The sequence below is a fragment of the Mus caroli genome, unplaced genomic scaffold (assembly GCF_978045245.1).
Source record: "Mus caroli unplaced genomic scaffold, Mus_caroli_1 scaffold_5, whole genome shotgun sequence".
Classification (NCBI taxonomy): domain Eukaryota; kingdom Metazoa; phylum Chordata; class Mammalia; order Rodentia; family Muridae; genus Mus; species Mus caroli.
Window position 1 is genome coordinate 135085297 of NW_028227260.1, and position 72089 is coordinate 135157385.

Below are 72089 nucleotides of genomic sequence, written 5' to 3' on the forward strand. Positions count from 1 at the left end.
AAAAGAGGGAGATCTCAGGTCTCCTAGATGTGATATGATATGTCTAAATTTTCCTTAATTAACAGGGAAGAACTTGATACTCATTTTTGGAATTGGAACATATTTGATTTCCCATGTGATTGCAAAATCCTGGCCCCCTCTGGTACTAAAGGAAGTTTTTTCTTCCCCTTGGACAGAAAGAGCATGTTTTAAGTGCTCCTCAGTACAAACAGGGAAGCAGACATCCTCTTAGCCTGATGATGAAGACTTGACACTTCCATTGGAACTGTTTCCATCTGGAGATTTCTCAATGCTTTCTTGTTTGTAGGAGAAGTTTTGATGGATCCTTGGTTTCACTGCATTCCACTGTCTTCTCCTGATAGAGGTCATGTGCCTGGGCTTCCATGAGGAGAGGTAGAATGCCTGAGACTATTTTTGAGAGGAAGTCATTCCACTGCCCTGTTTTGCACATATGGAAGATGTTATGTGCTCCTGGGGAGTAGTTTTTGGTTTCTTATTTTTTGAAAAATTAAGAATTTCTCTGTCCTCTTTTTAGGAAAGAGCATCATTTGTTACTCCCATGTTCTGAATGGGAATCTTGAGTGTCAGCTTGGTCAGAAGTGGCATTTTTTTTTTTTTTTTTGGTTTTAGTAGATTTGGACCATCTATTGATGTCTTGGGGGCATGGGAGAAATCTGAGTCCATCCTTATGAGATCATGAGGATTGGTGGTCTCCTTTGGCAGAGGCAGAAGTAGAAAAGCTCTTTTTGGCCTCTGATTTAAGTCTTGATACCGGTTGTTAGATCTGAAAACTCCCCTGCACCTTTTGTAAGGATTGCATTGTTCTCAGAACTCATCTAATGGCTGAATATTGAAGCCTGCTTGGTCTGAAAAGGCATGTCTTGATATTGTTTTCTTTTGTTTAGAACTTCTGGTGACACATTGGGACATTGGGGATCCTGTGCTCAGTTCAATTGTAGGCTGTGAGCATCCTCCTCTGTATTTGTCAGGCACTGGTGGATCCTCTCAGGAGACAGATATAACAGTCTTCTGTCAGTAAGCAATTGTTGGCATCCACAAAATTGTCTAGAGTTTGGTGATTGTATAAGGGATGGGTCCCCAGATTGGGCAGTGTCTGTAAAGTCATTCCTTTAGCTTCTGCTCCACACTTTTTCTCTGTAACTCCTTCCAAGAGTATTTTGTTCCCCCTTCTAAGAAGGATAGAATTATCCACACTTTGGTCTTTGTTCTTCATGAGTCTCATGTGGTTTGTGAATTGTATCTTGGGTATTCCAAGCTTCTGGGCTAATATACACTTATCAGTTTTCCGAGGAACTGCCAAACTGATTTCCAGAATGGTTGTACTAGCTTGCAATCCCACCAGCAGTGGCAGAATGTTCCTCTTTCTCTACAACCTCGACAGCATCTGCTGTCACCTGAGTTTTGAATTTGGCCATTCTGAGGTGGAATCTCAGGATTGTTTTGATTTTCATTACCCTGATGACTAAGGATGATGAACATCACTTTAGGTGCTTCTCAGCCATTCAGTATTCCTCAGTTTAGAATTCTTTGTTTAGCTCTCTAACCCATTTTTAATAGTGTTATTTGGTTCTCTGGAGTCTAATTTCTTTTGTTCTTTACATATATTGGATTTTATCCCTCTATGTGATGTAAGTTTGGTAAAGATCTTTTCCCAATCTGTTGTGTGCCTTTTTGTTCTATTGATAGTGTCCTTTGCCTTGCAAAAATTTTTGCAATTTTATGAGGTCCCATCTGTCAATTCTTGATCTTAGAGCATAAGCTATTGGTGTTCTTTTCAGGAAATTTCTCCCTTTGCCCATGACTTTGAGGCTTTTTCCTCACTTTCAATTCTACTAGATTCAGTGTATCTGGTTTTATGTGGAGATCCATGACCAACTTGGACTTGAGCTTTGTACAAGAAGATAAAAATGAATCGATTTACATTCTTCTACATGCTAACTGCCAGTTGAGCCAGCATCATGTGTTGAAAATGCTGTCTTTTTTCCACTGGATGGTTTTAGCCCTGTTGTCAAAGATCAAGTGACCAAAGGTGTGTAGGTTCATGTCTGGGTCTTCAATTCTATTCCACTGATCTACCTGTTGTCACTGTACCAATACCATGAAGTTGGGTTTTTTGTTTGTTTGTTTGTTTTGTTTTGTTTTGTTTTTAAATCACAATTGCTCTGTAGTACAGCTTGAGTTCAGGGATGGTGTTTCCACCAAAAGTTCTTTTATTGTTGAGAACAGTTTTATGCTATCCTAGGTTTTTTGTTATTCCACATGAATTTGCAAATTGCTCTTTCAAACTCTGTGAAGAATTGAGTTGGAAATTTGTTAGGGATTGCATTGAATCTGTAGATTGCTTTCAGCAAGATCGCCATTTTTACTATATTAATTCTGTCAATCCATAAGCATTATAGTAGAATCTGATGTTCTTTTTTTTTTAATTCCTCAGCTTCTGTATTTGTTTCCCTTTTCATTTCTGATTTTGTTAGTTAGGATATTGTCTCTGTGCCCACTAGTTAGTTTGGCTTAGGTTTTATATCTTTTGTTGATTTTTCTCAAAGAACCAGCTCCTGGTTTGTTTAATTCTTTCTATAGATCTTTTTGTTTCTACTTAGTTGATTTCACCCTTGAGTTTGATTATTTCCTGCCATCTACTCCTCTTGGTAGAATTTGCTTCTTTTTATCCTAGAGCATTCAAATGTGCTGTCAAACTGTTAATATTTGTTCTCTTCAGTTTCTTTTTGGATGCATTCAGAACTATGACTTAAGGCTGCTTGCATTGTGTCCCATAAATTTGGGTATATTTTGGCTTCATTTTCATTAAACTCTAAAAAGGATTTAATTTCATTCTTTATTTCTTCCTTGACAAAGTTGTCATTGAGTATTGTTCAGCTTCCATGTATATGTGGGTTTTATATTGCTTATGTTGTTTTTGAAGACCAGTATTAGGCTGTGATGATCTGATAGGATGCATGGGATTATTTCAATCTTCTTGTATCTGTTGAGGCTGGTTTTATGACCAATTATATGGTCAATTCTGGAGAAGGTACCATGAGGTGCTTTGAAGAAGGTATATTCTTTTTGTTAGAATAAAATGTTCTATAGATATCTGTTAAATCCATTTGGCTCATAACTTCTGTTTGTTTCACTATATCTCTATTTACATTTTGTTTCCATGATCTGTCCATTGCTGAGAATAGGGTGTTGAAGTCTCCCACTATTATTTTGTGCAGTGCAATTTGTGCTTTGAGCTTTACTAAAGTTTCTTTTATGAATGTGGTTGTCCTTGCATTAAGAGCATAGATACTCAGAATAGAGAGTTCTTCCTGGTAAATTTTCAATTTGATGAGTTTGAAGCATCCTTCCTTATCTTTTTTGATAACTTTAAGTTGAAAGTCAATTTTCTTCTGTATTGGAATGGTTACTTCAGCCTGTTTCTTCGGACCATTTGATAAGAGAATTTTTTCCAGCCTTTTATTCTGAGATAGTGTCTGTCTTTGTCCCTGAGGTAGGTTTCCTGTATGCAGCAAAATGTTCAGTCCTATTTCTTTATCCAGTCTGTTAATCAATCATTTTATTGGGGAATTGAGTCCATTGATATTAAGAGATATTAAGGGAAAAAACGATTGTTGCTTCCTATTATTTATGTTGCTAGAGGCAGAATTATGGTTTTTGTGGTTATCTTTTTTTATATATTGTTAAAAGAAGAGAATTTCCTTGTTTTTCTAGGGTGTAGTTTCTCTCCTTGTGTTGGAGTTTTCCATTTAATGTCCCTGGAAGTCCTGGATTGGTGGAGCGATATTGTGTAAATTTGTTTTTATCATGGAATATCTTGGTTATTACATCTATGGTAATTGAGATTTTTGCTTGGTATAGTAGCCTGGGCTGGCATTTGTGTTCTCTTAGTGTCTGTATGATGTCAACCCAGGAGCTTCTGGCTTTAATAGTTTTTGTGAGAAGTCTGGTGTAATTCTAATAGGTCTGCCTTTATATGTGACTTGACCATTATCCCGTACTGCTTTAATATTGTTTCTTTGTTTTGTGCTTTTCCTGCTTTGATTATTATGTGACAGGAAGCATATATTTTCTGATTCAATCTATTTGGTGTTGTGTAAGCTCTTTCTTTAGGTTAGGGAAGTTTTCTTCTTTAATTTTGTTGAAGATATTTACTGGCCCTTTAATTTGGGAATCTTCACTCTCTTCTATACCAACTATTCTTAGGTTTGGTCTTTTCATTGCATCCTGGACTTCCTGGATGTTTTGAGATAGGATCTTCTTGTATTTTGCATTTTCTTTTTTGTTGTGTCAATGTTTTATATGGTATTTTCTGCACCTGAAGTTCTCTATTCTCTTTCTTATATTCTGTTGGTGATGCTTGCATCTATGATTCCTGATTCCTTTCTTAGGTTTTATATCTCCAGAGCTGTTGGAGTTTTCTACTTCTTTTGTTGTTTCCTCTTCCATTTTTAGATCCTGGATGGTTTTGTTCAATTCCTTCTCCTGTTTAGTGGTCTTTTCCTGTATTTCTTTAAGGGATTTTTGTTTTTCATCTTTAAGGGCCTCTACCTGTTTTCCTGTATTTCTTTAAGGGAGGTATTTATGTCCTTCTTAAAGTCCTCTAATAGCATCATGAGACTGCTTTTCCAGTGTGGTGGAGAATCCAGGACTTATGCTGGTGGGAGAACTAGGTTCTGATTATGCCTAGTAGTCGTGGTTTCTTTTAGTAAGACTCTTGCAATTGCCTTTCACCATATGGTTATCTCTGGTGTTTGAAGTTCTTGCTGTCTTTGGCTGGAGCTTGTTCCTCCTGTGGGACTGTCAGCCTGTGTCAGCACTTTTTGGAGACAAACTCTGGCCTAGCAGTACTTGTGTACAGAAGGCTCTTGAATAACCCAAGTTCTGGGTGCAGATGCTGACTGGAAGGATCCTGTCCCAGCTGCTCCACTGTTTTTGAACCCCATGTGCTCTTTACTCCCCAGCTTCCACTATCACACCTTTGAGCCTGGGAGTGAAAACACTCCTGGGAGAACAGGTCTCTCCTGGCAGGACCCATGCACAGCATGTGTGGGCAACCTCAGCTTGCAGCTGTAGATGGAAGATCAGAAGTCTATTAAAAGTTTTGTATCTTCTCAGTTTGTGGTCATTCTGGGAAAGATAAGGCAGCAACTTATTCCATCTTCCAAAGGCCTGGATAACTTTTGATAACTAGGTTAGTTCCCCTAGTTGTGTTTAGCTGTCTGAATCTGAGCAGACTTGTGGAAGTCATTCCATTTCTATTGACTTGCATGAAGGCTGATGGCACAGGTCCTATTCTCTGATTGATAAACTTGGACTAGTGTATCTCAATCCATAGAGTACTGTAGTCCTTTGTTTATAGAGGGAATTTATTGTGGATCTATTCTTGATCTGTTGGGTGTTAGAGTACTTTGACCATAAGTGGAAAGATGCTGAGCTCCATTTTGAGAAAGATAATATATTAGGTGCATATGGAAGAATAGGAATAAACCCTATGACAAAAATATTACCTTGGGAATTGGAAAATGGTGCAAAGAATATTGTATCCGGTACAAATGTCCTCACTGTCCAGAATACCCATGTATTCCAGGACTCTGAGGTGTGAATGCCAGGAATCAGAGTATTTTTTCTTACAGGTTGGTTGGTAATCCATGACTCTGTGTTTTCCATAAGAATTTCAGCAGAAGTAGATGTGTATGGGCAATAAAGATGAGAATTCTCCATTTCTGTTGAGAGTCCTAAATGTTGAAGGAATTAGATTATGGATCAGATATTTGTTGTCAGGTCCCAGGACATCAGAATAGAGTGGTCTGCAATCCTTTTGGTCGTTTGGGTATGCCTGGTCTGGTAGATCATAAGAGAAATATTAAAACATATTAGAGAGTTATAACTGAGGAGTTTATGAATATAAATGGAATCTCAGTGGAACTATTTTTAGGGTTTGTGGATTTAAAGTTTCCTTGAGAAAAATATTAAAATCTGAATGAGTTTTCATGGTAGTGGCTTAGTCTGCAGTGTTCTTTATCAGAAGAATTGGCATGAAGCCTCCTTCAAATGAAAGTATGTGTCTAAAGTTCCTTTGTTCAAAGAAAAAGGAATGCAGACATATTCATTTGCAGAGTATGTATGTAAAGGAGTTCTTCATTGCATTGCTTTTGAACATACACTTTACCTTAGAATACAAAAAAAAAAAAAACAAAAACAAAAACAAAAAACAATGACCATTTATTTAAAATAATTGCCTGAGGCTCACTCTAAAATATCAGAAAGTTTTGTATGCCATCTCACATTAAATGAATGTCGAAGCATCCTTTGTACAAACTGGAATAATCTGCATCTCACTGGGCTTCAGTGGGAAATTCTGATGCCTCCTTAATCAAACATGGAAAGAGTGAGTACTCTAGGAAAAGGAGGAGATTCTGATGTGTGAGGGTCAGGAGAGATAATCAGAGTGTGAAAAATCCCATAATATTTAGAGCAAAAATTATACTGACTACCATAGCTCACAAGATCCTAAAATTGCTTCATCTTCAAATTATTGTTCACTGTCTGGTGGACCCATATCTTTAGCTGAATCTGCAAGAGACCAGTTGTCAATTGCAGGATATGTGAACTGATAGAGTGGGTTTCTCCAGAGGATTTTCCTCCAAATAATCATCTTCAAACAACCAGAACTGGGATTAATGATATCACAATATGTCAGGGAACTTTACTCAAGAAAAGTGATCTTCCAGGATTTTTCTTGATCTTCTTGATTTCTGTGAACCATAACTAAAGGGAACAATACTCTTTGGTCAAAGGTGAAATATCCCATGGGTCCATGCCCAGAAAGGGTGTTGTGAGAGCCATTTGGATCAAATAGATAAGTCTTAAGGCCTCAGTAACAAGAGGAGCTAAACTACCAAAGTTTTGGAAAGGTGATAGATCCTAGACCTGGTTGGACAGGAGAGTATCTCTGTTTACTTTCTGTAGAGGAGTATGGTCCAGGCACTCCACACCTCTACTTCTTCATAGAACTCTATAAAATTTTTACTTTTGAGTATTCCACTGGGATTTAAAAGCAATCTGAAAATTTTTCTGACAGGTTGGTCAAAGTCCTTGGATCTGTCCCCTACTAAAATTTGTAGAGAACCACACAAATATGGTACTTGGGTGTTGTGTCTGGCCAGCAGATCACAGGTTTGGGTTCTAGCCTGGAAAGGCATTTTGGAAACCTGGAAGAGAAGAAGGGCTGGGCTGCGTGAGATAAGGAAGGAACCAAGACAAGCTTTCTGCTCAAGGTTCAATTTTAATGTCAGCAAACATGCTTTATAAAGAAAAGGGGAAGCCAAGCAAAGTTCCTGGCCAAGCAAAGTTCCTTTGAAGTAGATAGGTCAGCCTTTTAGTGGGAACTTGCAAAGATCGCAGTTTGGTGTTAACTCTGGAAGATTCTTGGAAGAGAACTGGTTAAGTCTCTGGCAGGTTGGGCCTCAGGCAGGTAGTGGCACTTCAAAAAGAGCAGCTCAGCAGGTGGCTCTGCTCAAGTGGCTGGTCACAGCCAGCCTTGCTAGGCTGGAAGGAGGTAACATTGGGGGACAAGTTGCTTTCCTGTGAGAATCATTAAGATACATGGCCTTGATCCAGGATGAAGGTTTTAACTGACCATGAATTTGAGTCAAAAATTCCCTGTTCTCCATTCCTCCCTTATATCCTTGCATTATTCATTCATTTCTTCCTTCTGTTCTACCTCATTCTCTCCCTTCCCCTCTCTCTCCCTCCCTCCCTTTCTTTCTCCCTTCCCCTCTCTCTCCCTCCTTCCCTTTCTTTCTCTCTTTCTTTCTTTCTTTCTTTCTTTCTTTCTTTCTTTCTTTCGTTCTTTCTTTCTTTCTCTCTTTTTTCTTTTTCTTTCTTTGTGTTCTTCTTTCTTTGTTGTTTCTTTGGTTCTTTGTTTCTTTCTTTGTTTCTTTTTTTGTTTATTTCTGGGAATGAATATTAAAGTATATTTCTAACTAATACAATCTCAGTAATAAGCTCTTGTGTTTCTTAGTTGGATGGTAGATCTTAGTCAGCCATGAATAGAAAGAGAATATCTAATGTGTTCTTGGTCACAGTGATTCATTCTCAAGCATGCTTCAGCAGAGCATGAGTTTTACAGGTACACTCAGAGGACACAGGGTCACTTCTACAGCTTGCTTCATCAGAAAGGCACATCTGATAGTCCTCTTGCAGATATAAGACTAAGGTATTTTTATTCAAAACCAGTATGTTAGAGAATCCCCATGCCTTTGGCTTTCCATTAAATCAGAGGCTACTATGGTTAGAGAAAATGTATCTAAGGATCTCTTCAGAGTGTATTCAATCAGGGTGTCATACCCCTTGCAATTGTGGGTTAATTTACTTCTAAGAGGGGAATATGAAAGACTTGATGGAGTTATTAGCTGGAGGCAGCAGCAATTACTCTGGTTCTAGAAGGATAGGTCTGTGTGCACATTGTGACTTCAGAAATTCTATTGCACATTGATTCTGAAAGTACTGTATTTGTGGCCTCCTGGCTCCTTCAGGAGGTCTTAATTCCTTTGCTTATCAATCATATATCTCAGGATCCTTTCAGTCATTGAGGGTGTGTGTGACACCCTTCTTCTGATGTGGTAAGTGTGAAGTCCATTTGGGCAATTTGTGAATATCTGAGGTTTCCTGTTTCTCAATGAAATGGTGTGCCTATGATTCATTGAACACTGGTGAGTATCTGACATCTTAGATGTTGAGCAGGTATATCTGAAATGAAAACCTCTTTAGTTCTTGGGGAAATTCATAAGGTACATTGTTTCTAGAAAGATAAGAGGGAGGCCAGTTAGGCCATTAAGAAAGGTCTGGATACTTAGGTCCTTCTCAGAAGGGGCATCATAATGCCCTAGGAAGGAGATAATGAGGCAAAATGTAGAGCAGAAACTGAAGGAAAGGCCATCCAGTGACTGTCCCACGTGAAGATCCATCCCATGTTTAGTTACCACACCCAGACTCTATTGTTGATGCCAACAAGTTTTTGCTAACAAGGGTCTGATATTGGTGTCTCCTGAGAAGCTCCTCCAATGCCTCACAGATAGATAAGTGGATATTCAGAGCCATCCATTGGACAGAGCACAGGGTCCCCAAAAGAGGAGCTAGAGAAAACACACAGGAAGATAAAGGGCTTTGCAGCCCCATAGAAGGAAAAACAATATACACCAACCAGTACCCCTAGATCTCTCAGGGACTAAGCTAACAACCACAGAGTACACATGGAGAGACTCATGGCTCCAACAGCATATGTAGAGGAGTATTGCTTTGTGGGACATCAATAAGAGGAGAGGCCATTGGTCCTGTGAAGGCTCGAGGCCCCAATGTAGGTGAATGCCTTGAGAGGGAAGCTACAGTGGGTGGGTTTGAGCAGGAGGATGGGGGATGGAATAGGGACGTTTTAAGAGGGGATATGAGGAAAGTAGCTAACAGTTGAAATGTAGCTAAAGAAAATATCTAATGAAAAAGGAAGATCTGAAGATTCCTAGTTCTGAATAGAAACCTCAGAAGGCCCTTGTTCCATTCAGTAGATTGGAAAATACATGGTTCTGAAGCAGTAGGACTGAACTTAATTCGATAATGACTAGAATGCATTTGGCTTCCTGCTTTTGACAAGGTATGCCTGAGGGAGGAAACCTTGGGCCCTTGAGAATGATTTGAACTCTACTTCAGGTATTGCTAAAGTAAGAATCTTCCCTGTCCTGAAGGAATAAATCTGAGAAAAGATTGTCATAGTTATAATATATATAATCATTAGATAAAATGATAATTTTTGAGGAATTAACAACCATAAAATTTTAATAACAATTCCTTATAGGCAGACAGTCCAATGTTATGTTGGAGGATGCAGAAATATCAAAGCATCTCAAACATAGTAGGGGAAGATCAAGAGTCAATAAGATGAATACAAAAGGTGTCAACATTTCCTTATCCCATCTTCCTCAGAACGTAGATGATCTATATCATGCAGGAGAACCAACAGAGTAATAAATCTCTAACATGGTAGGAGGAAGTTCATAGCTAGGTTACCTGATAAATCAGGTGCCTACTAAATATGAAGGACATGGTTTCTTTATTTCTGTTGACCAATTTAAGGCAGATTTCCTGGGTTTAGGGCTTTTCTGACTACTCTTAGGCTCTAGGAATTCAGGTGCCATGATCCTGTTTGTTGAAAAGGTTTTCTGAGTTTAGTGGATCAGAATAAGTAGAACTCAGTGCACCTTAAATAGAAGAAGATAATACACATTAGGTCAGAAGAAGTAGGTCTAGTTCCACACTAATCAGAGGAACATATATTCTCCTCCACGGGGAATATTGTATAGCATGTCCTCCTAGCAATAAATTGTGATATCTTCTTCATGAGGAAGGGAATACCTGCCATGCTTTAATTCAGAGGGGCCTATATGATACCTCAGATGTGCATTTGAAGCAACAAGGAATGCAAGTCATATCCTTGACAGAAGATTGATTAGAAGAAAAAAGTCTTGACTTCCTTTTTCGTATGGGCACAAGTTGGAAAATGTGAGGGTTTCTTGAAGATAAGAAGAACTGAAGATACCAAGGTAAGAGAGTTTATGGCCCAGGCTCCTCTACAGAAATAGCCTGCTTCATTGGTTCCATTTGGCAGGCTGTGAAGATCTTGCACCTCCATCGGAAGAAAGGGTAATTAAGAGCCTTGATTAGAGGAAAAATACCTGGACTCTCTTTTCTCAAAAGGAACATCTCTGAAGACCAGTTTGTTAGATGTGATATTTAAGACGACCTCTCTTTAAGCCTAACACATTCTGAGGTTGTGTGAAATGGGGGGGGGGGGGGCGGCAATTCTAATATCCTTATGGTGAGACTAGCAGAGCCTGAGGCCACTTTGTTCAGACTGGGAATGTCTGATATCTCCTTTAGGGAAGACAATAGATAGACAGACCGCTTTGGCAGTGGGGTCCTATGGATACTGCATGGGAATTATTGTGAATATTTGTGGCATCATATGACAGAAGAGATACAATGTGCTGTTTCTCTCCCTTTGGAAAAGAGGGAAGAACTCAGTTCTCCTATTTGGGATATGATATGTCTCAATTTTCCCTAGCTATCAGGGAAGGACTTAATACCCCCTATTGAAATTGGACACATTTGATTTCCCTGGTGTTCAGGAGCAGAGCCTTGGGCCCCTGTAGCACTAAAGGAAGGCTTTTCTTACTCCTGGATAGAAAGAACATGTTTTAAGTGCTCCTCACTACAAACAGGGAGGCAGACATACTTTTAACCTTGCTGATGAAAGTTTGATACTCCATTTGCTACTGATTCCATCTAAAGATGTCTCAATGCTGTCTCACTTGCAGAAAATGTTTGATGGCTCCTTGATTTCAGGGGCATTCCTCAGTCTCCCCCTGATACAAGTCGTGCCTCTGGGCTTCCCTTGAGGAAAGGTGGAATGCCTGAGCCTCTCTTCATGTGAGGAAATCATTCCACTGTCCTCTTTTGTAGAAATGGAAGATGCTTTTGATTTTTTTTTTGAAAGATGAAAATGTTCTCTGTTCTCTTTTTAAGAAAGAGGATCCTTTGTAACCCCCATGTTCTGAATGGAAACCTTGAGTGTCTGCTTGACTTGATTGTCATAGATTTGGACCATCTATTAATATCTTAGGGGTATGGGAGAAATCTGTGCTCCTCCTTATGAGATCCTAAGGATCAGTGGTCTCCATTGGCAGAAGAAGAAGTAATAAGGCGTCTCTTGTTCTCTTAATTAAGCCATGTACCACTTTTGTCAGATTTGTAAATTCTCCCCACCCCTCTTTTGTAAGAATGGCAATGTTTTGAGACTCATCTTTTTATGGCAGAATATTGGTGCCTGCTTCATCTGAAAAGGCACATCTTGACTTTGTTTTCTTTTATTTAGACCATCTGGTACCACATTGTGGAGATAAAGAACATCTGTGAACTTATTTAAAGGTCCTTGGTTTTTGGAGGGAATTGCCTGTGGATCAATATTTGATCAGTTAGGTGATAGACTTATTTGACAATACGTACATAAATAGTGGGATCGGCTTTGAGAGGCAGAATGTGTTGGCAGTGTAGGGAAGAGTAGAAATGATCCCTTTGACAAAAAGTTACATTGGTAATTGGAAGATGGTGCAGGAAATATCTTATCAGGTACAAATTTCCTCTAAGACCAGAACACACAGGTGTTTTGGGATGCTAAAATGTGCATTCCAATATTTAGAGTATTTTATTTTTCATATAGGTTATTTGGTAATCCATGGCCTTGTGATTTCCATAAGCATTTCAGCAGAAGCACATGGATATGGGCAATGAAGATGGGACTTCTCCATTTCTGGTGACAGTCCCAATGTTTGACATTGTTAGATCATCGCTCAGATTTCTACTGTCATGTCCCAGGACATCAGGCTAGAGTGGTCTGCAATCACTTTGGTCATCTGAGCATGCCTGGCCTCTCAGGACATAAGGGAACTATTAAAACATATTAGAGTAGTAGACCTGAGGACGATGTAGTTAGAAATTGATTCCTTGTGAAACTGTTTGCAGAGTACATGGATTTAAAATTCCCTTGAGAAAAATATTTTAAAGCTGAATGAGTTTTCATGTCAGTAGCTTGGTCTGCAGCCTCCTTAATCAGATTTTTTCTGAAACACCCTTGAAATGAAAGTGTATGTCTAAAGCTGCTTTGTTCAAAGAAATGAGAATTTATCCATCTTCCTTGTCAGAGTATTTATGTCAGGAGTTCTTCATTCTTTTGACCTACAGTTTACATTAGAATAAAAAATATCAGTGACTTTATTTACAATAATTGTTTGAGGTGCACTCTACAATAACAGGAAGTTTTGTGGGTCTCACCATATTAAATGAATGTCTAACCACCTTTGGACAAACTGGAATAATATGCATCTCCCTGGGCTTCAATGGGAAATTCTGATGCCTCCCTAATCAAACATGGAAAGAGTGAGTACTCTAGGAAAAGGAGGAGATTCTGATGTGTGAGGTACAGGAGAGATAATCAGAGTGTGAAAAATCCCATGATACTCAGAGCAAAAATTATACTGACTACCATAGCTCACAAGATCCTAAAATTGCTTCATCTTCAAATTATTGTTCACTGTCTGGTGGACCCATATCTTTAGCTGAATCTGCAAGAGACCAGTTGTCAATTGCAGGATATTTGAACTGATAGAGTGGGTTTCTCCAGAGTGATTTCCTCAAAATAATCATATGTTCAAACAACCACCAGAACTGGGATTGATGATATCACAGTATGTCCGGGGACTTTACTCAAGAAAAGTGATCTTCCAGGATTTTTCTTGATCTTCTTGATTTCTGTGAACCCTAAGCAAAGGGAGCAATACTCTTTGGTCAAAGGTGAAATATTCCATGGGTCCATACACAGAACAGGTTGTTCTGAGAGCCAATTGAATCAAATAGGTAACTCTTTAGGCCTCAGTAATAAGAGGAGGAAAACTACCAAAGTTTTGGAAAGGAGAAATATCCTAGACCCTGTTGGACTTAAGGAGAATATTTCTGTTTACTTTCTGTAAAGGAGGATGGTCCAGGCAATTCACACCTCTATTTCATCATAGAACTCTATACAAGTTTTAAGTTTGAATACTCCACTGGGACTTAACAGTAATCTGATTTCTTCTGAAAGGTTGGTCGAAGTCCTTGGATCTGTTCCCTACTAAAATGTATAGGTAGCCACATGGATATTCCTGTGAGAATCTTAAAGGTAGATGGCCTTGGATCTTGGGTCCAGGCTGAGGCATTTTAATTGACCATGAATTTGAATCCAGAGTTCTCTTCTCATTCTTACTCCATCCTTCCTTTGTTTCTTCATTCATTATTTTCTTTCTTTTTCTCACTCTCTCCCCTCTTCCTTCCTTCCTTCCTTCCTTCCTTCCTTCCTTCCTTCCTTCCTTCCTTCCTTCCTTCCTTCCTTTCTTTCTTTCTTTCTTTCTTTCTTTCTTTCTTTCTTTCTTTCTTTCTTTCTTTCTTTCTTCTGTCTTCCCTTTCCTATCTCCCTCCCTCTGTCCCTATTTCTCTCTCTCTCTTCCTTTCATTCTGAAGGGGTTATTAAAATGTATTTCTAATCAATACAGTCTGAGGGATAAGCTCTTGTGTTTCACAGTGGGGTGGAAGATCTGAGTCAGCCATGAAGAGATAGAGAATCCCCTATGTGTTCCAGGTCACAGGGTTTCAATCTTGAGTATGCATTAGCAGAGCATGAGTTTTAGAGATACAAACTTGGGACACAGGGTCACTTCTACATCTTGCTTCATCAGAAAGGCATGATTCTTACTTCTCCAGCAAACATAATAAACTAAATTATTTTTATTCAAAGTCATTACATTAGAGTAACACACTCTCTTTTGCATACCATTAAATAATAGGCTACTGTGGTTAGAAAAAACAATTCTATGGATCTCTTCAGAATATATTCAATCAGGTTGTCAGGCCCCTTGCAGTTGTGGGTTAGTTTATTTTTATGGAGACATAAGTAAGACTTGATGGAGGTATTAGCTGAAGGCAGCAACTGTTCTGGTTCTAGAAAGATATGTCTGCACCCCCACTGAGACTTCAGAAATTCTATTGCACATTGATTTTTAAAGGACTGAATTTGTGGCCTTCTTTGGATCCAGAGGAGGCCTGAATTACTTTGCTTATCAATCATATATCTCAGGATCTTTCAGACACTGAGGGTATGTGTGTTCTGAAGTGGTAAGTGTGAAGTCCATTTGGGCAATTAGTGAATGTCTGAGGTTTCCTGGTGCTCAAAGGAGTGGTGTGCCTATGCTTCATTGAAACCTAGGGAGTATATGATATATTTGATTTTGAGGGGGTACATCTGAAATGAAACCCTCTTCAGTTCTTGGAGAAATTTTTGAAGCACACTGCTTCTAGACAGATAATATTGCAGCCAGTTAGGCTACTAAAGGAGATCTGAGGATTCCTGTTTCTGAATAGACAGATCAGAAGCCCCCTTGTTCCATACAGTAGTTTTGAAAATTCATTGATCTGAAGCAGTAGGTCTGAAACCAAGTGGAGAATGACTAGAATGCATTTGGCTTCATACTTTAGACAGAGTATGCCTGGGGGAGGATCAGTTGAGCAGTTGAGAATGGTTTGAGCTCAATTTCAGGTATTGGGAAAGTAAGAGTCTTCCTGGTTCTGAAGGAATAAATATGAGGCCAGATTGTCAGAAACACAATTTAGAGAATCCTTTTATAAAGTTATCCACAAGCATAAATTAATAAGAACCCTTCCTTATAGTCATAAAGACTAATTAATATTATGTTGGAGAAAGCAGAAAGGTCAAAGCATCTCATGCATAACAGAGAAAGATCAAGAGTCAATATGAGGAACACACTAGGCCTGAGTCTTTCCTTATCTCTTCTTCATGGGAACCTAGAACATCTGTATCATGCCAGCCATCCAGCAGAGTAATCAAACTCCAATATGCCAGGAGGAGGTTCACAGCTAGGACTCCTGATAAATCAGCTGCCTCCTACTGAACATGAAGGACATGGCTTCTTAATTTCTACTGACCAATTTAAGGCATATTTCCTGGGTTTACAGATTTTATGGCTACTCTTACTCCATAGGGACTCAGGTGCTAGGTTCCTGTTCTTTGGACAGAGATTGTGAGATTAGTAGATAAGAATAATAAGAACTCTGTACACCTTAGATAGAAGAAGATGATTTGTTATCCATTAGGTCAGATGTAGTAGTTCTAGGTCCACACTAGTCAGAAGATGAACACATTCTCCTCCATGGAAGATATTGTACAGCATGTCCATCTAGCTATAAATTGTGAGCTCTTCTTAAAGAAAAAGGGAATACCAGCCATGCTTTTAGTCAGAAGGGCCTATCTGATGTCTCAGATGTGCATCTGAGGCAACTAGGAATGGAAGTCATATCATTGACAGATGATTGATGAAAAGAAAATGTTCTAAACTCCCATTGTTCATATGGGGCACTAGATGGGAGACATGTCATTGGCTTGCATATAAAGAAGAACTGAAGATACCATGGTAAGAAAATATATGACCCAGGGTCCTCTACTGAGATAGGCTGCTTTATCAGTTCCATTTGGCAGGCTGGGAAGCTCTTGTGCCTCACTGAGAAGAAATTTTAAGTAAGAGGCTTGATGAGGGAATTTTTCTGGACTATCCTTTTTCACAAGGAGCATCTCTGAAGCCAAGTTTGTAAGATAGATATTTAAGAGGACCTCTGTTTTATTTTCCTGAAATATTCTGAGGTAGTATGAAACAAGGGGGAAAAATCTCATGTCCTTATGGTGAGACTAGCATAGTATGAGGTCCATTGGTCAGACTGAGAATGTCTGATAACTCCTTTAGGGATGAGGGTAGAAGCAAACATCCCCTTTGGCGGTGGGGTCCTTTGGAGACTTTATGGGATTTAATTTGAATATTTGTGGCTTCCTATGACAGTAGGGTTACAATAGCTGACCTTTATTCCTATTGGAAGTCTGTGACTCTCCCTTGGTTAAAGAGGGAAGATCTCAGGTCTCCTAGGTGGTATATCATATTTCTTAATTTTCCTTAATCAACAGGGAAGGACTTGATACACTCTTTGTGAATTGGAACACATTAGACTTCACAGGTGATAGGAAGCAAAGCCCTGGCCCCCTGTAGCATTAAAGGAAGGGGTTTCTTCCTCTTGGACAGAAAGAGGGTATTTTAAGTGCTCCTCAGTACAAACATGGATGCAGACATCCTCTTAGCCTGATGATGAAGGTTTGATACTCCGATGGGTACTGTTTCCATCTGAGATGTCTCAATGCCTTCTTGTTAGCAGAAGTTTTGATGGCTTCTCGGTTTCAGTGCACTCCTCAGTTTCCTCCTGATAGACGTCTTTTATCTGGGCTTCCCATGAGAAGAGGTGGAATGCCTGAGTCTCACTTCATGAAAGGAAATACCTCCTCTGTTCTCTTTTACAGAGATGGAAGATGCTATGTCCTCTTGGGGAGTAGCATTGTGATCTTATTTTTGAAAGATGAAGAATTTCTCTGTTCTCTTTTTTAAAAAGAGGAGCCTTTGTAACCTCCATGTTCTGAATGGGAATCTTGAGTGTCTGATTGGTCAGAATAGTCTTTTCTTATTTGATTTTATTAGACTTGGACCATGTAGTGACATCTTGGGGCATGGGAGAAATATGTGCCCCTCCTTATGAGATCATGAGGATCGGTTGTCTCCTTTGGCAGATGGTGTTTTATGGCTTCTCTTGGTCTCTGATTTAAGCAATGTACTACTTTTGTCAGATTTGGAATCTCTCCCCACTACCTTTTGTAATAATGGCAAAGTTTTGTGAAATCATCTTCTTATGGCAGAGTATTGACACCTTCTTGGTCTGAAAAGGCATGTCTTGATTTTGTTTTCTTCAATTTAGAACATCTGGTGCCACATGGTGGAGATACGGAATTATCTGAGAACTTATTTACTAGACCAGAAGCCCAATTTTGATGATTTGGGGGTGAGATGCTCCTTGGAGCAAGAGAATAAGATTTGAGTTCTTTTTTTTTTTTTGCATACATGGAAGATATGAGCTTACTTTGGGCAGAAGGGACAACTTCTAAGCCAAGAAATTCTGAAAGAGAATATCTGATATCCCCTTCAGGAAATGGGACATGTCTCACTATCCTTTTGAAGAATTGAAAAGTCTAGGGCTCTTCTTGGGATAAGGGGGAATGTCTTGGACATTGTTCATGAGAATGGATAGGAATAAATTTGTCATGTGAACAAATGGAGATTCCCAGAAATTGGTGAAAAGGAAGCTCTCATAGTCTCTTAAGTAGATGGCATAGATTCTAGCAACGCTTGGGCTGGTTAAGAAAGTTCCAGTTTCCTGGAGAGATGGTGGTGTTCCCGAATCCCCATGTTTAGGTCCTGAAAGACCCAGAATACTTTCATTAGGGTTCAAAACTTGCAGAGACCCTGGCACAGGTATCAAAGATTCTAGAGTCCCTGAAACAGATTCTTAGCATGTGGTAGTTTCTCCTACCTCTAGACTAACTGGTGAAGGACATAGAAATCCAAGACATTCTTGTGCGGGTGATGAAAGTTCTGTAATTTCTTGAGAGACAGATGATAGTTCTAGATTGCTTTGGGTCCATAGCATTGTTCCTTGTGGCACCTGGGCAGATGCAGAAAGTCCTGGAAATTCTGAATCAGATGGTGAATACCCTAAAGCCTCCTTTTACAAACAAGATCTGGGGTCTCTTAGGATAAAAGGGGAGTGTCTTGAGACTTTGACCAAATAGAGAATGTCCAAGAGATTCTTCTGATTATATGGGCAGGTTCTTTTGGGGACAATAAAGAGATTCATATATATTTAAATCTATTTAAATTAATCTCTTATTTCTTAATGAATTTCCTGAATCTGTGAAAGTAGTCATCACCTTTTCATCTGAAGAAAATTCAGAAACACTTTATGTGTGAGGGATGATTTTAATGGACTTACTTTAGATGATGCAAATTTCACAGACTATTGGACAGATATAAAATATTTCAGAGTCTCCTGGAATAATGTTAGTTGTTCCAGTATCATTGTTCAGATGTGGAAGGGCCCACAGCAACTTGGTCAAATGTTAAAATCCTGAGTATCTCTGTGACACATGCCAAAATTTCTAGAGTACTTGCAACAGATTCAGAAGTTTTGTAAACACCTTGGACAATGTTTCTGATGTCTCTAGGGTAAATTGGTAAGGAATTATAGATCCCCCTTCATAAGAGCCTGAATTCGTAGAATATACACAGCACATGGTAAAGATTGTCAAGTCCCTTCTCAGATGACAGTGTTTCTAGAGCACCTTGGATAGTACCTCATGTTCCTATAATTACTTCTGAAAATAAAAAATTTTCAAGGTTTTCTGAAGCAGATGATGTCTATGGAAAAGCCTCTTAGGCTTCTACATACAATCAAGAAGATATGGATATTTCTGGATCATGTTTTGGATATCCTAGATATTCTTGTGTTGATATGGAAATTCCTATGATCCCTTGTGTAGATAATGAATTTCCTACATGTCCTCTCTGAGGTGGGGAAGATCGTAGAGACACTTGGTCAGATATAGACAATTTTGGAAACAACTGGCCTGATGATAATTAGTCCAAGACCCTAGAAAGTATTAAATGTGTCTCAATGAATTTGAAAAAAGAAGAAGATTGGAGAGCTATCTGGCAAGATGTTGATGATCCTGGAATCTTGGAGTCAGAATCACAAGGATGCACATCATTGGCAGATACTGAAATATCCAGAGTTCCTGAGAAAAATGGAAATGTTCCTAGAGTCCATGATGAATATTCTGAATATTTCTTGGGGAGAAAGCAAAATTTCTGAAGTCTCTGGGGTTCACTGGAAATGATCTCCCAGATACCCGGGAGAATGAGGCTGAAGTTGTAGACAACCTCACACACTGACAAATTTTCAAGAGTTCACTGGGCAGTTGATAATATTTGTAGAGTAACTTTTGAAGATGGCAAAATTTTAAGTATAGCTTGGATAGAGAGATGGGTGGCAACTTACAACTTTTGGGACAGATGGGAACTATATTATTGACCCAACTTGATTATAAGAAAGGCCTGGCTCTTCTTGGGAAGATGTGAAAAGTTTCTAGAGCCCCAAAAGTGAATGGAGAAAGTTCTAATTACACTTGTGTTGATGGTGACTGTCCCATGTGTCATTGCATAGAGGAATACCATAGAGGAAGATTTTCTTTGTACTTTTCCTGAGGTGGTGACTATTCTAGAGTCACTTCTTCATATCAAGTCATTTTTTTGTCCAATTTGGTGTTCTAGGGAATATTCCAGAGAACCTGATGCAGATAACATAGGCCCCAGAGAATAGTGGGATGTTGGAGACTATTTCTGGGAAATTTTCAGTGTGGGTGAAGATACTAGAAAATTTTGTGAATAGGTGGAGAGTCCCAAATTATTTTGGGGGTAGGGAAAGCTCTCCAGTGTCTTTGAGGGAAAAACTAAAAATATATGGAGTGCCTGAGGCAGATAGCAATTGTGCTACAGACACTGAGGTAGACAGAAAAGATTTGAAAATCCCCCTAGGCAGATAGTAATACTTTTAATTTTGGAAAATTGAGAAGGTTTCTGAGATCCCAGGCAATAAGTCCTGAGTCCTATATTATCCTGGGCATGTGGTTCTCTCTGGGCATATTCTCACATCTTGGGCAGATATAGATGTTCCTAGAACATTTTGGGCAGACAGAGCAGGTCTCAGAAGCAATGAGACAGGTTGAAACACTCCTAAATTAATTTAGACATATGGAGAAGATCTGAGCCTCACTGTTGTAGATGGTAAAGTATGTAAATCTGCAGTTGAAGCATTAGAATTCCCTATCTTGTCATGTGCATAGGTGAAGTCTTCCAGATTGTCGAGTAAAGGCAGGCAATATACTCCAGAGTCTTAGAAAGAAAACAAAGGGCCATCACTGGAAAGGGAGACCCATTGGTCATGCAAACTTTATATGCCCCAGTACAGGGGAATGCCAGGGCCAAAAAGTGGGAGTAGGTGGGTAGGGGAATGGGGGGGGGAGGGTATGGGGTACTTTTGGGATAGCATTGGAAATGTAAATGAGGAAAATACTGAATAAAAAATATTTTTAAAAGAAAAAAAAAAAAAAGAAAAGCAAACAAAGGCCCAGTCCTCACTTGATCAGACAATGGAATTGCAAATGGCCTCAGGTTATATCATACAGATCCTAGAGTCCATTGTCCAGATAAAGAAAATACCATGTGAATTTTGGAAGAAGGCATAGATGCTGAAAAGACTGAAGAGCATGGATCTTTTTGTTGGACCCTTTGGACAGACTTCAGAGTTTCAAGTGTTCCTTTGTAGGAAGCAGAAGGTCCTGATGTATCTTTTGTAATTGTAGGTAGATCAAAAATCCTTTCTATTGAAAGGGAGGAATAAAAAGGGTTTAGGAAGAAAGTAAGAGAGCAACTTGGCAAATACTGAAATTTCTAATATGGCATGAGTGGACACCACATATCCTGTTGAACCTGTTTATGTTTTTGGGGGCACCTGTTGCAGATGCTAAATATCCTGGAGCCCCATGAGGAGGTGGCAAGGGGTCTACCGAGCCTGATGCAGTTATTTAACTTCTCAGAGACCCATGGGCATATTTCAAATTTCCTGCCAGTTTTTGAGCAAGATATACATGTCCTTGAAACACTGGGGTAGATGGTGAATATGCTACTGTGCACTGTGTAGAAGTGGACTGTGTTCTTCTACCTTGTGCATGTAGTTAAGGAGTAGAAAACCCTTAGGGAGATGGAGAATCTCCTAGAGATCTTTGTATAGATGTGGGAAGACATATGTTCCCTTATGTAGGTAGGCAGGTACCCATATCTCCTTGAGCAGAATGAGGTGTTTGAATACTGTCTTAGTCGGGGTTTCTATTCCTGCACAAACATCATGCCCAAGAAACAAGTTAGGGAGGAAAGGGTTTATTCAGTTTACATTTCCAAATTGCTGTTCATCACTAAAGAAAGTCAGGACTGGAACTCAAGCAGGTCAAAAAGCAGGAGCTGATGCAGAGGCCATGGAAGTATGTTCTTTACTGGCTTGCTTCCCCTGGCTTGCTCAGCCTGCTCTCTTATAACACCAAGACTACCAGCCCAGAGATGTTCCCACCCCCAAGGGGCCTTTCCCCCTTGATCACTAATTGAGAAAATGCCTTAGAGTTGGATCTCATGGAGGTATTTCTTCAACTGAACCTCCTTTCTCTGTGATAAATCCAGCTGTGTCAAGTTGACACAAAACTAGCCAGTACAAATACCTTCTGAGGAGAACAGCCTCATAGGACCAGGAACACCTTCAGAAGTTTATGGTTAATACATCATCCAATGGGCTTTGATAGAAAATTTCAGAGACCCTTGTGCTGATGGCAAAGGTGCTAGATACCTTTGGCCAGATAGGAAAATTGCTTCACCTCCTTGGATTAAGGATGAGTTTCTTCCAGATTCAGAATGTGATATTGGTATAGCTTCCATTATGGATGAAGCATATTGAGAAGATTCCACATCATCCTTCACATATCCCAAATGCCCCATGATACTCTGGGAATTCTTGTGTTGCCCCAAATCCATATGGAATATGCTGAAAGCTGTTGAACTGTTTGGTTGGAGGATGAAGAAGTATGCACAGGCAAAGTTTTCTCTGCAACTCAGGAAAGTTCCTTGGGCTTTTTAGAGTATTATGAAGGTCCTAGAACCCTTAAATGGAGGCATGAGCATTAGTAGAGCATGCTACTGAGCACCTAGTGCAGATGTGTAATGTCCTCAATCTCCTGTTGAAGACTAAAAGGATTCTTGATATTTCTGACTAGGTAAGAAAGATCTAGTAGCTCTTTGGGAAGACTGAACATTGTACAGCATGTTGATCAAATGATAAACATCTCATAGCTGCCTGGGAATAAGTTTGATATTTTTAAGTCTGCTGACCAGATGATTCAGTTTCTCCAGTCTCTTGTTCAGAGCTGGGCAGTTTTAGAGACTCGTGGGCAGATTGAGAATGTCCCAAATCTCCTTGGGATTATGACCATGATCCTGGAGTGCCTGTGTTGATAAGGAAAATCCCAGAGGCTCCTGGTCATATGGGAAAATTGCTAAAAGTATTTGATTATTTGGGGAAGATCTTGATGTCCTGCATTGGAGGCAAACTTCCTACAGTTTGTTAATCAGACATAGTGTGTAACAACACGGCTTGTTTAGAAATGAAATGCAACCCTCCATGGCTCTGAGCATATAGGGAAGATCCTAGAGTCTCTTGTTCAGATATAGGCATTTTTATGGTTCCTTCTTCTGATAGGGAAGGTCCCAGAACTTATTGATCAGAGGGAGAAGATGATGGAGTCAACTGTTAAACAGAAATACCCAAATGCCCTGCAGGAAATTGAGAATGGCCTGAATTCCCTCAGGCAGATGGAGAATTTTCCTGATTCTGAAACTTCTGGGGAATGTGCTGTATGAAGCAGAGACCCCTCAGCAGATTCTGGTGTATGCATCACTGCCTGGGCTGAGATAGAATGTTTCAGAGGCCTCTTGGGAAGATTGCAAAGGTACTAGGTAAACTTGGACAGATGGGAAAGTTGCTGCACCACGTTGGGGAGAAGAAAAATGTCTCCCATATTCTGGAGATGTTGATGGCAGAACTTTTGTAGTCCCAGGATGAGATTGAGAACATTCCACAATATTCCTCAGAGATTGAAAATGCCTCAAGGTACTCTAGGTATATTTGTATTGTTCCTTAAATACAGTAGAATATGATGACGCTTCTAAAGTCCTTTGCTTAGATAAGAAAGAATTTTAAACAGACAGTGTTCAATATAAGATCTGGCAAGTTCTTTAGGCACTTGGAAGAATATCAGAAGTCATGGATCTCCTGAAGTATAAAAAGGATGTCATTGGGCACTTTCTGTAGCTGCAGCATATTCTGCATACCCTGCAATAAACCTCAATGACCCTTGAGTTTCCTGCATAGATAGGAATGGTCCATTATCTTTTGATAAAGGTAGTGAAGGTCATATAGTACATTGGGCAGATGGATAAAATCTCAGAGCTGCTTGGCAAAAAGCCAGATGTTTCAAAGTCATTTGATCAGATGAAACCATTTCTACAGTACATTGTTACAATACAGACAATTTTAGAGATCCTTGTGCAGGTTGTTAATATCCCAAAGCCCCTTCTGATGATTAAGATCCTCAAGTTCCTTGTAGGGAAGGAAATTCTGATAGACCTTTGGTCAGATGTCAAAATCATGGGAGAATCTGGGTATTTTTTGTGTTTATAGCAAATGTCTTACTGTCCATTTCGCATACATGGACACATGGACTGTCCAAGTATGACTTTTACTGATAAGAAAAGCTCGTCCCCCCAATGCCATGAGCATATGAGAAAGATCCTAAATTCCCTTGTATAGATTTTGACACTTTCAGAGTCCCTTTTTCTGATAGGCAATGTCCAACGGCCCTTTCATCAGAATGAGATGTTGAGATGCAGAAAGACCCAGATATTCACCTAGAGGTGTTAATATTAAAGATTCTTTAACTCCTGAAGGAATTTGAGAAGTTTTAACATCTCACCATTCACATGGAAAGTTCCCCAAGGCACTCTGGGTGGTTTTTTTCTTAACACCCCTGTGTTATATACTGAACGTTCTTGATAAAGTTGGGTGGTTGACAAAGACCTTTGCACAGACAATGTTCCCTTTGTAGATTTGGAAACATTTCTTGGGCCCTTGAGAAGGCAAGTGATAAAACTGCTGGAGTAGATAGAGGAAATACTTGAGCACCTAGTGCAGTTGGGTAATGTTTTGCACACCCTGGTGAAGACCAAAAAGATCCCTTAGTATCATGCCTAGATAAAAAATATCCAGTAGTCCTTGGGGAGGATGATTAATGTTATACAGTAAGTTGAACAGACTGAGAAAATTTCAGAGCTTACTGAGGAATTAGGTATTTCAAAGACTTGAGCAGATGGTGTAGTTCATACAGTTATTTGTTTGGATGTAGACAGTTTCAGAGAGCTTTTAGGAGATAGGAAAGTTACCAGAAGCCCTTGTTCAGTTGACAAAAATCCTAAAATTCCTTGTGCAACAAGGAAATTTCAAGAGGAACTTGGACAGATGGAAAAATTCCTAGATCCTACTGGTCATTTTCTTGTAATTTAGAGTCCCTGAGTTAGAAGTCAAATGTTCTTCAGTTTCCTGTGAAGTTATGGGCTGTACCAAAGTCTCTTCTGAATAAAGGTAACATTATCCAGACACCCTAGTAGATGTGAGTATAATAGAGGATCTTGTTCCTATGTGTTCATTTCCAGAAATGCTTATTAATACAGGCAAGTTTCCACAGATTTTCACAAAGATGTGAAAGGGACTGAATTTGCTGTGCTGGTAAGGAAAGTCCAAGATGCTTTGGGGCATGTGGCAGCATTCCTGTAGTCCTTGTCACACAGGAAGACATATCTAAATCTGAGACAGAAAACAAATAACAGTCTATGCCCTGGGCATACTTGGATGGACCTAGAATATTTTGGGAAGATGATGCATGTTGTATAGGTTGTTGAGAATATGCTGAAGGGCCCTGAGTTCCCTGAGCAGATATGCAAAGTTTTGTAGATTGCAAATACTCTAGAGGCTTGAGACTAACAATGAAGATTCCAGAGATCCTCTTTCATATAGTGAATATCTGTAGCCCCAAGGGAAATGGAAAAGGGCTGTACTTCCTTGGACAGATGGAGAAGTATCCTGAGATACTACAATTCATCCCAAGTGATAACAATGTTGTTGTTTTTTTTTTTAATCCCATGAGTAGATGAAGAAGATCTCATAGCCTCTTTAGGAGATGCTAAACGTTTCAGAGTATCTTGAATAGATAATGTCTAGAGGCCTTCTGAAAAGAACTGAAACATTTCATGGGTCCTTGTTCACTTGGTAAGATATCCAGAGTCCTAGTTTCATCAATGGGCAGTCTCCATACCCCCCCCCCCCAGAGACAGACAATATTTCTCAGCCCCTTTGTTAGATGGCAATATTCCTGAATTCCTTTGAGCATATGAAGATGGTCGTAGAGACTCTGTATGTCATGTTGATGGTACTACAATGCCCTGTTATGATGTAGACTATTCCAGACTGTCTTATTCTAATTGAGATTTTGTCCCTTTCCCTTGAGCTGATACTAAATGTTTTTTGGTCCCTTGTGCCAATGGTGACATTTCAAGAGTCCTTGCTAAAGGCAAATACAGATACTATTTAGAAGGCATGTAAAATTGCAAGTGCCCTAAGGCCTGTGAAGTAGATGGAGTACAGCTGGTGTGGAGGGTGAATATTTTCTCTGACACATTATGCATCCTGATCTTGCCCATCTAGGCAGTGTTGGACATGGGCTCACTCTTGTATCTTGGGCTTGAATTTAGACTAGTCATTGGGTGACCACTCCCACACTTTCTATGCTACCATTGTCCCCAAATAATTTGAAGGCAGCACACTATGTGAGTCATAGATTTTGTGGGTTGGTATACCAATCCCACCATTGGCAGCCTAGAGAAGATACCTGGTTCAGGATCCATATCCTCCATTATTTGGAGTCTAAGCTAGCATTACCATCATATGTTTCAGAAAGATTCCACTACTCTAGATGTTCAAACAGTTCCCTAAATACCCATTTATGCCACTGTCTCTCCCCAAATTCTTTCTCTCCCACATTCACTCCCCAACCTAATCCTTCCTGTTCCCATCTATGACTGGTTATAGTCCACCATAAAATGTATTCTATTTTCTCTTCTCAGAGAGGTACATGGGTCCACCATAGACCTCTCCTCTTCATTCAACTTCACTGGGATTTTGATTTGTAGTGTGATTATCCTTTACTTAACAACTAATATCCACTTATAAGTGAACATATATTATTTTTGGGTCTAGGTTGCCTCATTACCAATTATTTTCTTATAGTCCCATATATTTGTATGCAATTTTATGGTGTCAATTTTAATAAAAGCTGAGGAATACTCCATTGTGTAGATATACCATATTTTCTGTCTAGATTGATCCCAGTTATTACCCATGATTAGTAAAGCTGCTATGAACAAAACTGAGCAAGTGTCCTTGTGGTAGGATAGGGCTTCCTTTGGAAATATACGCAAGAGTTATATAGCTGGATTTTGATAGACAGAATTACAGAGTTATGAGGAGCCTCCATATGAATTTCCATAGAGGCTTTATGATTTTGCAATTCCATCAGCAATAGTGGAGTGTTCTCCTTGCTCTACATTCTTACCAGCATAAACTGTCATTTGTTTGATTGACCTTAGTCAGTATGACATATATAAGATGGAAACTTAAAGTAGTCTTGATTTGTGTTTACCTGATGACTAAGGATGTTGCACATTTCTTTGTTTCTCAGACATCTGAGATTGTTCTAATGAGAATTCTCTGTTTATGTCAATACCCCATTTTTAATTAGATTGTTTCTAATTTCTTGAGTTCTCATATCTTTGGAATATTAGCCCTCTATTGAATGTAGACTTGAAGAAAATCTTTTCCCATTCTGTAGGCTGCCATTTTTGTTCTATTGACAATGCCGTTTGCCTTACAGAAGCTTTTAAGCTTCGTGAGGTCCTATTTGTTAATCGTCAATCTTAGTGTCTGTGGCATAGGTATTCTGTTTACTGTGTCCCATGCCAATGCATTCAAGGCTATTTCCTACTAAAGTCATATTTTCATGAGCTTTGGGACTTTCAATATTTGTAGTCTTCTATAAAGTTGTATTTTGCTTCTTTTCCTTTCATGATAAAAGCAATGAGAATATAAAGTGTGCTATATACATACTTGCAGCTTCCATTTATATACTTGGTGTCATAATAGGCTAAACAATTAGAAACTAATAAGAGATTTATTTGAGAGTTACATCAACAAGAGCATTAAGTGGAATTAGAAGTGTGATCTATCGAAGTTTTAAACATGCTAGAAATTCATAACAGATTTCCTTTTGTTTCCTTCCCCTCTTAAGAGATGGATTTAGGTCACAAACAAGGACTTGGAGCCCCATGTCTAAAATGCAAAGAAAAATGTTCAGGGTTTGAACTACACTATTGGAAGAAAATATGTTGTAACTGCAAATGTGGGCAAGAAGAGCATGACATAATTCTAAGAAATGAGGAGGAACGGAAAGTGGGAAGACTACTTGAAGACACCAAGTACATCAACCTGATTGCCAAGCTGAAATTAGGTGCAGCTTTCTCAGACAAACACAATGTTATTATAATGAGCAATCCAACTGATGCCAAGAAGAACCCCTCTATCGATACTATTACCTTTGAGTGGGCTCCTCCTGTCCAGAGCCAGGAATTGATCAGGAAGTACATGGAGATGCTGCCTAAGGAAAAGCAGCCAGTGTCAGGTTCAGAGGGGGCAAAGTACCTGAAGAAGCAGCTGGTGAAGCAGCTCCCTGAACATGATCAGGATCCTTCTAAGTGCCATGCATTGTCTCCCAAAGAGGTGAAGGAGATGGAGAAGTTTGTGAAGAAATATAAGAGTGAGGCTCTGGGGGTGGGTGATGTGAAGCTTCTCTCTGAGATGAATGCTCAAGGTGACAAGGTGCAAAACACTGATGGAGACAGTAACACCCCAAAAGCAGTGTGTTCTAATGACAAGTCTATGGAGTTCAAGAAGACCCAATATTCCTGTTACTGCTGCAAACAATCCATGAAGGAAGGAGATGCAACCATCTTTGCTGAAAGGGCTGGCTATGATAAACTCTGGCACCCAGCTTGTTTTATCTGCAGCACCTGTGGTGAAATCCTGGTCCACATGATTTATTTCTGGAAGAATGAGAAGCTATACTGTGGCAGACATTACTGTGAAAGTGAGAAGCCCCGCTGTGCTGACTGTGATGAGCTGATATTCAGTGATGAATACACCCAAGCAGAAAACCAAAATTGGCATCTGAATCACTTCTGCTGCTTTGAGTGCAACAACATCTTAGCAGGAAAAATATATGTTATTGTCAGTGACAAGTCTGTGTGCAAGCCCTGCTACATGAAGAACCATGCTGTGGTGTGTCAAGGATGCCACAATGCCATCGACCCAGAAGAACAGAGAGTGATCTACAATAACTTCAGCTGGCATGAGTCTACAGAGTGCTTTTTATGCTCCTGCTGCAGCAAGTGTCTTATGAGGCAGAAGTTCATTCCTGTAGAAGGGATGGTTTTCTGTTCTGTGGAGTGTAAGAATATGATGTCCTAAGAGGAGTGTATCAAGCAGGATGGAGCCATAGCTCTCCACAGTGGCCTGCATTTCATGATAAAGTTCAATTTGAAATAAAAGAAAAAACAAACTACATTGCAAATCAGAAGATTGTGTCCAATATTTTTTCTTTTTTTTAACTTTAAGAATTTTGTGTGTCTTAAATTTAAATGAATGCTTTAATTGCATGATTTAAAGAAAATAATGTCAGCTCATATGGCAGATACCATTGCACCTAATAGGTATTCCAATGTTTAAGCCTTTGCATCCCCTGATTGAAGCAGATGTCACTTTCTCACTCCATCTCTCTCTATTTACTTTACCTCTGCTTTTTTCTTTTGTAGTCTAGTGACCTCCATCTGTTGCATTGGATATTTCATACCTATGTGGCTGAGACAACATGTGCACTTTGCTTAGATTTTCTTTTTGTTCAAAACATAAAAGAAACCAATTAATTTAGGTTTTTAAAATCCAAAGAATATGTATAGTTTTTGTACAAAGGGAATTATAACTTCTGCTAATGTTACCTGTCTTCCATGCTTTGACTCAATTCTGTTACATGATTTACAGTGTTACCTTATAGAGACGTTTGTTTGCTATCTCTGAGCTTGCTGTCTTCTTGGCTTGTGCACTCCCATATAAGCAAAACTCTATCCTAGGCAGTGATGGCTAACTGCCATTACAGGCACCTTATATCTGAGCCCTTTATCCAGGGTGCATCAGCATTTACTGCCTCTTTGACTATATTTAGAATATATTGGCCCTCCTATGAATTAGGGTATATAATTTTATATAAATTACTATATATTTTAGCATATATAATTCTATATGCTAAATATGGCTATGTCACCAAGGTCTTGAGTGCCCTGGAAGCACCAAAGTTTCTACCTTGCTGAGATACTTCCACCTGGGTTAACTCTTGGCCATACTGATGCTGCTTGTTGGTACCAATCCCCCCTTAACTTATTCAATGACAGTTACTATGCTGTTAACAATGTAAAGTCCTTCCTCTCTGCTGTAATTAAAAAATCAGGGGTCCCACTCCACCTTGTTACATCTCAGCTTCAGACCTTGCTTGAGGTAAGATAAGCCCCTTTATATGTTCAGCATAACCAGTCTATCTGAAGCCATCTAGGAAATTCAGATACTTTAACACTGAAGCCAGACAAGGCAACCATGTTGAGGACTTCATACAACAGTCAGGCTGTAGCTATAGGGAGATCCTCTGCTCCCTGAAATTTTTATTTGTTTCTCTCTCTCTCTCTCTCTCTCTCTCTCTCTCTCTCTCTCTCTCTCTCTCTCTCCCTCCCTCCCTCTCTTTCTTTCTTTCTTTCTTTCTTTCTTTCTTTTTTTCTTTCTTTCTTTCTTTCTTCCTTTCTTTTTGTTTTTGAGACAGCATTGGACTGTATAGCCTTGGCTGTCCTGGAATTTGCTCTGTATCCAAGGCTGGCCTACAACTCAGAGATCCTACTGTCTTGGCCACCTGGGTGTTGAGATTAAAGATGTATGCCACCACCACCCAATTCAAAGCTTACCTTTTCATTTATTCACTTTACATGCAAATTACAGGCCTCCTCCCTCCTCTCCTCTCCTCCCAGTCCCACCCTTACAACTTCTTCCCCCACTATCCTATCCCCTACTCTTCAGAGTAGGGCAGGCTACTTTGGGTCTCCCCCTGACCTGGAACAGCTAGTCCCAGCAAGACTAAGCACATCCTCTCCCATTGAGGCCCAACAAAGCAGTCAAACCAGAGGAAGGGGATTTCCTTCAATTTTTGAGATTATGATATAATTATATTGTTTCTCCCTTCTCTTTTCTCTCTTCAGGCCCATATATCCCTCCTTTCTCTTTCTACACTAATCAGTTCTCACCATTATAAATGTTTAAACTTGTGATGAACAAAGGCAGGATACACGGCAAAGCAGACAGAGACACTCCATGAGGCCTCAGCCATACACAAAAAAACTACAGGGAATTATGGAATGATGAGAGTAGAAGCAATATCTGCTGTAAGGAAGAGCACACAGATTGTTTAGCAAATACTATTATTCTTTCCTTTGTTGAGGTTGTAATGTAACCACACCATTTTTCCTTTCCCAGGAAATATGAAATAAGTCATCTCTTATCTAGGTTTGAATCTATTTGGGAGCTTAGTAACCAGTTGACATAGGTACTTGTGTCCCACATGGCAGCAGCCCACCTTTTTATGCTCTATCACCTCTAGCCATTAGGGTATGGTATGGATCCAGAGTGTTAGCGCATCCTGGAAAGGTCTGGCCACCTTGGGCATCACCCTGCATTTGAGGAATCAAGTTGACAGCTGAGAATACTGCACCAATGCCCAAGTGGTAGTATTTCCACTGCATAGTAAGAGGACCTGATTTACCACTTGGTACAGTGTTCATGTTTTTGAATCTGAGGGTTCTGATCTCTCTTCCAGAAAGGGATATGGTTCCATATGGGATTAAAGATGTATGGCAGCACCACCCAATTCAAAGCTTACTTTTTCATTTATTCACTTTACATGCAAATTACAGGCCTCCTCCCTCCTCTCCTCCCAGTCCCACCCTTACAACTTCTTCCCCCACTACCCTATCCCCCATTATATAATATGGTTTCTGTCCTCTGAGCAAAAATTATTTTCCACAAGTAAAAAGTACAGTGGAAATGGAGACCCAAAGGGATCTTTGTTTCCAAAACTGATTCATTCTCAGAGGCTCATATCTAGCCAGATGTGGTCAGGATACTGGAATAGCAAACATTGAGTCTGGAAGGTAAAATGTTTGGGTGTTTTGTTCAGTAGAAGAATCATGTAGTGTGTGGTAATACATTGTTACACCCACTCCAGTGAAGTCTGCTTGACAGGCCGAGAGCCCTGGAAGCACTCACGAGGCAAAGAGTTTCAAGGAAACTCAGCCTCCTGGAACCTTGGCATTCCCATAGCCCATATACTCAAACCCTATCCCTGTCTTAATATGGTATATGCTCTCTTTCAGTATTGTTTTATTATAAGTACCTTTAAAGACTGAATTTTAACATAGGTGAGCCTCCACCAGTGTTCCAACATCCGAGAAAATCATTGAAGCCAATGAGCTTGGAATTCAGTAGGAATTCAGTGAGAAGGTTACTTATTCAGTGACATTCAAATTTACTTCTAGCAGAGACAGAGAAACTAATTAGGCATTACAAAGAACAGAGATAGAATACCTTAGGGCTAGTCTGCAGAGTGATTACTTAGGACTTAGGACAGTAGCCAAGTCTCACCCAAGCAAGGGAATACACAATGGCCTATCAAATAGGTGGGTTTACCATGAAAGAGTTAAGGAATCCCCCTGAGACAGGTTTCTTCACTAGGCCCAAAGGAACAGCATAATCAGGCATTTACTAAGAACCCCTGGTGGTGGGCTTAACAATAGACTAGCATTACACCTGGCTCCCTTCTTAGTGGTAAACAGCAGCCTGGTCCCCACTATCTTTTGATGTATACATTCCTTTTGTTTTGTGTCACTGTAACTCGGTGGATGTGTCTCACCTGGTTTCTTGTTATTCTTCTGTATAAAAAGTTTGATGCTCAATTTGACAAACACACTCAGATTCAACATGCTCTCTTGTTTACTGTTTGTCATTCATTCACTGACTCCTTTGCCCACCTGCAACCAGACACCTGTTCCTCACAGATAGGAGACACAAAAAAGGGGTTAGTCTGCAACAATGCATTATTCTGAAAATGTCTCTTATTTCCCAGTTCTATGCCCCTAGGGTTGACTCAGCAGAAGGGCATGTTGCTAAAGGAACAGAATTTGCAACCTGTATAATAAGCGCAATGGAACCCAACTTCATCCCTTGCCCTAAAATTGTAAGAAATTTGATAACTACTACTAAACGAAGTTCATGATCTGTCTTATCTGTAACCCCAGTTATAAAACTACACATAATTGAAAGGATAGAGGCTCCCAACAAATATGGTGACTCCTTCACACATATCCTTGATTTAAGTGCCAAAATAAAAATCCTGATTCCACAGATAATGGGCTCAGTTGACTTTTCTTTATAAACCTTAAATTAGAGTTTCCATCAAACATATTCTCAAAAAAGGACATTATAGACATAGTAGATACTGTTTCTAATTTGCATACCATATCCAACTTTAGACAGTCAAGGGGTTCATGGCAAAGAACAGAAAATTTGTATCCAAGATTTGAAAGCACAGTTGCCATTTTCAACCCTATATTTCACCCTTACCTTTCGCTCTTTGGGGTAGAAATTCCTATCTCAATGGAGTTATGGAATCTCTGTCCTGGAATATTCCTTCTCAAGGAAAAAACACCTAGCCAATGCTCTTGAATAGAACACTAGCACATTAGTGACCAATTAAGGGGACAGACTTAAAGTTCCTCATCAGCTAAGCCAAGAACAACTTAAGAAAGATCATATAGAGCCACACATCGGCGTCTTGAATATTCCTATATGCTGTATTCCTGAGAGTCTGGTAAATAGTTTACATTTCCTCCCCTCTATCAATGTGCATCCCCATTACTTTGATACTCTTTTAGCCTGGAGGCATATCTCCTGCCACAGTCACTCAAAATTGCCATATTATCGTTATTGATTCACAGGATCACATTATTATTCTTTACATCCCAGTGATAAAGGTGTGCTTTTTCAAGGCCTACTTCTCAAAAATCAAGCACTGACATCTGGCTTTCAAATAGCTTAACCTGGGAATGCTCAACAGTTCTACCTTCTTACAACATTGGGTAATACAGCAAAAGACAAAATAGACAAAAGACAAAAATATCCCCATATAGGACAACAAAATGCAATTGTTTGAATGTAATAATTACCTCAGAGCATAAAAACCCATCAGTAACACATTATGGAAAATAAATGTAAATGTTTTTTTCCTTGGTGTAATTTAACTGACAGTGATCCCAGATTTGAATTCTTTATTTCTCTCCCTCCATATCTTGTATTGTTTCTGTCACTTTGTTGCATGAATCTGGGTCTGTACAGCATGAATACACACTTGAGAATGTGTCTTTATCTGTCTCTGGGTCTATCTTTGGATGTAACTGTGTCTCTGTCCCTAAGAAATGCTCTCTGTCTCTCTGTATGTTTCTCTCTGTGTGTTTATCTTTGTCTCTGTCTCTGTCTGTCTCCCTCTCTTTCTCTCTCTCTCTCCTCATTGAACTACACAGAAAGTGTCATATGGAAAAATTAGCAATATGTAAAGAATAATTTAATTGGGTTGTACAAGTGAATATGCCACTGCCTCCAACTGATCTAGATTTAAAAAAAAACCAATATTACAAGTACCATTGTTTTTTATGTACTATCTCTATGTTGTTCTCAATATTTATGGAGAATATTCATTTTATGAAACATTTTAAGAACACCTAAACCTGATAAACAGCTTCAGTGAAGTAGCTGGATATAAAATTAACTCAAACAAGTCAATGGCCTTTCTCTACACAAAGAATAAACAGCCTGACAAAGAAATTAGGCAAACTACACCTTTCACAGTAGTCACAAATAATATAAAATACCTTGGTGTGACTCTAACTAAGGAAGTGAAAGTTTTGTATGATAAGAATTTCAATTCTCTGAAGAAAGAAATTAAAGAAGATCTCAGAAGATGGAAAGATCTCCCATGCTCACGGATTGGCAGGATCAACATTGTAAAAATGGCTATCTTGCCAAAAGCAATCTACAGATTCAATGCAATCCCCATCAAATTTCCAACTCAATTCTTCAACGAATTAGAGAGAGCAATATGCAAATTCATCTGGAATAACAAAAAACCTAGGATAGCAAAAACTCTTCTCAAGGATAAAAGAACCTCTGGTGGAATCACCATGCCTGACCTAAAGCTTTACTACAGAGCAATTGTGATAAAAACTGCATGGTACGGATATAGTGACAGACAAGTAGACCAATGGAATAGAATTGAAGACCCAGAAATGAACCCACACACCTATGGTCACTTGATCTTCAACAAGGGAGCTAAAACCATCCAGTGGAAGAAAGACAGCATTTTCAACAAATGGTGCTGGCACAACAGGCCGTTATCATGTAGAAGAATGTGAATTGATCCATTCCTATCCCCTTGTACTAAGGTCAAATCTAAGTGGATTAAGTAACTCCACATGAAGCCAGAGACACTAAAACTTATAGAGGAGAAAGTGGGGAAAAGCCTCGAAGATATGGGCACAGGGGAAAATTTCTGAATAGAACAGCAATGGCTTGTGCTGTAAGATCGAGAATTGACAAATGGGACCTCATGAAACTGCAAAGCTTCTGCAAGGCAAAAGACACCATCAATAAGACAAAAAGGCCACCAACAGATTGGGAAAGGATCTTTACCTATCCTAAATCAGATAGGGAACTAATATCGAATATATATGAAGAACTCAAGAAGGTGGACTCCAGAAAATCAAATAACCCCATTAAAAAATGGGGCTCAGAGCTAAACAAAGAATTCTCACCTGAGGAATACAGAATGGCTGAGAAGCATCTGAAAAAATGTTCAGCATCCTTAATCATCAGAGAAATGCAAATCAAAACAACCCTGAGGTTCCATCTCACACCAGTTAGAATGGCTAAGATCAAATATTCAGGTGACAGCAGATGCTGGCAAAGATGTGGAGAAAAAGGAACACTCCTCCATTGTTGGTGGGATTGCAAGCTTGTACAACCACTCTGGAAATCAGTCTGGCGGTTCCTCAGAATATTGGACATAGTGTTACAGTAGGATCCCACAATACCTCTTCTGGGCATATATCCAGAAGATGTTCCAACTGATAAGAAGGACACATGCTCCACTATGTTCATAGCAGCCTTATTTATAATAGCCAGAAGCTGGAAAGAACCCAGATGCCCCTCAACAGAGGAATGGATACAAAAAATTTGGTACATTTACACAATGGAGTACTACTCAGCTATTAAAAGGAATGAATTTGGCAACAGGCCCGGGAGGTGGTGCAGCTAGATGGGTTGGAGAACCGCGTGCATGTCCTGCTGGGCCCGGTGGAGACGGTGGAGCTGCCGGAGCGAGTGGACGCCATCGTCAGCGAGTGGCATGGCTAAAGACTTTTGCACGAGTCTATGCTGAGCTCCGTGCTCCACGCGCGGACCAAATGGCTGAAGGAGGGAGGTCTCCTCCTGCCAGCTTCCGCAGAGCTCTTTGTGGCCCGGATTAGCGACCAGATGCTCCAGTGGCGTCTGGGTTTCTGGAGCCAGGTGAAGCAGCATTATGGCGTGGATATGAGCTGCATGGAGAGCTTCGCCACGCGCTGCCTCTTGGGCCATTCGGAGATCGTGGTGCAGGATCTGTCCGGAGAGGACGTGATTGCCCGGCCGCAGCGCTTTGCCCAGCTCGAGCTGGCCCTAGCCGGCCTGGAGCAGGAGCTGGAGGCTCGTGTGGGCGGACGCTTCCGCTGCAGCTGCTATGGTTCCGCGCCTCTACCCGGTTTCGCCATCTGGTTTCAAGTGACCTTTCCCGGAGGGGACTCGGAGAAACCTCTGGTGCTGTCCACCTCGCCTTTTCACCCGGCCACCAACTGGAAGCAGACGCTCCTCTACTTGAAATGAGCCGGTGCTGGTGGAACAAGATACGGACATTTCCGGAGAGATCACCCTGCTGCCCTCCCCGGACAACCCCCGGCGTTGTCCAGAAAAAGTACTGGACCGTCGTGTAGTTAATGGGAAGGTGGAGTATTTCCTGAAGTGGAAGGGGTTCACAGATGCTGATAATACTTGGGATCCAGAAGAAAATTTAGATTGTCCAGATTTAATTGAAGCATTTCTTAATTCTCAAAAAGCTGGTAAAGAAAAAGATGGTACAAAAAGGAAAATTTTAGCTGACAGTGAATCTGATGATAGCAAATCGAAGAAGAAGAGAGATGCTGCTGACAAACCTAGGGCCTTTGCCAGAGGTCTTGATCCTGAACGAATAATTGGTGCCACAGACAGCAGGGGAGAATTAATGTTTCTCATGAAGTGGAAGGACTCGGATGAGGCTGACTTGGTGCTGCCAAAGGAGGTGAATATGAAGTGTCCTCAGATTGTCATTGCCTTCTACGAGGAGAGGCTGACTTGGTATTCTTGTCCCGAAGATGAAGCACAATAATTGTTTCCATATATATATATATATATATATATATATATATATATATATATATATATATAAAATCTGGATCTTGGGTTTTGAATTACTAGTGTGGAAAAAAATAGCAATCTAGTGAAAATCAAGTTTGATATGCTGGTTTTGAAAGTATTGACAGTAGTTGGGATATTTTTGGATTTTGTTCTGCATCAAAAGGCACTGATTCCTTTGAGCAAGTAAGAGCTTTCTGTAGTTGCTTCCCTTAACAATAGAATATTTGCTACCATGTTGTATTTCCTCAGCTTTGAAGAACAGCTTTTCTTAAACGCTGGGGAGATTTTACAGTTATTACTCAAGTCAGAACTGATTTTTAACTGGGACACAGAAGGACCAGTCTGGGGTTTTATTGTTTCTATGCGGTGTATGCATAAAACACATAACTTGTTTGTTTTGTTTTATTTTTAACTGATGATGAAAATACAAGTTGATGAGATTCCCTCCTTGTGAACATTTTCCTGAAACCATAACCTTTCAGATTAAGCAGATTCTGCGATTTATTGGATAGTTTAAAGGCAACAACATCAGAATTGATGTTTTATCACATAAATACATTGGTATATTTACAGAGTGTTGTACACGTCCCCTTTGGAAAATGGAATTAGACTAAGTAATAGTGTGCTTTAATAACAAGACTTGGGCTAGAGGCAGAGGCAGGTCCAGGTCAGCCAGTCTGTGTAAAGGTTCCTCTGGTGAACCATCCCTTGGTAGAAAGTTAAAGTCTGTACTAAAAAGTTATGATTCATGGAATCTGTTTGATGTGGAAATAGAATCGTGGTTGGAGCTGACGTTGGCAATTTAAGACCTGCTGACTAAGTGAGTGAACAAAATTTGCTAATATTATTTAATGACCTGCATGCTTCTTCTTCACCCTGACTCACTCCTTATTGGTAGGATCAATCTTTTCAGTATTTGGGTTATGGTTCAATGAGCCAGAAAAGTAACTGTGTAGTTTCAGAATGTCATCCAACTGTATAGTTACTTTATTGTAAATAATGGTGAACATTGGTCAATAAATAGTTTTATATTCCTTTAAAAAAAAAAGAGTTTAGTTCTGCTAGACCAGGAGATGATATTCATACTGGACACTATCTTCATTCATATAAGAATAACATATCTGTGCTTTTGAAGATGAAAAATATAGACAAATGAATGATTGTTCAGACATTAAACACTTTAATAATTTAAATAATATTTATGTCCATTAAGGCCTCATTGAAAACAAATGAATATGCAAAGATTGGAAGATCATCTAAAGGCTTGTGTTTTATCATCTAAATTAAACAACAACCATTTTCATACTTTCAGCTCTGTTGAATTAAAATAATCACAGCAGGCCTTTTTAAATGTCACTAAAACTCTACAAAAAAAGAGGACATGGATGGCCAATATTTGTACAATTTGGAAGGGGAATAACTACTTATAATGTAATTTTTCCTCAGATGTACTGAATAAAGTATTTTTAATGTAAAAAAAAAGGAATGAATTTATGAAATTCCTAGGCAAATGGTTGGACCTGGAGGGCATCATCCTGAGTGAGGTAACACAATCACAAAAGAACTCAAATGATATGTACTCAATGATAAGTGGATATTAGCCCAGAAATTTAGTATACCCGAGATATAAGATACAAATTGCAAAACACATGAAACTGAAGAAGAACGAAGACCAAAGTGTGACAATTTGTCCCTTCTTAGAATTGGGAACAATCACCCATGGAAGGTGTTGTGTCTGGCCAGTAGATCACAACCTGGGTTTTAGCCTGGAAAGGCATTTTGGAAACCTGGAAGAGAAGAGGGGCTGGGCTGTGTGCGAGATAAGGAAGGAACCAAGACAAAGCTCTCTGCTCAAGGTTCAATTTTTACTATTCTGGCACACCGTTATGAAAGAAGGGGGAGGGGCACAATTCCGGCCAAATAATCTAGCAGGGTGATCACATGATGGCTTCGGAACAGCAAAGCGACAGGTTCCAAGAGTGGGCATGACAGAATGATTAAACAGAAATCTCCACCCCTGTACAAACAGGTTTCAGGCTAGGGGAGAAGAGACTACAGGAAGGAGTTACAGAGACAAAATTTGGAGCTGAGACAAAAGGATGGACCATGTAGAGACTGCCATATCCAGGGACCCATCCCATAATCAGCCTCCAAATGATGACACCATTGCATATACTAGCAAGAGTTTGCTGAAAGGACCCTGATAGAGCTGTCTCTTGTGAGACTAGGCCAGGGCCTAGCAAACACATAAGTGGATGTTCACAGTCAGCTATTGGATGGATCACAGGGCTCCCAATGGAGGAGCTAGAGAAAGTATCCAAGGAGCTAAAGAGATCTGCAACCCTGTAGTTACAACAACATTATGAACTAACCAGTACCCCGGAGCTCTTGACTCTAGCTGCATATGTATCAAAAGATGGCCTAGTCGGCCATCACTGGAGAGAGAGGCCCATTGGACATGCAAACTTTATATGCCCCAGTACAGGGGAACGCCAGGGCCATAAAGTGGGAGTTTGTAGGTAGGGGAGTAAGGGGGGACAGTATGGGGGATTTTGGGATAGCATTGGAAATGTAATTGAGGAAAATACGTAATAAAAAAAAGAAACAGCTTTTATTCTATTTACCATTTTCTGAATATGATCATCATAACACATATACCAGTACACATTCATTACATTCTGGGTTAAGAGTATTGAAAAGACCATATTTTTAAAATAATAGTTATGCCTTAGGTAAGATTATAATCATTGATTACTTGAGAAACTCAAGGCAAATAAGGTTGTTTGTTACATTGGTCTCTTAAAGACAGGTTATAAAAAGGAGATGTATACAGTAGGCATCAGTCTTAAACTTGAAGTGACCTGAACGTCACTCTAATATAATATATATAATTATATATATTATAATTATATAATATATAAATCTAATATAATATAATTATATATTATATAATATATATTATATTATATATAATATATATAATATAATTATAATATAATTAATATAATATAATTAACTCTAATATAATATATAAATCTAATATAATAAAATTAACTCTGACTGTGAGATTAAGCAAAAAGTCCAGTCTTACAAGGTAAAAGCAATTTCTATTAAAAATTTATCACCATTGGAGTGGACTTGAGGTAAGAATATCTTGCCCTTTTCAGTGTGATGCTTCCCTGAAGCAGAATATTCTCATAGATGTGCCAAATATTCCCATGTGCTTTTCTTGCCTGGGTTTCGGTAATGAGGTATGTGGGGAAATTCAGGCTGGTCTGCAGTCGAGCTGAGGTCTGAAACCCTATGATCATAATTCACCTACATGACACGGTAGGTATTCCCTTATTCTCCTTGTACTCCAGCCCCTGCCTAAGGTACCACCTCCCACAGGCCCCACAAGAGAAGCATGGTCAGTAGTCACATAAGCAATGGCCCAAGCTTCTGACCTTCAGGGTAAAGTCCTCCCCAGTTACCTAGCAACAGTGAAGACCATAAAAAGTGGTGCTCAGCCTGCACCTCACTCTCTTATTCTTTTGTCCTCTCACCTTTCTCTTCTCTCACTTCTCTCTCCTCTTCCCTTTCTCGTTTTTTCTTGTCTCTCTCTCTCTCTCTCTCTCTCTCTCTCTCTCTCTCTCTCTCTCTCTCTCTCTCTCTCTCTCTCTCTCTCTCTCTCTCCTTTCTACCTTCTCTTTTCCCCCTGCATTTCTATAATAAAGCTCTAAAACCATAGAGTCTCTGCTCTGCTCCTTCAAGTTCTGCTGCGCACTCTGGTCAGTGCTGGGAACTTCTTCCCTCTTCCCTCTCTCCCACATCCCTGGTGGCTTTACCAAAGTAGCTCTGGGGGATGGTCCTCAGGCAGGGCTGCCCCTTACCCACCTCCTGAAGAGTGGGATAGAGGAATGCCCACCCAGGGATGAGTAGATAGGGTAGATGGTAGCCCTCCCACGCCTGACTAGAGAATAGAAAAACTGGCGGGTCAGTGGGCATCTATTTCCTTCTGTCCTTCCCCAGGGCCCCAGCCCCCCCCCCCCTTATTTTTACTTTGTTCCCAACAGAGATACTTGGGTTTCAGAAGAATAGGAAGATGAGTTCCCCCAGATTTAGGAGTCTTTGGGAGAACCAAGGTTCAGGTTGACCCATGGCAGTTTGGACCAGTGCTCCTGAGGCAGGGAGTGCTCCACAGTTCAAGACATAGGAGATACATATATATCAAAGGCAGACATATCACCAGGTGAACCAGTTGCTCTCTGCCCAGGAAAATGCATCTGACATTGAGGGATGTGATGACATTTTCTGGGATGGCTTCCTATCCTCTTTGCCCATAATAGTAACATGCAGCAATCCATTCTATCCTTAGGTCCTCTCTGGACCAAAGTTTATGCTGGTTATCCTAGAATATTTTCATGGTGTTTGGGGCACACAGATCAACCACATAAAAATCTATTTATTGTTCCTTCCTCACTTTTCTCTCCCTCACCACCATCTCTGACCCTCTATCTTAGCATGTGTACCTATCCCCAAATATGAGCATGTGACTGTTCACAGAGGACACAGAAAGTCTGAGAGTGACTTAGTGTATTTGGAGAAAAGAAAGACAGCAAAGTATCCTGAGTGGTCCCTAGTAATTAGAGTAGGGTCTGATGGAGCTTTGGTCTGGGGAGAAGAGAGAGATTGTCACAGATCTCAAGATAGCTCATTATAATTGCCTGGCCATGTTCAGGAGATGGTTCAGATGGGGTCCCAATCCCAGGAATTAGCAGGCATGGGGGCAGGTAAGATGGAATGTTTCTCCTTTTGATAAGTTCTCTTCTCACCATCCAGTACCAGAGTTTCCTGACTTTTCAGTAAAGGATGTGAATGAACACTGCTGCTCCTGGTAGTCATTAGGTTGAAGACACAAAGCAGCATCAGTCAGGACAGAAATGACTGGGTACCTGAATACTCAGGCCTGGGTCTATTAACAGAAGAATCACAGGTATTGGCACATATTTTTATCTCCCAACATACTTCTAGCTCAGGCTTGAAAAATTGAACAGAGCTACCTGGGCAAACCCTGTGTCCACCCCAAAGCCATATTCTTGTACATAAAAACTGTCAACACTCCCAGGGGCCCAGCTAATGTTTCTGGTCTTCTCCCTTATAACGTCTGCTCATCTTCCCTTATTCCTTGACCTCTCAGCCACCCTAAACCCTCTGCCCTACCAGCACAGGGTGCTCCTGAGAGGATTTTAAGGACAAAAATCTCTAAACTGACAGCATTATTTTTCCTACATCATTATTTTGATTGAACTAATAAAATTTAATTTAAAATATACAAATCAGTCTTGACATTTTTAAGTCATCAAAATAATTTATAATAGTCAAATGCCTCTTGAATATACACGACATCTTCTGAAACTAAAAGTAATAGGCAATCAACCAAACAACCAGTTTTAAAAGTTTATTTGGAACATTAAACATGATAGAAGTGGAAAAAATATCTTATGAATTCATCTACAAAAAAATTGTGACAGGTTCCTGATTAGACAGAAACCATTCCATTTCCAAGGCAGAATATGCAGTGTAACTCTGGCTTCATATAAGGAATTGGGTAGTGTTCCTTCTGTTTCTATTTTGAGGAATAGTTTGAAGAGTATTGGCATTAGTTCTTCTTTGAGGTCTGATAGAATTCTGTGCTAAAATAATCTGGTCCTGGACTTTTTATGGTTGGGAGACTTTTAATGACTACATCTATTTATTTAGGGGTTATGATACTGTCTAGATGGTTTATATGATCCTGATTTAATTTAGGTATTTTGTATCTGTCTAGAAAATTGTCCATTTCATCCACGTTTTGCAGGTTTGTTGAACATAGTAGAATATGACGATTTTTAAAAATCTCCTCAGTTTCTGTTGTTATATCTCCTTTTTCATTTCTGATTTTGTTAATTTGGATAGTGTCCCTGTATTTTCTGGTTAGTCTGGCTAAGGGTTCATCTACGTCTTTTATTTTCTCAAAGAACTTGTTCCTATATTTGTTGATTCTTTGTACAGTTTTTTGTTTCTATTTGATTGATTTCAGCCCTGAGTTTGATTATTTCCTGCTGTCTACTCTTCTTGAGTGAATTTGCTCCTTTTTTGTTTTTTTTCTAGAGCTTTTGGGTGTGCTGTCAAGCTGCTAGTATATGCATTCTCCAGTTCATTTTTGGAAGCACTCAGAGCTATGAGTTTTCCTCTTAGCACTGCTTTCACTTTATCCTATAAATTTGGGTATGCTGTGGCTTCATTTTCATTGAATTGTAAAAAGTCTTTAATTTCTTTCTTTATTTCTTCCTTGACCAAGTTATCATCGAGTAGACTGTTGTTCAACTTCCATGTGTATGTGGAATTTCTATTATTTTTGTTGCTATTGAGGATCAGTCTTAGTCCTTGATGATCTGATAGGATCCATGAGATTATTTCAATTTTCTTGTATCTGTTGAGGCCTGTTTTGTGACTGATTATATAGTAAATTTTGGAGAAGGCACCATGAAGTTCTTAGAGAAGGTATATTCTTTTGTTTTAGGATAAATTATTCTATAGATATCTGTTAAATCCATTTGTTTCATAACTTATGTTAGTTTCACTGAATCACTGCTTAGTTTCTGTTTCCAGAGTCTGTCCACTGATGAGAATGGGGAGTTGAAGTCTCCCACTATTATTGGGAGAGTTGCATTGTGTATTTTGAGGTTTAATAAAATTTCTTTTTTTTAATTTGTAATATTTTTTATTACGTATTTTCCTCAATTACATTTCCAATGCTATCCCAAAAGTCCCCCATAGCCCCCCACCCCCACTTCTCTACACACCCATTCCCATTTCTTTGGCCCTGGAGTTCCCCTGTACTGTGGAATATAAAGGTTGTGTGTTCAATGGACCTCTCTTTCCAGTGATGGCCAACTAGGCCAACTTTTTATACATATGAAGCAAGAGTCAAGAGCGCCTGGGTACTGGTTACTTCATAATGTTGTTCCACCTATAGGGTTGCAGATCCCTTTAGCTCCTTGGGTACTTTCTCTAGCTCCTCCATTGGGAGCCCTGTGATCCATCCAATAGCTGACTGTGAAGATCCACTTCTGTGCTTGCTAGGCCCAACATAGTATCAAAAGGCACAGCTATATCTAGGTCCTTTCAGCAAAATCTTGCTAGTTAGTGTATGCAATGGTGTCAGCGTTTGGAAGCTGACTATGGGATGGATCCCTATATATGGTAGACCCTAGATGGTCCATCCTTTCATCACAGCTCCAAACTTTGTCTCTGTAACTCCTTCCATGGGAGTTTTGTTCCCAATTCTCAGAAGGGGCACAGTATCTACACTTTGGTCTTCATTATTCTTGAGTTTCATGCGTTTAGCAAATTATATCTTCTATCTTGGATATCCTAAGTTTTGGGCTAATATCCACTTATCAGTGAGTACATATTGTGTGAGTTCCTTTGTGATTGGGTTACCTCACTCAAGATGATGCCCTCCAGGTCCATCCATTTGCCTAGGAATTTCATAAATTCATTCTTTTTAATAGCTGAGTAGTACTCCATTGTGTAAATGTACCACATTTTCTGTATCCATTCCTCTGTTGAGGGGCATCTAGGTTCTTTCCAGCTTCTGGCTATTATAAATAAGGCTGCTATGAACATAGTAGAGCATGTGTCCTCTTACCTGTTGGGACATTTTCTGGATATATGCCCAGGAGAGGTATTGCTGGATCCTCCTGTAGAACTATGTCCGATTTTCTAAGGAACCACCAGACTGATTTCCAGAGTGGTTGTACAAGCTTGCAATCCCACCAACAATGGAGGAGTGTTCCTCTTTCTCCACATCCTGGCCAGCATCTGCTGTCACCTGAATTTTTTATCTTAGCCATTCTAACTGGTATGAGATGGAATCTCAGGGTTGTTTTGATTTGCATTTCCCTGATGATTAAGGTTGCTGACCATTTTTTCAGGTGTTTCTCTGCCATTCTGTATTCCTCAGGTGAAAATTTTTTGTTCAGGTCTGAGCCCCATTTTTAATGGGGTTATTTGATTTTCTGGAGTCCACCTTCTTGAGTTCTTTATATATATTGGATATTAGTCCCCTATCTGATTTAGGATAAGTAAAGATCCTTTCCCAATCTGTTGGTGGTCTTTTTGTCTTATTGAGAGTGTCTTTTGCCTTGCAGAAGCTTTGCAGTTTCATGAGGTCCCATTTGTCAATTCTAGATCTTACAGCACAAGCCATTACTGTTCTATTCAGGAATTTTTCCCCTGTGCCCATATCTTCAAGGCTTTTCCCCACTTTCTCCTCTATAAGTTTCAGTGTCTCTGGTTTTATGTGAAGTTCCTTGATCCACTTAGATTTGACCTAAGTACAAGGAGATAGGAATGGATCAATTCACATTCTTCTACATGATAACAACCAGTTGTGCCAGCACCATTTGTTGAAAAAGCTGTCTTTCTTCCACTGGATAGTTTTAGCTCCCTTGTTGAAGATCAAGTGACCATAGGTGTGTGGGTTCATTTCTGGGTCTTCAATTCTATTCCATTGGACTACTTGTCTGTCACTATACCAGCACCATGCAGTTTTTATCACAATTGCTCTGTAGTAAAGCTTTAGGTAAGGCATGGTGATTCCACCAGAGGTTCTTTTATCCTTGAGAAGAATTTTTGCTATCGTAGGTTTTTTGTTATTCCAGATGAATTTGCAGATTGCTCTTTCTAATTCGTTGAAGAATTGAGTTGGAATTTTGATGGGGATTGCATTGAGTCTGTAGATTGCTTTTGGTAAGATAGCCATTTTTACAATGTTGATCCTGCCAATCCATGAGCATGGGAGATCTTTCCATCTTCTGAGATCTTCTTTAATTTCTTTCTACAGAGACTTGAAATTTTTATCATACAGATCTTTCACTTTCTTAGAGTCACACCAAGATAATTTATATTATTTGTGACTATTGAGAAGTTTGTTGTTTCCCTAATTTCTTTCTCAGCCTGTTTATTCTTTGTGTAGAGAAAGGCCATTGACTTGTTAGAGTTAATTTTATATCCAGCTACTTCATTCAAGCTGTTTATCAGGTTTAGGAGTTCTCTGGTGGATTTTTTAGGATGACTTATATATACTATCATATCATCTGCAAAAAAGTGATATTATGCCTTCATCTTTTCCAATTTGTATTCCCTTGAGCTCCTTTGGTTATCGAATTGCTCTGGCTAGGAGTTCAAGTACAATGTTTAATAGGTAGGGAGAAAGTGGGCAGCCTTGTCTAGTCACTGATTTTAGTGGGATTGCTTCCAGCTTCTTAGCATTTACTTTGAGATTGGCTACTGGTTTGCTGTAGATTACTTTTATCATGTTTAGGTATGGGCCTTGATTCCTGACCTTTCAGAGACTTTTATCATGAATGGGTGTTGGATCTTGTCAAATGATTTCTCTGCATATAATGAGATGATCATGTAGTTTTTGTCTTTGAGTTTGTTTATATAATGGATTACATTGATAGATTTTCGTATATTAAACCATCCCTTCATCCCTGAAATAAAACCTACTTGGTCAGGATAGATGATTGCTTTAATGTGTTCTTGGATTCGGTTAGCGAGAATTTATTGAGGATTTTTGCATCGATATTCATAAGGAAAATTGGTCTGAAGTTCTCTATCTTTGTTGGGTCTTTCTGTGGTTTAGGTATCAGAGTAATTGTGGCTTCATAGAATGAGTTGGGTAGAGTTCCTTCTACTTCTATTTTGTGGAATAGTTTGTGCAGAACTGGAATTAGATCTTCTTTGAAGGTCTGCTAGAACTCTGCACTAAACCCATCTGGTCCTGGGCATTTTTTGGCTGGGAGACTATTAATGACTGCTTCTATTTCTTTAGGAGATAAGGGACTGTTTAGATCGTTACCTTGATCCTGATTTAACTTTAGTACCTGGTATCTGTCTAGAAATTTGTCCATTTAATCCAGGTTTTCCAGATTTGTTGAGTATAGCCTTTCATAGAAGGATCTGATGGTATTTTGTATTTCTTCAGGATCTTTTGTTATGTCTCCCTTTTCATTTCTGATTTTGTTAATTAGGATGTTGTCCCTGTGCACTCTAGAGAGTCTAGCTAAGGGTTTATCTATCTTGTTGATTTTCTCAAAGAACCAACTCCTGGTTTGGTTAATTCTTTGAATAGTTCTTGTTTCCACTTGTTTGATTTCACCCCTGAGTTTGATTATTTCCTGCGGTCTATTCCTCTTGGGTGAATTTTCTTCCTTTTTTTCTAGAGCTTTTAGATGTGTTGTCAAGCTGATAGTGTGTGATCTCTCCAGTTTCTTTTGGAGGCACTCAGAGCTATGAGTTTCCCTCTTAGAAATGCTTTCATTGTGTCCCATAGGTTTGGGAATGTTGTAGCTTCATTTTCATTATACTCTAAAAACTCTTTAATTTCTTTCTTTATTCCTTCCTTGACCAAGATATCATTGAGAAGAGTGTTGTTCAGTTTCCATGCGAATGTTGGCTTTCCATTATTTATGTTATTATTGAAGATCATTCTTAGTCCATGGTGGTCTGATAGGATGCATGGGACAATTTCAATATTTTTGTATCTGTTGAGGCCTGTTTTGTGACCAATTATATGGTCAATTTTGGAGAAGGTCCCGTGAGGTGCTGAGAAGAAAGTATATCATTTTATTTTAGGATAAAATGTTCTGCAGATATCTGTTAAGTCCATTTGTTTCATAACTTCTGTTAGTTTCACTGTGTCCCTGTTTAGTTTCTGTTTCCATGATCTGTCCATTGATGAAAGTGGTGTGTTGAAGTCTCCCACTATTATTGTGTGAGGTGCAATGTGTGCTTTGAGCTTTACTAAAGTGTCTTTAATGAATGTGGCTGCTCTTGCCTTTGGAGCATATTTATTCAGAATTGAGAGTTCCTCTTGGAGGATTTTACCTTTGATGAGTATGAAGTGTCCTTTCTTGTCTTTTTTGATAACTTTGGGTTGGAAGTCGATTTTATTCAATATTAGAATGGCTACTCCAGCTTGTTTCTTCAAACCGTTTGCTTGGAAAATTGTTTTCCAGCCTTTCACTCCTAGGTAGTGTCTGTCTTTTTCTCTGAGATGGATTTCCTATAAGCAGCAGAATGTTGGGTCCTGTTTGTGTAGCCAGTCTGTTAGTCTATGTCTTTTGATTGGGGAATTCAATCTGTTAATATTAAGAGATATTAAGGAAAAGTAATTGTTGCTTCCTTTTATTAATGTTGTTACAGGTGGCATTATGTTCTTGTGGCTGTCTTCTTTTTGGTTTGTTGAGGGATTTTTTTCTTGCTTTTTCTAGGGCGTGATTTCCGTCCTTGTATTGTTTTTTTTTTTTTTTTTTTTTTTCTGTTATTATCCTTTGAAGGGCTGGATTCATGGAAAGATAATGTGTGAATGTGGTTTTATTCTGGAATACTCTGGTTTCTCCATCTATGGTAATTGAGAGTTTGGCCGGGTATAGTAGCCTGGGTTGGCATTGTGTTCTCTTAGTGTCTGTATAACACCTGTCCAGGCTCTTCTGGCTTTCCTAGTCTCTGGTGAAAAGTCTGGTGTAATTCTGATAGGCCTGCCTTTATATATTACTTGACCTTTCTCCCTTACAGCTTTTAATATTCTATCTTTATTTAGTGCATTTGTTGTTCTGATAATTATGTGTCAGGAGAAATTTCTTTTCTGGTCCAGTCTATTTGGATTTCTGTAGGCTTCTTGTATGTTCATGGGCATCTCTTTCTTTAGGTTGGGGAAGTTTTCTTCTATTATATTGTTGAACATATTTCCTGGCCCTTTAAGTTGAAAATCTTCATTCTCATCAACTCCTATTATCCGTAGGTTTGGTTTTCTCATTGTGTCCTGGATTTCCTGGATGTTTTGAGTTAGGATCCTTTTGTGTTTCGTATATTCTTTGATTCTTGTGCTGATGTTCTCTATGGAATCTTCTACACCTGAGGTTCTCTCTTCCATCTCTTGTATTCTGTTGCTGATGCTTGCATCTATGGTTCCAGATTTCTTTCCTAGTGTTTATATCTCCAGCGTTGCCTCACTTAGGATTTTCTTTATTGTGTTTACTTCCCTTTTTAGGTCTAGTATGGTTTTGTTCATTTCCATCACCTGTTTGGATGTGTTTTCCTGTTTTTCTTTAAGGACTTCTACCTGTTTGGTTGTGTTTTCCTGTTTTTATTTAAGGACTTGTAACTCTTTAGCAGTGTTCTCCTGTATTTCTTTAAGTGAGTTATTAAAGTCCTTCTTGATGTCCTCTACCATCATCATGAGATATGCTTTTAATGCGGGTCTAGCTTTTCGGTTGTGTTGGTGTGCCCAGGGACTAGGTGTGGTGGAGGTGCTGCATTCTGATGATGGTGAGTGGTCTTGATTTCTGTTAGTAGGATTTTTACGTTTGCCTTTTGCAATCTGGTAATCTCTGCAGGTAATTGTTATAGTTGTCTCTAGTTAGAGCTTGTTCCTCAGGTGATTATGTTAGCCTCTATCAACAGACCTGGGGGACTAGCACTCTCCTTAATTTCAGTGATCAGATTACTCTCTGCAGGCAAGCTCTCCTCTTGCAGGGAACATGCCCAGATATCTGGTGTTCAAACCTACCTCCTGGCAGAACTTGTGTTCTACTCACCAGGTCTTTTTTTTTAATTAATTTATTTTTTATTAGGTATTTTCCTCGTTTACATTTTCAATGCTATCCCAAAAGTCCCACATACCCACCCACCCCCAATCCCCTACCCACCCACTCCCCCTTTTTGGCCCTGGGGTTCCCCTCTACTGGGGCATATAAAGTTTGCAAGTCCAGTGGGCCTCTCTTTGCAGTGATGGCCGACTAGGCCTTCTTTTGATACATATGCAGCTAGAGACATGAGCTGCGGGGTACTGGTTAGTACATATTGTTGTTCCACCTATAGGGTTGCAGTTCCCATTAGCTCCTTGGGTAATTTCTCTAGCTCCTCCATTGGTGGCCGTGTGATCCATCCAATAGCTGACTGTGATCATCCACTTCTGTGTTTGCTAGGCCCCGGCATATTCTCACAAGAGACAGCTATATCTGGGTCCTTTCAGCAAAATCTTGCTAGTTAGTGTATGCAATGGTGTCAGCGTTTGGAAGCTGATTATGGGATGGATCCCTGCATATGGCAATCACTAGATGGTCCATTCTTTTGTCACAGCTCCAAATTTTGTCTCTGTAACTCCTTCCATGGGTGTTTTGTTCCCATTTCTAAGAAGGGGCAAAGTGTCCACACTTTGGTTTTCGTTCTTCTTGAATTTCATGCGTTTAGCAAATTTTATCTTATATCTTGGGTATCCTAAGTTTCTGGGCTAATATCCACTTATCAGTGAGTATATATTGTGCGAGTTCCTTTGTAATTGGGTTACCTCACTCAGGATGATGCGCTCCAGGTCCATCCATTTGCCTAGGAATTTCATAAATTCATTTTTTTAATAGCTGAGTAGTACTCCATTGTGTAAATGTACCACATTTTCTGTATCCATTCCTCTGTTGAGGGGCATCTGGGTTCTTTCTAGCTTCTGGCTATTATAAATAAGGCTGCTATGAACATAGTGGAGCATGTGTCCTTCTTACCGGTTGGAACATCTTCTGGATAAATGCCCAGGAGAGATATTGCACGATCCTCCATTAGCACTATGTCAAATTTTCTGAGGAACCACCAGACTGATTTCCAGAATGGTTGTACAAGCTTGCAATCCCACCAACAATGGAGGAGTGTTCCTCTTTCTCTACATCCTCACCAGCATCTGCTGTCACCTGAATTTTTGATCTTAGCCATTCTGACTGGAGTGAAGTGGAATCTCAGGATTGTTTTGATATGTATTTCCCTGATGATTAAGGATGTTGACCATTTTTTCAGGTTCTTCTCAGCCATTCAGTATTCCTCAGGTGAAAATTCTTTGTTCAGCTCTGAGCCCCATTTTTTAATGGGGTTATTTGATTTTCTGGGGTCTACCTTCTTGAGTTCTTTATATATATTGGATATTAGTCCCCTATCTGATTTGGGATAGGTGAAGATCCTTTCCCAATCTGTTGGTGGCCTTTTTGTCTTATTGACAGTGTCTTTTGCTTTGCAGAAGCTTTGCAATTTTATGAGGTCCCATTTATCAATTCTCGATCTTACAGCACAAGCCATTGCTGTTCTATTCAGGAATTTTTCCCCTGTACCCATATCTTCGAGGCTTTTCCCTACTTTCTCCTCTATAAGTTTCAGTGTCTCTGGTTTTATGTGGAGTTCCTTAATCCACTTAGATTTGACCTTAGTACAAGGAAATAGAAATTGATCAATTCGAATTTTTCTACATGATAACTGCCAGTTGTGCCAGCACCATTTGTTGAAAATGCTGTCTTTTTTCCACTGGATGGTTTTAGATTCCTTGTCAAAGATCAAGTGACCATAAGTGTGTGGGTTCATTTCTGGGTCTTCAATTTTGTTCCATTGGTCTACTTGTCTGTCATTATACCAATACCATGCAGTTTTTATCACAATTGCTCTGTAGTACAACTTTAGGTCCGGCATGGTGATTCTCACAGAGGTTCTTATATCCTTGAGAAGAGTTTTTGCTATCCTAGGTTTTTTGTTATTCCAGATGAATCTGCTGATTGCCCTTTCTAATTCGTTGAAGAATTGAGTTGGAATTTTGATGGGGATTGCATTGAATCTGTAGATTGATTTTGGCAAGATAGCCATTTTTACAATGTTGATCCTGCCAATCCATGAGCATGGGAGATCTTTCCATCTTCTGAGATCTTCTTTAATTTCTTTCTTCAGAGACTTTAAATTCTTATCATATAGATCTTTACTTCCTTCGTTAGAGTCACGCCAATGTATTTTATATTATTTGTGACTATTGAGAAGGGCGTTGTTTCCCTATTTTCTTACTAAGCCTGTTTATCCTTTGTGTAGAGAAAGGCCATTGACTTGTTTGAGTTAATTTTATATCCATCTACTGCTTTGAAGCTCTTTATCAGGTTTAGGAGTTCTCTGGTGGAATTTTTGGGGACACTTATATATACTATCATATCATCTGCAAAAAGTGATATTTTAACTTCTCCTTTTCCAATTTGTATCCCCTTGATCTCCTTTTGTTGTCTAATTGCTCTGGCTAGGACTTCATGTATAATGTTGAATAGGTAGGGCGAGAGTGGACAGCCTTGTCTAGTCCCTGATTTTAATGGGATTGCTTCCAGCTTCTCACCATTTACTTTGATGTTGGCTACTGATTTTCTGTAGATTGCTTTTATCATGATTATGTATGGGCCTTGAATGCTTGATCTTTCCAAGACTTTTATCATGAATGGGTGTTGGATTTTGTCAAATGCTTGCTCAGCATCTAACGAGTTGATCATGTGGTTTTTGTCTTTGAGTTTGTTTATATACTGGATTACAATCTGGCTCCTGTGGAACCTGAGGCAGAAGCCTCTCGGGCCGGGTGGACACCTTTGCTCTGACCAGGAAAGTGGCCGGTTGTCTGGAGCCGAAAATGGTGTAGCCTCAGAGGCTCTCCACTCACCAGGTCTTAAGATCCCGTGGAGGTTCCTGTGAGGACCTCGGGGGTGTCCGGAGACTCCCCAGACCAGGCACCCCGGTGCTGCAGTGGATCGGAAGGGACTTGTGCCCCTGATCAGGCCGGGTTATCTGCTTCCCTGGTTAATGCAGTCTCAGGTCCCGTGAGATTGGATTGGAGCAGAAGCTGTGTTCCACTCACCAGAGGTCTTAGGATCCAGTGGGGGATTCTCTTAATAATTTTTTTTTATTAACGTGGATGCTCTTGCATTTGGGGCATAGATTTTCAGAACTGTGAATTCTTCGTGGTAGATTTTTTTCTTTGATGAGTATGAAGAGTCTTTTCTTATCTTTTCTTGATAACTTTAGGTTGAGATTTGATTTTATTCGATAGTAGAATGGCGACTCTGGCTTGTTTTTACTTAGAAAATTGTTTTCCAGCCTTTTACTCTGAGGTAATGACTATCTTTGTTACTGAGGTAGGTTTCCTGTATGCAGCAAATTTTTGGGTCCTGTTTAACTGTCCAGTCTGTTAGTCTATCTTTTTATTGTGGAATTGAGTCCATTGATATTAAGAGATATTAAGGGAAAGTAATTGTGCTTCCTGTTATTTTTGTTGTTTGAGTTGAAATTATGTTTATGTGGCTATCTTCTTTTCGGTTTGTTAAATTAAGATTATTTTCTATGTTCAATGATTTAGGTAGGTCTTGTCTTCAGTAACAATCTTAATCCTAGTTTATGGGAAAAAAAACAATAGTTTCAGCACTATCCTTGGTTTTGAGGAATTTACATGGGACTCCCTTGACCAACAACTAGATTAAATGCAACCCATTCCTGGAACTGCAATCTCTGTGTGGTGATGCTAGATGTTCAATTGGGATTCTGTTTCTCCCAGTATTTGGCAACTTTGTGTTGATTGTCTTTATATATTGTATATATTTTAAGAAACTTTTACAGCATTAGATTTCCATAGGAAACCTCAAATAATCCTTAGTTTTAGCTGTCCCTTTATATATTCCCTCCTATGCCCTTTCTTTCCTCCCTGTGTCTGTTGAATCTTCCCAATCCATTCCCTTCTTATACATACATAGCTACTTATTTCCCCTTCCTAGGGAGAATCATTCCTTCACTCTTGTCTCTTACTGTATAATAATCCTTTGCTGTTATATAGATTGTAGCTGGTTAATCAATGACTTATCACCCTACCTAGTTTATTTGTTTTTCTATGTCTGGGTTAATTTTACATCATGGTCCTAGAAGGGAGTTGTGTGAGAAGATATCTGAGACCTTGTGAGAAAACTACAAGTGAACAAGATTCTTGTAATCTCTGTTCCTCCATAACATGGGTGATTCTTAGAAGGTGCTTTTTGTGTCCTTCCCAGGAGTAGTGGATAGGAGTGAGTTCACTTTAGATTTTCCATAACAACTTGCCATTATTTGTTTACATACCTATACGGAAAAGCATGTTTTGCCATATGTGTTTTGTCCTTATGATTGTATACTTTACTCAGGTGACTTTTAACCTGAGCACAAACTGTCTGATCCTATGGATAAAGCTGGCTCTTGCCAGTTATTCATCAGTTTATTAATGCTTCTTTTTATTCGGACAAACAAATGGAACCTTCAAATATTGTTTCACATTCTTATTGTTGTAGGATTATTTCCAGCAATAGACTTATACACATGCACACTCTAACCTCCTGATGCAATAACTTACCCTATTTTAAATCTTGGGAATAAATTTGGGAACGGTCATACATCTCTCACTGTGGATGGATCCAATGAAATATTATGGATTCCCCTCTGGCTCCTTTAGCCTAGAGAGATCAAAGACAGTAGCAGAGGATGAGGAGACAGTGGAAGTTATCAAAAATATAGTGAATCTCCAATTGAAAGGCAAAAAGTGATATCAACTGTATCATCAAAAGTGAATTCTGCCCCCTGAGCCAAGCTAAGACCCTATGCACCAAGGAATGAGTTAATAACTGGGTTTGGGGATTATAATACACTAATTCATTCTTCTAGAGAAGGGACTGCATTTATTTTTTCCTTGTGATCTAAATCAATTCTTATTTGTATTCCTATTAAAGTCAAACATGGCCTTACATTCATTTTTTAATGGTTAAATAGATCCTATGGTATAAATGCACCACATATCCTTCAGTCACTCATCCATTTATGGGTATCCAAGTGGTTTCCAATTTCTGGATATTATGATTGAAGAGTAATGTACATGACTGAGCAAGTGTTTATATTAAAGGGTGAAACAACCTCTGAGTTTATGCTCAGGAATATTATAGCTAGATTTTGAGATAGAATTTTTCCCAGCTTCTTGATCAACACTCACATTTGTTTCCATAACATCTGTATAAGCTTCACTCTCACTAGCAATGGATGAGTGTTCCCCTTACTTCACATGCTCACCAGCATGAGCACTCATTTGCTTTATTAATCTTGGTGATTCTGACTGGTATAAGATGAAACTTCAAAATAGTTCTGATTTTCATTTCCTGATAACTAAGGCTTCTGATTATTTCTTTAAGTGCTTCTTTGTAACTTGAGTTTCTTCTTTGGGGAATTGTCATTTTATATCTATATTCAATTTTTTAGTTGGGTTATTTGTCCTGAAATTTAGGTTCTTTACTTTTTCTATATTATCTTTCTATTGAATGCAATATTGGCAAAATCTTGCTGCTTTGCCCAAATGATGGTGTCCTTTGTCACACTGTACTGAATTTATAGGTAAATCCTGCTTACATTTTTAGAAATAGTTTTAATTTTTTTAACAGTCCAGTCATTATGCCCTCCTGGTCCACATTCCCATCATTCTTCATTCAATTCCTCCTCCCATCCCCTGGCTCCAAGAGGGTGTTTCCATTCCTCACCCACCTGCCAGGTCTTACTACTCCCAGGGACCTCAAGTCTCTCAAGAGTTAGGTACTTCTTCTATCACTGAGGCCAGACAAGGAGGACCTCTGCTGTATATCTACTGGGGGCCTCAGACAAGCTAGTGTATGCAGCCTGGTTGGTAGCTCAGTGTTCCTATGTGGTAGCCCTCCTCCTCAACTTCTTCCAGTCTTTCCCTAATTCAACCACAGGGCTCCCCAAATTCAGCCCAATGGCTGGGTGTAAATATTTGCCTCTGTTTCATTTAGCTGCTTGTTGGGCCTCTTAGAGGACAGCAAGTTAAGTTCCTCTCTGTAAGTACACCATAGCATCAGCAATAATGTCAGGCTTTGGAGCTTCCTCTTGAGAGGGGTAGCAAGTCGGAATGGTCACTGGACAGTCTTTCCCTCAGACTTTTCCATTATGTCCTTGCCATATTTTTAGACAGGAACAATTCTGGGTCAGAGTTTTTGACTGTGGAATGGCAACCCCATCCCTCCACTTGATGATCTGTCTTCCTATTGGAAGTGGACACTATGCGTTCTCTGGGACACTATTCAGATATTAAGAATGAGGACATCATGAGTTTTGCAGGCAAATTAATGGAACTAGAAAATATCATCCTGAGTGAGGTAACTCAGACCAAAAAGGACATACATGTTACATACTCATTAAAAAATGGATATTTGTCCCAAAAACGTACAGAACACCTATGATACAATCCACAGACCTCAATTTAGTTTTGTTATGGCAAAAGTATAGTCATATATCTTTATGGAGTAAAATATGGTTATATGCATACATCAAACCAAACTAATAAATACTTCTATTTCATCAGATATTAATCATTCTCATGTGTTGGAAACATGGATGCTTATCTTTTTTTCTCTCTAATTCGAAATCTAATATAGATATTTATAGATAATAGCTACCCTACTGTGATATAAAGATCAACAACTAATTCTTTACATGGAACTCCTTTAATGCACTAAAATATATGGAAGAATAATACATTACTTTATACTAAATAGATAATATAGATGGAGCTCTCTCTATGAATGGAGTGAGAGGGTGAGAGTGAAGAGTAAGAGAGAGGCCAGTAAGAGAGCTAGGAGGGGCTGAACAGCCCTTTTTATGGTTTTTACTGTTGCTAGGTAACTGGGGAGGAGTTTAGCCTGAAGATCAGAAGGTTGGGATGTTCCTCCTGCTGAGAGGCCCCTGAGCTATTCTGGACACTACACTCTATCCTGCACATCATCACCTGCAGCTGGTTCCAGGCTCCAAGGATGAATTGGCAGGAATGGGCCTCCCCACCTCTTTTATAAGCGCATTTGCCATTAAACATTTGAGCCTTGATCAGGAACCTTGTCTTGGCTCCATTTTTCTCTCAACTGCCTAGTTTCCCCTCTCTTTTCAGCCCCATCTTGCCTCCCAGGTGTATCCATTTCTTGTGAGCCATAAGCCGGCTTTCAACATGGGGACATTGCCTACATGACTTCTAGCCATGCTTCTTTTGTGGTGGCTGTGGGGGGCGTTAACTTAGGCAGGAGCCACAGTTCCAGGAGCATAAGGGAGCGCCTACTGTGTCATGTAAGTGAATTATCACCCTTCCGGGATTCAGACCTCAGCTCAACTGGAGACCAGCCTGTCAGTGCATACCCCTATGCTCCACATATCCCCCTTCTGTTTTTATAAGAAAAAATGGGGAGTCACTGATGTGACTGTATCATTTGTTGTGAAAATTTAGAGTGGAGTGGAAGTATCAGAAGAAAACATAGCCTAGAAAAGTAGCAGAACAAAGCCAGACTAGTAAGGAGGGTTAAGGGTAAGAGTTGAGAAGGCAAGAGATTATACAATAAATCAATTGTTCCATGGATAGTACAATTTGAGGGTAATAACATTAATTCTGAACAGCAATTAATTAATCTAGATAGACATTATGCTTTCCTCACTATCGTGTAACTTTCCCCAAAGTTCAACAGCCACTTGGCTTTGACAAAAGATTCCATCTGTAGCTGGAAATCCCAAGTCTGTCTTCTGTGGTTCAGCACTTGTCTCAGGAGTCTTCAGTCAGATGAGATTTTTGGAGAAAGGCAGCTTTGTTGTCTGTAGGTCTTAGGACATGGTGCCATCTCAGAAGGATCTGTGGCAGCAGGCCTCCTGGGAAGATAGAACTGTAGAGTAATTATAACAAAGGAGCAGAACACCAGAAGGGGATATCTGCATAGGGTGAATAGCAAAAGTTATGCCTGCAATGGTTTGCTTAGGAGCATATCACAGTCCCTTTGGATGACTGAGAAAGAAAATATCATGTTAATTGTATGACTCGGATAGGTAGTTAACAGTTCTTCTGTAAAAGAAAACTGGTTATTAATTAAGGATTGGATGATTTTTGAACCTTAAAGGAAATTTTAAACAAGTTGAAAGAATTTTTGGACATATATCATGAATACTAGAGAGAGAAAAAAAGCAACTAGAAAAAGAAGCAACAAAATTTTGGGTTGAAATGCACGATTCAGGTATTCCTGTGGGGGAGCACAGCTTCAATGCAGTTTTCTTGGGCTTATCTGGAATGGGGAGGGGGTACATTGCACCCTGCAGTTAACCTTTTCTTCCCTTTGTTTTTCTTAGTAAAGTAAAGGGTTAAGTGAAAGGCCTTTTAGCCAAAGTGGCTTTCAGGCCCCCTGCAACAGGCACATCACCTCCACCTGCGCACACAGGGCACCCGCCTTGGCTATTTTGCCTGCTTCTTTCAGAAAACTGCAAGTCACTTTTGCCCGCCCCCTCCTTGTTTGCCAGACCACATCCGCCCTGGTCTTTGTCCCTTTTTCTGCAGGCCCTAAGCCCATTCTGGGACTCTACTGAGCAGAGCAGTGCCCGAATCTCTGTCCTGGGCCGCACTCTCACATATGGCTATGGCAGGGAGGGAGTGGCAGAGTTCAGAGCAATGAAGTTCAGAAGAGGCAAAGAGTTTAGAGCAGGCAAAGCTGATAGCAAGGGGGGAGGGACTGCAGAACTGGAAAACCTGCTCCTTGTAGCTGAAACCTGAGAAGTGAAAGGCAGTAACTTAGGCAGGAGCCACAGTTCCAGGAGCATGAGGGAATGCCTACCATGTCAAGTAGGTGAATTATCATCCTTCTGGGGTTCAGATCTCAGCTCAACAATAGACCAGCCTGTCTGTGCATAGCCCAATGTCCCACACAGCAAGATATATTTAAGCAAGAGAATGAATTAGTACCTCTACCATTATGATATGCAAAATATTAAGAAAATGAATCACAGTACCAAATTTTTTATAAACAATTTTTATTAGATATTTTCTTCATTTACAATTCAAATGCTATCATGAAAGTCCCCTATACGCTCCCCTCCGCCCTACTCCCCAACCCACCAACTCCTGCTTCCTGGTCCTGGCATTCCCCTGTACTGGGGCATATAAAATTTGCAAGACCAAGGGGCTCTCCTCCCAATGATGGCTGACTCAGCCATCTTCTGCTACATATGCAGCTAGAGACACAAGCTCAGGGGGTACTGGTTAGTTCATAATTCTGTTCCTCCTATAGGGTTACAGACTCCTTTAGCTCCTTGGGTCCTATCTCTAGCTCCTACACTGGGGGCCCTGTGTTCCATCCAATATATGACTGTGAGCATCCACTTCTGTATTTGCCAGGCACTGGCATAGCCTGACAAGAGACAGCTATATCAGGGTCATGTCAGCAAAATTTTGCTGGCATATGCAATAGTGTCTGCGTTTGGTGGCTGCTTATGGTATGGATCCCCAGGTGGGCAGTCTCTGAATGGTCCTTCCTTCTGTCTCAGATCCAAACTCTTTCTCTGTAACCCCTTCAATGGATATTTTTTTTTCCTCATTCTAAGATGAGACAAAGTAACCAGAATTTGGTCTTCATTCTTCTTGACATTCATGTGTTTTAGAAATTGTATCTTGGGTATTATAAGTTTCTGGGGTAATGAGTGCATATCATGTGACTTCTTTTGTGATTGGGTTACTCCACTTAGGATGATATCCTACATATACATTCATTTGCCTAAGAATTTCATAAATTCATTGTTTTTAATAGCTAAGAAGTACTCCATTGTGTAAATGTAACACATTTTCTGTATCCATTCCTCTGTTGAGGGACATCTGGGGTCTTTCTAGCTTCTGGCTATTATAAATAGGGCTGCTATGAACATAGTGGAGCATGTGTCCTTATTGCCAGTTGGAAAATCTTCTGGATATATGCCCAGGAGAGGTATTGCTGGATTTGCCAGTAGTACTATGTCCAATTTTCTAAGGAACCATCAGACTGATTTCTAGAGTGGTTGTACAAGCTTACAATCCCACAGGCAATGGAGGAATGTTCCTCTTTCTCCAGATCCTCACCAGCATCTGCTGACACCTGAATTTTTTATCTTAAACATTCTGATTGATGTGAGATGGAATCTCAGGGTTGTTTTGATTTGCATTTCCTTGGAGATTAAGGATGTTGAGCATTTTTTCAAGTGTTCCTCAGCACTTTGGTATTCCTCAGTTAGGAAGTCTTTGTTTAGCTCTGTACCTCATTATTTAATTAGGTTATTTTAATTTCTGGAGTTCAGCTTCTTGAGATCTTTGTATATATTGGATATTAGTCCCTTATCAGATTTAGGATTGGTAAAAATTCTTTCCCAATCTGTTGGTGACCTTTTTGTCTTAATGACAGTATCTTTTGCCCTACAGAAGATTTGCAATTTTATGAGGTCCCATTTGTTTGCTTCTTGATCTTACAGCACAGGCCATTGCTGTTCTGCTTGGGAATTTTTCCCCTGTGCCCATATCTTTGAGGATTTTCCCTACTTTCTCCTCTATAAATATCAGTGTCTCTGATTTTATGTGGAGTTCTTTGATCCACTTATACTTGAGCTTTGTCCAAATAGATAAGAATGGATCAATTCACATTCTTCTACATGATAACTGCCAATTGTGTCAGCACCATTTGTTGAAAATGCTGTCTTTTTTTCCACTGGACGGTTTTGGCTCCCTTGTCAAAGATCAAGTGACCATAGGTGTGTGGATTCATTTCTGGGTCTTCAATTATATTCCATTGATCTACCTGTCTGTCGCTGGATGAGTACCATGCAGTTTTTATCACTATTGCTCTGTAGTACTGCTTGAGGTCAGGCATGGTGATTCCACCAGATGTTCTTTTATTGTTGAGAAGAGTCTTTGCTATCCTAGGTTTTTTATTATTCCAGATGAGTTTGCAAATTGCCCTTTCTAACTCAGTGAAAAATTGAGTTGGAATTTTGATAGGAATTGCATTGAATCTGTTGATTGCTTTTGGCAGGATAGCAATTTTGACTATATTAATCCTCCCAATACATGAGCATGGGAGTTCTTTCAATCTTCTGAGATGTTCAATTCCTTTCCTCAGAGACTTGAAGTTCTTCTTATACAGATCTTTCACCTCTTTAATTAGGGTCACACCAATGTCTTTTATATTTTTTGTGACTATTCTGAAGGGTGTTGTTTCCCTAATTTCTTTCTCAGACTGTTCATTTTCATTAAACTCCAAAAAGTCCTTAATTTCTTTCTTTATTCCTTCCTTGACCAAGGTGTCATTGAGAAAAGTGTTGTTCAGTTTGCACGTGAATGTTGGCTTTCGATTATTTGTTATTGAAGATCAGCCGTAGTCCATGGTGATCTGATAGGATGCATGGGACAATTTCAATATTTTTGTAAATGTATTGGCTTGTTTTTTGACCAATTATGTGGTCAATTTTGGAGAAGGTACCAGGAGGTGGTAAGTTTTAGGATAAAATGTTCTGTAGATATCTGTTAGATCTATTTGTTTCATAACTTCTGTTAGTTTCACTGTGTCCCTGTTTAGTTTCTGTTTCCATGATCTGTCCATTGATGAAAGTGGTGTGTTGAAGTCTCCCACTATTATTGTGTAAGGTGCAATGTGTGCTTTGAGCTTTACTAAAGTTTCTTTAATGAAAGTGGCTGCCCTTGCATTTGGAGCATAGATATTCAGACTTGAGAGTTCCTCTTGGAGGATTTTACCTTTGATGAGTATGAAGTGCCCCTCCTTGTCTTTTTTGATGACTTTGGGTTGGAAGTCAATTTTAGTCGATATTAGAATGGCTACTCCAGCTTGTTTCTTCAGACCATTTGCTTGGAAAATTGTTTTCCAGCCTTTAATTCTGAGGCAGTGTCCATTTTTTTCTCTGAGATGAGTTTCCTGTAAGCAGCAAAATGTTGGGTCCTATTTGTGTGCCAGTCTGTTAGTCTATGTCTTTTTATTGGGGAAATGAGTCCATTAGTATTAAGAGATATTAAGGAAAAGTAATTGTTGCTTCCTATTATTTTTGTTGTTAGAGTTGGCATTCTGTTCCTGTGGCTGTCTTCTTTAGGTTTGTTGAGGGATTACCTTCTTGCTTTGTCTAGGATGTGGTTTCTGTCCTTGTATTGGTTTTTTTCTATTATTATCCTTTGAAGGGCTGGATTCGTGGAAAGATAATGTGTGAATTTGGATTTGTCGTGGAATACTTTGGTTTCTCCATCTATGGTAATTGAGAGTTTGGCTGAGTATAGTAGCCTGTGCTGGCATTTGTGTTCTCTTAGTGTGTGTATAACATCTGTCCAGGCTCATCTGACTTTCATAGTCTCTGGTGAAAAATCTGGTGTAATTCTTACAGGCTTGCCTTTATATGTTACTTGACCTTTTTCCCTTAATGCTTTTAATATTCTATCTTTATTTACTACATTTGTTGTTCTGATTATTATGTGTTGGGAGGAATTTCTTTTCTGGTCCAGTCTATTTGGAGTTCTGTAGGTTTCTTGTATGTTTATGGGCATCTCTTTCTTTTGGTTTGGGAAGTTTTCTTCTATAATTTTGTTGAAGATATTTGCTGGCCCTTTAAATTGAAAATCTTCATTCTCATCTACTCCTATTATCTGTAGGTTTGGTCTTCTCATTGTGTCCTGGATTTCCTGGATGTTTTGAGTTAGGATCTTTTTGCATTTTCCACTTTCTTTGATTGTTGTGCTGATGTTCTCTATGGAATGTTCTGCACCTGAGATTCTCTCTTCCATCTCTTGTATTCTGTTTCTGATGCTCGCATCTATGGTTCCAGATTTCTTTCCTTGGGTTTCTGTCTTCAGCGTTGCCTCACTTTGGGTTTTCTTTATTGTGTCTACTTCCCTTTTTAGGTCTTGGATGGTTTTATTTAATTCCATCACCTGTTTGGCTGTGTTTTCCTTCAATTCTTTAAGGGATATTGGTGCTTCCTCTTTAAGGTCTTCTACCTGTTTAGCAGTGTTCTCCTGTATTTCTTTAAGTGACTTATTAAAGTCCTTCTTGATGTCCTCTATCATCACCATGAGATATGCGTTTAAATCCGGGACTAGTGCCCTGGACTGGGTGAGGTGGGAGTGCTGGGTTCTGATGATAGTGAGTGGTCTTGGTTTCTGTTAGTAAGATTCTTACGTTTATCTTTGCCATCTGGTAATCTTTGGAGTTAGTTGTTATAGTTGTCTCTGTTTAGAGATTGTTCTTCTGGTAATTCTGTTAACCTCTATCAGCAGACCTGGGAGACTAGCTCTCTCCTCTGAGTTTCAGTGGTCAGAGCACTCTCTGCAGGCACGTTCTCCTCTTACAAGGAAGGTGCACAGATATCTGGTGTTCAGACCTCCCTTCTTGCCGAAGATGAAGGTCCAAAACAGGACCTTTCCCAGAAGCTGTGTTGCTTTGGCCTGTCACAGAAGCTGTTAGCTTCTGTAGTCCACACTCTCACTTGTGTAGACTAGTAGAGTCCTGGAACCAAGATGGCTCTTGCCGATGCTGAGGCAAAGCCCTCCTGGGCCAGGAAGACACCTGTCCTCTGGTCGGGCAGGTGGCCGGATATCTGGAGCCCGAAAAGGGGGAAGCCTCAGAAGCTATGTGGATCCTGCCTGTCCCAGAAGCTGTTAGCTTCTGTGGTGCACAATCTCACCTGTGCAGACAACTTTCGTCGGAGTCCTGGAACCAAGATGGCTCTTTCCTATGCTGAGGCAAAGCCCTCCCAGGCCAGTGCCTCTACCATCTCTTGCCTTCTTGTTTTGGTTTGTTGGTGGTGGTGTTTTTTTTTTTTCTGGTATTTTGAGACAGGGTTTCTCTGTATAGCCCTGGGTGTCCTGGAACTCACTTTGTTGACCAGGCTGGCCTCGAACTCAGAAATTTGCTTGCCTCTGCATCCCAAGTGCTGGGCTTAAAGGCCTGCGCCACCACCTACCCAGTTCATTCTATGAAACCACAATTACTCTGATACCAAAACCACAGAAAGACCCAACAAAGATAGAGAATATCAGAACAATTTCCCTTATGAATATAGATGCAAAAATACTCAATAAAATTCTTGCTAACCGAATCCAAGAACACATCAAAAAAAAAAATCATCCATACTAACCAAGTAGGTTTCATTCTAGGGATACAGGGATGATTTAATATATGGACATCCATCAACGTAATCCACTATATAAACAGACTCAAAGATAAAAACCACATTATCATCCCCTTAGATGCAGAGAAAGAATTTGACAAAATCCAACACCCATTCATGATAAAAGTCTTGGAAAAATCAAGAATTCAAAGCCCATACCTAAACATAATAAAAGCAATCTACAGCAAACCAGTAGCCAACATCAATGTAAATGGTGAGAAGCTGGAAGCAATCCCACTAAATTCAGTGACTAGACAAGGCTGCACACTTTCTCCCTACCTATTCAACATTGTACTTGAACTCCTAGCCAGAGCAATACAACAACAAAAGGAGATTAAAGGGATACAAATTGGAAATAAAGAAGTCAAAATATCACTTTTTGCTAATGATATGAGAGTATATATAAGTGACCCTAAAAATTCCACCAGAGAACTCCTAAACCTGATAAACAGATTCAGTGAAGTACCTAAATATAAAATTACCTCAAACAAGTCAATGGCCTTTCTCTACACAAAGGATAAACAGGCCAAGAAAGAAATTACTGAAACATCACCATTCCCAATAATCCGAAATAATATACAATACCTTGGCATGACTCTAACTAAGGAATTGAAAGTTCTCTATGATAATAACTTAAACTCTCAGAAGAAAGAAATTAAAGAAGATCTAAGAAGATGGAAAGATCTCCCATGCTCATGGATTGGCAGGATCAATATTGTAAAAATGGCTATCTTGCCAAAAGCAATCTACAGATTCAATGCAATCCCCATCAAAATTCCAACTCAATTTTTCAACGAATTAAGAAGGGAAATCTGCAAATTCATCTGGAATAATAAAAAACCTAGGATAGCAAAAACTCTTCTCAAGGATAAAAGAAACTCTGGTGGAATCTCCATGCCTGATCTAAAGCTTTACTACAGAGCAATTTGATAAAAACTGCATGGTACTGGTATATGAACAGAGAAGTCGTAATGGAATAGAATTGAAGACCTGGAAATGAATCCACACACCTATGGTCACTTGATCTTTTACAAGGGAGCTAAAACCATCCAGTGGAAAACAGACAGCATTTTCAACAATTGGTGTTGGCACAACTGGTGGTTATCATGTAGAAGAGTATGAATTGATCCATTCCTATCTCCATGTACTAAGGTAAAATCTAAGTGGATCAAGGAACTCCACATAAAACCAGAGTCAGTAAAATTTTAGAGGATAAAGTGGGGAAAAGCCTCAAAGATATGGGCACAGGGGAAAAATTCCTGAATAGAACAGCAATGGCTTGTGCTGTAAGATTGAGAATTGACAAATGGGACCTCATGAAACTGCAAAACTTCTGCAAGGCAAAAGACACTGTCAATAAGACAAAAAGGCCCCCAACAGATTGGGAAAGAATCTTTACCTATATTAATCAGATAGGGGACTAATATCCAATATATATAAAGAACTCAAGAAAGTGGACTCCATAAAATCAAATAATCCCATTACAAAATGGGGCTCAGAGCTAAGCAATGAATTCTCACCTGAGGAATACTGAATATCTGGGAAGCACCTGAAAAATATGTTCAGCATCCTTAATCATCAGGAAAATGCAAATCAAAGCAACCCTTACCTTCCACCTCATACCAGTCAGAATGGCCAAGATAAAAATTTCAGGTGTCAGCAGATGCTGGCGAGGATGTGGAAAAAGAGGAACACTCCTCCATTTTTGGTGGGATTGCAAGCTTGTACAAACCATTCGGGAAATTTGTCTTGCGGTTCCTCAGAAAATTGGACATAGTACTACCAGAGGATCCTGCAAGACCACTTTTGGGCACATATCCAGAAGATATTTCATCTGGTAAGAATGACAAATGTTCCACTATGTTCATAGCAGCCTTATTTATAATAGCCAGAAGCTGGAAAGAACCCAGATGCCCCTTAACAGAGGAATGGATTCAGAAAATGTGGTACATTTACACAATGGAGTACTACTCAGCTATTAAAAGGAATGAATTTATGAAATTCCTAAGCAAATGGTTGGACCTGGAGTGCATCATCCTGAGTGCGGTAACCCAATCACAAAAGAACTCACATGATATGTACTCACTGATAAGTGGATATTACCCCAGAAACTTAGAATACCCAAGATACAAGATACAATTTGCAAAACACATGAAAATGAAGAAGAACGAAGACCATAGTGTGGACACTTTGCTCCTTCTTAGAATTGGGAACAAAAAAACCCATGGAAGGAGTTTCAGAGACAAAGTTTGGAGCTCAAATGAAAGGATGGACCATCCAGAGACTGCCATACCAGGTACTCATCCCATAATAAGCCTCTGAAAGTTGATGGTATTGCATACACTAACAAGATTTTGCTGAAAGATCCCTGATATAGCTGTCTCTTATGAGGCTATGCTGGGGCCTAGCAAACACAGAAGTGGATGCTCACAGTCAGCTACTGGATGAATCACAGGGCCCCCAATGGAGGAGCTAGAGAAAGTACCAAAGGAGCTAAAGGGATCTGCAACCCTATAGGTGGAAAAAAATATGAACTAACCGTACCCCCAAGAGCTCGTGTTTCTAGCTGCATGTGTATCAGAAGAAGGCCTATTCAGCCATCATTGGAAAGAGTGGACAATTGGTCTTGCAAAGTTTATATGCCTCAGTACAGGGAGCCTCCAGGGCCAAAAATTGGGAGAGGGTGTGTAGCAGAGTGGGAGGGAGAGTGTATGGGAATCTTTTGGGATAGCATTGGAAATGTAATTGAAGAAAATACCTAATTTAAAAAAAAAAGACTGAAAAACAATTTTCGAAGCAAAAAGTCTGAAGAAACTAGCTGGAGTAGCCATTCTAATATCGCATAAAATTGACTTCCAACCCAAAGATTTCAAAAAATACAAGGAGGGGCACTTCATACTCATCAAAGGTAAAATGTACTAAGATGAACTCTCAATTATAAATATCTATGCTCCAAATGCAAGGGCAGCCACATTCATTAAAGAAATTTTAGTAAAGCTCAAAGCACACATCGTACTTCACCCAATAATAATGGGACACTTCAACACCCCACTCTAACCGAAGGATAGATTCTGGAAACAGAAACTAACCAGAGACACATGTCAACATTTTCCCTAAGGAAATAGAAGCAGTCATTAATAGTCTCCCAACAAAAAAAGCCCAGGACCAGATGTGTTTAGTGCAGTGTTCTAAAAGCCCTTCAAAGAAGACATAATTCCAACTCTCCTCAAACTCTTCCAAGAAGTAGCAACAGAAGGTTCTCTACCCAAATCATTCTATGAATTTACAATTACTCTGATACTTTATTTTTGTTTTTTGAGTTGGCATTCTGTTCTTGTGGCTGTGCTCTTTTAGGTTTGTTGAAGGATTACTTTCTTGCTTTATATGAGTCATGGTTTCTGCCCTTGTATTTTTTTTTCTGTTATTATCCTCTGAAGGGCTGGTTTCATGGAAACAAAATGTGTGAATATGATTTTGTCGTGGAATACTTTGGTTTCCCCATCTATGGTAATTGAGAGTTTGGCTGGGTAGAGTAGCCTTGGCTGGCATTTGTGTTCTCTTAGTGTCTGTATAACATCTGTCCAGGCTCTTCTGGCTTTCATAGTCTCTGGTGAAAAACCTGGTGTAATTCTTATAGGCCTACCTTTATATGTTACTTGACCTTTCTCCCTTGCTGCTTTTAATATTCTATCTTTATTTACTGCATTTGTTCTTCTGATTATTATGTGTATTATTATGTGTATTATTATTATTATGAGGAATTTCTTTTCTGGTCCAATCTATTTGGAGTTCTGTAGGCTTCTTGTATTTTCATGGGAATCTCTTTCTTTAGGTTTGGGAAGTTTTCTTCTATTATTTTGTTGAAGATATTTGCTGGCCCTTTAAGTTGAAAATCTTCACTTACATCTATTCCTATTATCCATAGGGTTTGGTCTTCTCATTGTGTCCTGGATTTCCTGGATGTTTTGAGTTTAGATCTTTTTGCATTTTTCATTTTCTTTGATTGTTGTTTCCATGTTTCCTATGGTATCTTCTGCACCTGAGATTCTCTCTTTCATCTCTTGTATTCTGTTTTTGATGCTCCCATCTATTTTTACGGATTTCTTTCCTAGGGTTTCTATCTCCAAAGTTGTCTCCCTTTGGGTTTTCTTCATTGTTTCTACTTCCATTTTTAGATCTTGGATCGTTTTGTTCAATTCCATCCCCTGTTTATTTGTGTTTTCCTGTAATTCTTTAAGGGATTTTTGTGTTTCTTCTTTAAGGATTTCTACCTGTTTAACAGTGTTCTCCTGTAATTCCTTGGGGGATTTTTGTATTTCCTCTTTAAGCGCTTCTACCTGTTTAGCAGCTCACCTGTATTTATGTGAGTTATTAATGCCCTTCTTCAAATCTTGTACCACCATCATGAGATATGATTTTAAATCTGAATCTTGCTTTTCAGGTGTGGTGACATATCCAGGACTCACTGTTGTGGGCATACTGGGTTCTGATGATGCCCGTGTTCTTTGTTTCTATTAGTAAGATTCTTATGTTTGCCTTTTGTGATCTGGAAATCTCTGGTGTTAATGTTCAAGCTTTCTCTGGCTGGAGCTTGATCCTTTTGTGATTCTGTTAGCCTCTGTCAGCACTCCTGGGAGTCCAACTCTCTCCTCAGTCCCAGTGGTCAGAGCACTCTGTGCAGGTAAGCTCTCCTCTTGTAGGGCAGGTGTCCAGAAGTCTGAAGCTCTGATCCACTTTCTGAGTCCTGGGATCAGAGCCCTCCCTGTAGGCCAACTCTCCTCTGGCAAAGAAGGAGCCCAGGGATCTGGGTCTCAGCTCTGCCTCCTGGCTGAGGATGAAGGCCCTAAGGTACCCTGTCCAAAATGCTCTGTTGCTTTGGTCACCCACATGCTCTCAGGTGATCAAAAGGTCCTAGGTGTGCTAGGGGCCCTACAGCATGGAGAGTCCTCTTGGGCCCTACATGCCCTCAGAATGGATCCCAGCCTCTGATTGTGCATGGTTCCTCCATCCTTATTCCTGATGGCACAAGTCCCTCCTCAATTCTTTGGAGCTGATGTTGCGTTCAACTCACCCATGATCCCGGGGTCCTGCGGCATGGAGAGTACTCTAGGGCCCCTGGTGGCCTTCAGAGGGTTCAGAAGGAAGATTGGGGGGGGGCGCGTGTGGCCCTGACCAGAATGGATCCCAGCCTCTTGTAGGGCAGGGTTCCTTTGTCCCTGTTCCTGCTGACACAAGACCTTCTGAGATTCTTTGGAGCTGATGTTGTGATCGACTCACCCATGATCCAGAGTTGATCCCGAGATCCTGCCGAGTGGAGAGTACTCTGGAGCTCTTAGAGGCTTCCTCTGGGTTCAGAAGGAAGATGACAGGGGTGGCCCCAACCAGAACCCATTTGTCTATTCTTGATCTTTGAGCATAAGCTGCCCCATAGAAGGAACACCAATGTGGGCCAAAAAATGCCCCCAGAGCTCCCAGGAACTAGACCACCAACCAGAGAGTGCACATGGAGAGACCCATGGCTCCAGGTGCATATGTAGCAGGGGATGGCCTTATTGGAAGTCAGTGGGAGGAGAGGCCCTTCCTCCTGAGAGGGCTCGATGTCCCAGTGTAGGAGAATGCCAGGACAAGGAAGCAGGATTGTGTGGGTTGGTAAGCAGGGGGAGTGGGAATGGAATAGGTTTTTTTTGGGGGGGGGACCAGGAAAAGGGATAACATTTGAAATGTAAATAAAGGAAATATCTAATTAAAAAGGGGGAAAAGTCTATTTTATTGGACATTAGAATGGCTATTCCAGCTTGTTTCATGGAATCGTTTGCTTGGAAGACTTTTTTCCAGCCCTTTAGTCTGAGGTAATGACTGCCTTTGACACTGATGTGTGCTTCTTGTATGCAGAAATATGCTGGATCCTGTTTATGTGTTCAGTCTGTTAGTCTAGGTTTTTTTTTATTGAGAAATTGATATTAAAGACAGATGATTGTTAGTTCTTCTTTTCATTGTTGGATATGGTATTGTGTGTGTGTGTGTGTGTGTGTGTGTGTGTGTGTGTGTGTGTGTATGTGTTTATCTTCTTTTGGGTTTGTTGTGAGATATTTAATTTCTCCTGTCTTCTTGGATATAGTTACCCTCCTTATGTTGGAGTTTTTATTCCAGTATCTTCTGTAGGGGTAGATTAATAGAAAGATACTATTTAAATTTGCATTTTTCATGGAATATCTTCGTTTATTCATCTATGGTTATTGAGAGTATTGTGGCATATAGTAGCCTGGGCTGGCATTTGTGTTCTCTGAAGCTCTGAATGAAAATTGTACAGGATTTTCTGGCTTTTAGAGTCTATCTTGAGAAGTCTTTTGTAGTTCTGATAGGTCTGCTTGCTTATGTTGCTTGGTCTTTTTCCTTTAGAGCTTTTGATATGCTTTCTTTGTTCTGTGCATTTAGTGTTTTGATTATTATATGAGGAGAGGCTTTTCCTTTCTGGTCCAATGTATTTGGTGGTCCATAGGCTTCCTTTACATTTTTCATCATCTCTTTCTTTAGGTTAGTGAACTTTTCTTCTATGATGTTGTTGAAGATATTTTCTGGCCCTTTAAGCTGGGAATCTTCACCCTCTTCTATTCCTATTATTATTAGGTTTGATCAGTTCACTGTGTCTGGAATTTTCTGTATGTTTTATATTAGGAGCTTTTCACACTTTTTTATTCTTTGACCAATGTGTCAATATCTTCTATTTTGTCTTCTATGTCTGAAATTCTGTCTCTTCTATTTCTTCTATTCTGTTGGTGATGCTTGCATCTGTAACTTTTGATCTCTTTCCTAAGTTATTCATCTCTAAGGTTGCTTCCATTTGTGTTTTCTTTATTGTTTCTATTTCCATTTTTAGGTCTTGGACTGTTTTGTTCAATTCCTTTACCTGCTTGATTTTATTTTCTTGTAATCTTTAAGGGATTTATTCATTTCTCATTTAAGGTCTTCTACCTGTTTTCTTCTATTTTTTTAAGGGAGCTGTTGATATCCTCCTTAATGGCATCTATCTTCTTCATAAGATGGGATTTTAGGTCAGAATCTTGCTTTTCAGGTGTGTTAGGGTATCCAGGGCTTGCTGTGGTGGTAGAAGAACTGTGTAGGTTCTGATGGTGCAGAATTGCATTGGCTTGTGCCACTTATGTTCTTGAGCTTGCCTGTCACCATCTGGTTATCTATGGTGTTAACTGGCCTTTGTGTCTCTTACTAGAGCTTGTATGCTTAGAATCTGGTAAAGCTCTGTGACTTGGGTCAGAGCCAGCCTCCTGAGTGGCAGACAGTGCTGCCACTGGTTAGGAGTGGCCTACTTTTTCTCTGGTTATAACAGGTCTCTTGTGTAACTGGTTTGGGCAGGCCGCCTGTGTTCCTGGTTGGGATGAACCTCCTGGTTTTCAGGTAGGCTTTGCCATTCCAGGACAGGATCTGCCCCAGATACAGATGGAGGTGCATACCAGAAGGACTGTGCCCATGATTATGGCAGACTTCCTGTGTCCCTGGTTAAAGTAGACCTCCTGTGTTCCTGGTTACTATAGATATCCTGGGAGGCAGGCAAGCTGTGGGGTGTGGGAGGTTATTAGACCTGCTGATATGGCCTGGGTGGAAAGAAGCAGACCAGAAGGTAGGTGGAGTTTAGGCAGTAGGCTGGGGGGTCAGAGTAGGCCCCACATCAGCTGGGCTCTGTGAGTGCACCAGCTGGCATGGATCCTTGGGTGGGAATCTCACCTGTGTCTCTGGATATGGCATACCTCCTGGGAGACAGGCAAGATCTTTTGTATGGGAGAGTATTGGGCCCACAGATCTGGCCCAGTTGGAGAAGCAGAATTGAAAGAATATGGAGCTTGGGCAGGCAGAATAGTTCCTGACTCAGCTGGGCTGAGGTGTCCCAGCTGGCATGGGTATTTGAGTGGGCATCTTAGCTTTGTCTCTGGTTACTGCATACCTCCTGGGAGACAGACAGGCTATAGGGTATGGGAGGGTATCAGGCCCACTGATCTGGTCCGGGTGGAGAATTACTTGGATTTTTTTCTCTTTGACTCAGTGATCCATGGCTGGCCAAGTAAGAAACTCAGAATTTATTTACTGTTCATGAACCAGAGAGAAAGAAAATAAAAGAAAAGAAGAGAGGAGAGGAGAGGAGAGGAGAGGAGAGGAGAGGAGAGGAGAGGGGAGGGGAGGGGAGGGGAGGGGAGGGGAGGGGAGGGGAG

General features: G+C 39.8%; 2 pseudogenes across 1 annotated transcript; both read left to right on the forward strand.

The window, feature by feature from the left end:
* Nucleotides 1-8546: 8546 nt before the first annotated feature.
* Nucleotides 8547-28904, forward strand: LOC110288318 (testin pseudogene; annotated as a pseudogene). Its single transcript, XR_015047108.1, has 2 exons — nucleotides 8547-8648; nucleotides 27602-28904. The product of XR_015047108.1 is annotated as a testin pseudogene (transcript).
* A 6892-nt stretch (nucleotides 28905-35796) lies between these two features.
* LOC147004831 (protein arginine N-methyltransferase 6-like) lies at nucleotides 35797-37659 on the forward strand (annotated as a pseudogene).
* Nucleotides 37660-72089: the final 34430 nt, after the last annotated feature.